Source organism: Carassius auratus, unplaced genomic scaffold, assembly GCF_003368295.1.
Source record: "Carassius auratus strain Wakin unplaced genomic scaffold, ASM336829v1 scaf_tig00216729, whole genome shotgun sequence".
In the NCBI taxonomy this organism is placed as follows: domain Eukaryota; kingdom Metazoa; phylum Chordata; class Actinopteri; order Cypriniformes; family Cyprinidae; genus Carassius; species Carassius auratus.
Genome location: NW_020528711.1, coordinates 594,140 through 665,168, shown reverse-complemented (window position 1 = coordinate 665,168; position 71,029 = coordinate 594,140). Strand labels below are relative to the sequence as shown.

Sequence of the window (71,029 nt, the reverse complement as noted above, 5' to 3'; positions counted from 1 at the left end):
GTTTTTTGAGATACGCGAATGTCCTCATAGATACTTGTGCCACTTCTGACAAAGACATGACATGCCAATTTTCAAGTCGATCGGACCAACGGTTGCTTAGTTATAGCCATTTATGTGTTTTTTCTGTCTTATAGCGCCCCCAAGTGGCAGAGGTGTGCAATATTTTTTATTTGACCAAAGTTTTTGCTCTTACAAATGTCCAGCAAGTTTGGTTAAGATATCTCATTTCATTCACAAGTTATAGCCTGTTGCGTAAAATTGGTCCTCGACTTTCGAACGTTTTGGCAGCCCATTACAACAGTGAGTCGAAATTTCAACTTTTTTTTGATAATTATTGATATACACTGTCCAGAGAAAACTTCTGCAGTAGTTTGGTTCCGATTGGGTGAAAAACCTAGGACTAGTTCGCAAAAGTAGGTTTTGGACATACGTCACGTTTGCGAAAAAACGAGGCCTCCTAGACCCAAAATCAGAGTGACCGTTTTTAATTTCGCTTGACCCAAGGATTCCAGAAATGTTAAATTTTTGAGTCTACGACAAGCGGTTTAGGAGCTATTAGCAAAAACGCATTTTTGATCGCTGTAGCGCCCCCCACTGGCCGAATGGGCTGGATCTTTGTATCTGAGTAGCGAGCAAGACTACTACCTTTTGACCAAGTTTCAGCTCTCTAGGCCTTACGGTTTGGGCTGCCCGTTCAGTTTTAAGGCGGAAGAATAATAATAATAATAATAAAAATCCTAACAATTACAATAGGGTTTCAGCACTGCGTGCTTGAACCCCTAATAATTAAAGCTGCAAGCAGCATTTACCGGGGTTCAAGCACATTAAGGCCTCTGAGGTGGTCTGAGCCAACCTGGATGCATGGATGACATTTAAACACATCCAAAATGGAGAACAGGCTAACAGACAGACACACACACTGAAAGTAAATGATTAGACTAATATATGTATACTCTATAAGCATATGCACACACACACACACACACACACACACACACACACACACACACAAAGACACACAAAGATACACATATACATGCACAAACATTTTTTTGCAGATATAGGTATTTGAAATAAGTGATAGGTGACAATAAACTTATTGCAAGTCTTCTCTTTTTTAGAGTTTAGATGCCATTGTCAGGTTAAACTGTAATCATAATGTGGCAAAATTGTTAAAAATGATACATCTGTATGAACAAAATGGAAAACATCAATTTCAATGAGATTTAAAATGTTATAACAGTTAATTTATTAATGTTTTGGCATGAATTCATGAATCCTTTCTACAGTACTGTTCAACTTAACTGAATGAGCCTATTAGTGGTCTTCCGCTGCCATCTAGTGGTTATAAATTGCATTTACTGAAACAGCGCTCTGTTTTTAAACATAACTGTTATAGTCTTGTTATTTTTTTATTTTTTTTTGCCCAATCTCTCTTAAATTTTGCATGCTTGTTTAGAATGAAATCATGCATTATTTTACACAGTTTTGATAATTTGTGGGCTTTCTGTTTGTATTAGTAGGCCTTTGTGTACACTATGCAAATAACATATTATAAAATTACTGGTTTATAGTTGTCCAAATGCAATTGTTCAACATGTTTTTGATAATTATTGACCTTCAGAGTCTAGAGAATTGTACTTCAGTGGTTTTATTGATTTTCAGCTTAAACCTTAACACAAGTATGCCAAAGTAACTTTTTTTAATAATCTTGAATATTTAATTAACAGCTTTATTGACAACATTGGTCCCAGAGGCAAAGTTGTTCAGAATGAGGAGATTTATCATATGATATGAAGATTTAGTGTTTTTGAGTGAATATATGAACATTTTCAAACAATTTGAGGCCATTTACCATAGAAATCTTGTGTTTTGAGACCTTTTCTACTGTTATAGCGCCACCTATGGTCTGATCTCCATGAAACTTTGCATGCTTGTTAAGAGTCACCAGTTACATGATTTCTCTGAGATTCATAAAGTTTTGAGTTTTCCTTTAGGTTTTATAGGCTTTGGGGTATGTTTGGCCACACCCCTTTTTCTAAATTACCCCGTTACAGCTAACCAAAGGACAAAATTCAACATTTTTTTAATAATTATTGATCTAGAGAGTCCACAGAATATTACTGCAGTGGTTTGGTTCCGATCGGGCAAAAAACCTAGGACTAGTTCGCAAAAGTAGGTTTTTAACATATTTGTGAATAACAATTGAACGATTTGATTGACAGCAATGGTTCTTGAGGCAAAGTTGTGCAATATGAGGAGATCTATCAAATGATATGCATATTGTGTTGATATGTGAAACACCACGTGATTACAGAGCCATAAAACTCGTTAGCGCCAACTAGTGGCCGATTTCTTTCAAAATTCTTACAGTCCTTAAGGTTCATGAGTCGAACGTACCCAGCGAGTTTCGTTCCGATCAACATCCGTTAACCCTTTCAAATAGGTGCTTAAATTTGTTTGGCCAATGGCGGCCATGTTTTTTTGAGATATGCAAATGTCCTCATAGGTACTTGTGCCCCTTCAGACCAAGACACTGCATACCGATTTTCAAGTCGATCGAGCCAACGGTTGCCTAGTTATAGCCATTTATGTGTTTTTTCTATCTTATAGCGCCCCCAAGTGGCAGAGATGCGCAATTTTTTTATTTCACCAAAGATTGAGCTCTTACATATGCGTACCGAGTTTGGTGAAGATATCTCATTCCGTTCAAGAGTTATAGTTAAAATAGCATTTGGCTAACGTTAGCATAGACGCTTTTTGGTGTACTGTTTCGCGTAAGAATTGAAATTTCAACTTTTTTTTGATAATTATTGATATTGAGTGTCCAGGGAATATTCATGAAGTGGTTTGGTTCTGATTGGTTGAAAATCCTAGGACTAGTTCGCAAAAGTAGGTTTCGGATATAGCTCGATTTTGCGACAAAACGGTGCGTCGTAGACCCCAAAAAGGCGCCGTGCACTTTTGTTCGGGTTAACCCAAGGATTGCAACAATGCCATATTTTTGAGTCTATGGCTAACGGTTTACACTTTACGGCCAAAAATGTCCAAAATTTTTGTTTTTTGCGCTGTAGCGCCCCCGTTAGGCCGATTGGGCCGGTTCTTTGTATCTGAGTAGCGAGCAAGACTACTACGATCTGACCAAGTTTCAGCTCTCTAGGCCTTACGGTTTGGGCTGCACGTTCAGTTTTAAGGCGGAAGAATAATAATAATAATTAAAGCTGCAAGCAGCATTTACGGGGTTCAAGCACATTAAGGCCTCCGAGGTGGTCTGAGCCAACCTGGATGTACGGATGACAGTTAAACACATCCAAAACGGAGAACAGGCTGACAGACAGACACACGCACTGAAATTAAAAGATTAAACTACTTTTAAGAGTTTGGATGTCATTTTCAGGTTTCACTGTAATCATAATGTGGCAAAATTTTAAAAACTGGTAAGTCTGTATGAACAAAATGGAAAACTTTAACTCAGTGAGATTTAAAATGTTGTAACAGTGTTTTTTTTATTGTTTAGGCATGAATTCATAAATCTTCTCAAAAGTACTGTTTCAATTTGCTGAATGAGCCCATTAGTGGTCTTCCGCTGCCATCTAGTGGTTATAAATTGCATTTACTCAAACAACACTGTTTTTAAACATAACTGTTATAGTGTAATGTTTTTTGCCCAATCTCTCTTAAATTTTGCATGCTTGTTTAGAATGAAATTAGGCTTTATTTTACACAGTTTTGATAGTTTGTGGGCTTTCTGTTTGTATAAATAGGCCTTTGTGTACACTGTGAAAAGAACATATTATACAATCACTGGTTTATAGTTGTCCAAATGCAATTTTTCAACATGTTTTTGATTATTATTGACCTTCAGAGTCTAGAGAATTGTACTTCAGTGGTTTTATTGATTTTCAGCTTAAAGCCTTGGACTACAGCTTTATTGACAACATTGGTCCCAAAAGTTGTTCAGAATGAGGAGATCTATCATATGATATGAAGATCTAGTGTTTATGTGAATTTATGAGCATTTTCAGACAATTTGAGGCCATTTACCATATCAATCTTATGTTTTGAGACCTTTTCTACTGTCATAGCGCCACCTGTGGTCCGATCTCCATGAAAATTTGCATGCTTGTTAAGAGTCACCTGTTACATGTTTTCACCAAGTTTCATAAAGTTTTGAGTTTTCGTTTAGGTTTTATATGCTTTTGGGTATTTTGGTCACGCCCCTTTTCTAATTTAGCCAGTTAAAGCTAACCAAAGGACAAAATTCAACATTTTTTTGATAATTATTGATCTAGAGAGTCCAGAGAAAATTACTGCAGTGGTTTGGTTTCGATCGGGTAAAAAATCTGGGACTAGTTCGCAAAAGTAAGTTTTTAACATATTTGTGAATAACAATTGAACGATTTGATTGACATCTTCGCTCCTTGAGGCAAAGTTGTTCACAAAGAGGAGCTCTATCATATGATATGAAGATCTAGTGTTTGTGTGAATGTATGAACATGTCCTACAAATTGTGATCATTTTCTATTGAAAATGTGTGTTTTTGAGGCTTTTTCAACTGTTATAGCGCCACCTATGATCCGATCTCCATGAAACTTTGCATGCTTGTTAAGAGTCATCTGATACATGATTCCACGAAGTTTCATAAAGTTTTGAGTTTTCGTTTAGGTTTTATAGGCTTTGGGGTATGTTTGGCCACACCCCTTTTACTAAATTACCCCTTTACAGCTAACCAAAGGACAAAATTCAACATTTTTTTGATAATTATTGATCTAGAGAGTCCACAGAATATTACTGCAGTGGTTTGGTTCCGATCGGACAAAAAACCTAGGACTAGTTCGTAAAAGTAGGTTTTTAACATATTTGTGAATAACATTTGAACAATTTGATTGACCGCAATGGTTCTTGAGGCAAAGTTGTGCATTATGAGGAGATCTATCAAATGATATGCATATTGTGTTGATACATGAAACACCACGTGATTACAGAGCCATAAAACTCGTTAGCGCCAACTAGTGGCCGATTTCTTTCAAAATTCTTACAGACCTTAAGGTTCGTGAGTCGAACGTACCCAGCGAGTTTCGTTCCGATCAACATCCGTTAACCCTTTCAAATAGGTGCTTAAAATTGTTTGGCCAATGGCGGCCATGTTTTTTGAGATATGCAAATGTCCTCATAGGTAATTGTGCCCCTTCAGACCAAGATACTGCATACCAATTTTCAAGTCGATCGAGCCAACGGTTGCCTAGTTATAGCCATTTATGTGTTTTTTCTATCTTATTGCGCCCCCAAGTGGCAGAGATGCGCAATTTTTTTTATTTGACCCAAAATTGAGCTCATACATATGTGTACCAAGTTTGGTGAAGTTATCTCATTCCGTTCAAGAGTTATAGTTAAAATAGCATTTGGCCAACGTTACTATAGACGCTTTTTGCCGTACTGTTTCGCGTAAGAATTGAAATTTCAACTTTTTTTTGATAATTATTGATATTGAGTATCCAGGGAATATTTATGAAGTGGTTTGGTTCTGATTGGTTGAAAATCCTAGGACTAGTTCGCAAAAGTAGGTTTCGGATATAGCTCGATTTTGCGAGAAAACGGTGCGTCGTAGACCCCAAAAAGGCGCCGTGCACTTTTGTTCGGGCTAACCCAAGGATTGCAACAATGCCATGTTTTTGAGTCTACGGCTAACGGTATACGATTCACGGCCAAAAATGTCCAAAATTTTAGTTTTTTGCGCTGTAGCGCCCCCGTTAGGCCGATTGGGCCGGTTCTTTGTATCTGAGTAGCGAGCAAGACTACTACCATCTGACCAAGTTTCAGCTCTCTAGGCCTTACGGTTTGGGCTGCACGTTCAGTTTTAAGGCGGAAGAATAATAATAATAATTAAAGCTGCAAGCAGCATTTACCGGGGTTCAAGCACATTAAGGCCTCTGAGGTGGTCAGAGCCAACCTGGATGCATGGATGACAGTTAAACACATCCAAAATGGAGAACAGGCTAACAGACAGACACACACACTGAAAGTAAATGATTAGACTAATATATGTATACTCTATAAGCATATGCACACACACACACACAGAAAGACACACATATACATGCACAAACATTTTGTTGCAGATATAGGTATTTGAAATAAGTGATAGGTGACAATAAACTTATTGCAAGTCTTCTCTTTTTAAGAGTTTAGATGTCATTTTCAGGTTAAACTGTAATCACAATGTGGCAAAATAGTAAAAACTGATATATCTGTAAGAACAAAATGGAAAACATTGACTCAATGAGATTTAAAATGTTATAACAGTTACATGTTTAATGTTTTGGGATGAATTCATGAATCCTTTCAACAGTACTGTTCAACTTAACTGAATGAGCCCATTAGTGGTCTTCCACTGCCATCTAGAGGTTATAAATTGCATTTACTCAAGCAACACTGTTTTTAAACATAACTGTTATAGAGTTTTTTTTTTTTTTTTGCCCAATCTCTCTTAAATTTTGCATGCTTGTTTAGAATGAAATTATGCATTGTTTTACACAGTTTTGATAATGTGTGGGCTTTCTGTTTGTATTAATAGGCCTTTGTGTACACTATGAAAAGAACATATTATAAAATTACTGGTTTATAGTTGTCCAAATGCAATTGTTCAACATGTTTTTGATAATTATTGACCTTCAGAGTCTACAGAATTGTACTTCAGTGGTTTTATTGATTTTCATCTTAAACCGTATCACAAGTATGCCAAAGTAACTTTTTAAAATAATCTTGAATATTTAATTAACAGCTTTATTGACAACATTGGTCCCAGAGGCAAAGTTGTTCAGAATGAGGAGATCTATCATATGATATGAAGATTTAGTGTTTTTGAGTGAATATATGAGCATTTTCAAACAATTTGGGGCCATTTACCATATAAATCTTGTGTTTTGAGACCTTTTCTACTGTTATAGCGCCACCTATGGTCTGATCTCCATGAAACTTTGCATGCTTGTTAAGAGTCACCTGATACATGATTTCACTGAGTTTCATACAGTTTTGAGTTTTCCTTTAGGTTTTATAGGCTTTGGGGTATGTTTGGCCACACCCCTTTTTCTAAATTACCCGGTTACAGCAAACCAAAGGACAAAATTCAACATTTTTTTAATAATTATTGATCTAGAGAGTCCACAGATTATTACTGCAGTGGTTTGGTTCCGATCGGGCAAAAAACCTAGGACTAGTTCGCAAAAGTAGGTTTTTAACATATTTGTGAATAACAATTGAACGATTTGATTGACAGCGATGGTTCTTGAGGCAAAGTTGTGCATTACGAGGAGATCTATCAAATGATATGCATATTGTGTTGATATGTGAAACACCACGTGATTACAGAGCCATAAAACTCGTTAGCGCCAACTAGTGGCCGATTTTTTTCAAAATTCTTACAGACCTTAAGGTTCATGAGTCGAACGTACCCAGCGAGTTTCGTTCCGATCAACATCCGTTAACCCTTTCAAATAGGTGCTTAAATTTGTTTGGCCAATGACGGCCATGTTTTTTGAGATATGCAAATGTCCTCATAAGTACTTGTGCCCCTTCAGACCAAGACACTGCATACCGATTTTCAAGTTGATCGAGCCAACGGTTGCCTAGTTATAGTAATTTATGTGTTTTTTCTATCTTATAGCGCCCCCAAGTGGCAGAGATGCGCAATTTTTTTGATTTGACCAAAGATTGAGCTCATACATATGTGTACCGAGTTTGGTGAAGATATCTCATTTCATCCATGAGTTATAGCCTGTTGCGTAAAATTGGTCCTCGACTTTCGAATGTTTTGGCATCCCATTACGACAGTGAGTCGAAATTTCTACTTTTTTTTGATAATTATTGATATTCACTGGACAGAGAACATTTCTGCAGTGGTTTGGTTCAGATTGGGCGAAAAACCTAGGACAAGTTCGCAAAAGTAGGTTTTGGACATACGTCAAATTTGCGAAAAAACGAGGCCTCCTAGACCCAAAATCAGAGTGACCGTTTTTAATTTCGCATGACCCACGGATTCCAGAAATGTTAAATTTTTGGCTCTATCACAAGCGGTTTAGGAGCTATTAGCAAAAACGCATTTTTGATCACTGTAGCGCCCCCCACTGGCCGATTGGGCCGGATCTTTGCGCCTGAGTAGCGAGCAAGACTACTACCTTTTGACCAAGTTTCAGCTCTCTAGGCCTTACGGTTTGGGCTGCCCGTTCAGTTTTAAGGCGGAAAAATAATAATAATAATAATAAAAATCCTAACAATTACAATAGGGTTTCAGCACTGCGTGCTTGAACCCCTAATAATAATAATAATAATAAAAATCCTAACAAATACAATAGGGTTTCAGCACTGCGTGCTTGAACCCCTAATAATAAAAATCCTAACAATTACAATAGGGTTTCAGCACTGCGTGCTTGAACCCCTAATAAAATATTGTGGTGATGCACTTTGAGTGCAGGTAATTTGGGGTGAATTTAGTGATTTTAAAACAGGAATTTCAAACCTGGTTAAATTAAATTAAACCAAAATGTTTAAATTAATTAATAAAATTAATATCAATAAATACAATCAATATTGCGTTGAGGCACTTTGAGTGGAAGTAAAAGTCATCTTGTTAAAATAAAACCAAACCTATTAAAATAAAATAAAATAAAATATTGTGGTGATGCACTTTGAGTGCAGGTAATTTGGGGTGAATTTAGTGATTTTAAAACAGAAAGGGCATGCCTATATTTTCCTACAATGAAACAATATTTGCTGATGAGTTTAATTAATTTTTTCTTTTTTTTTGAGATGATAAAAAACTCTTGTCCTGTTCCAAGTAATGAAAAAGTACCAAAAAAGCTGAAATATGTCATTTGTTTAATTGCAAATAATTTGATCCCACACCAACATCAGTGAAAAAATGAACATGAGAATGTGTTTTTTGTTAATTTATTTGAAAATGAACTTTAAATCTAAGAGGGTGCATCTCCTGTGTAGTTTACCACTAAGGGGTTCGGATGACAATCAAATTTGGGAAGCTCCGTCTCAAACTGAAGAGAGGGGTGTCATTTCCAAAAGAGCACGCGGCGCTCAAGAGTTTGTAATAGAGACAGAGAAAAGGCCCGTCTATCGCCTCCTGCAGGAGAAAGGAAGAATGACGAGGCTGAGCTGTCCTTTGTGACACCGCAAGCAGAAAGATGGCACAGAGAAAGAGAAAACAGACAAAAAAGAAGCAGCTAATCCGTATAAAAGTGTAAAGGAACTAGAATGATAGCTGAGCCTTGGCTGAAGGAAAAGCAAAAGCTTACAGCACCTGGTATTCCCAGGCGAATTCTCCTCCAAGTACCTAAGCGATCGTCAGCCGTCCAATGGTTGAGCAGAGCTGAGCAGCGATCAGCCAATGGTTGAGCAATGCTGAGCAGAGCTCAGTGCTCAACAGACCAATCATTGAGCGAGGATCGGTAAACGTCATCTAGCTGTATGAGCTGTTTTAAAAATACTGGCGGCCATTGATGATCGATTGGACTGTTTTCTTTACTATCAGGTACGTTTGGTATAATTATGTGCTAAGTAATGAATGAAACTCCATATATTTTGTGATAATTTGGCTGATATTCAAGGTTTTACATGGTAATATCTCGTCAGCGCCGTACTGACACTAACTTTCTAGCTCCGCTTGTTTACATTAAAATAGCTAGGTTTTATCTCTCTGAAATGCGTTTGAAATGGGACCAGACTATTGATTTTACATGTTGAGACGTTGAAGAATGTACTACTACTGTGTGGACTCGAAATGTAAAGCTTAAATATGCTTTAGGTGTGTTAGAATATCAATCGCGATTAGCATGCTAAATGCATTGAAAATGAATGAATGAGCTACCAATCGCCGCTGTAATGACCTGACGATCTCTGGAAATTCTTTAAAAACGTGATCAAACACTCTCGCTCACTTCTTAAGACCATATAGATAGTCTTACAGCACTGTGGAGTTGAAATTCGATGTGTAAATATGCTTTAGAAGTGTAAACATGTCAACCGCGATTTGCATGCTAAAAACAAGTGATGAACGAATGGGCTGTTTTTGGTTACTACTTTTATGAGGGCTGCAGGGTCTATAAACATGTATTTAAGCCCTCATCTGCTTTTAGTTTTACTCATTTATTCATGTTTTACTGTACCAGATGAAACATGGAGAAGCCTAGACATCGGTGCAGCGTGTGCCACAAGACTTTCACTGAAAAGTCCAACCTGACGAGGCATCTGAAGATCCATGCCGTCGCCAGGGAGACCTTTGACTGTGATATCTGCAGGAAGAGCTTGACCACCAAATCATCGCTGGTCAGCCATCAACAGAAAAACCAGTACCCCAACATCGTTTTGTACCGGCAAGGAGAGGCCAGGCTGCAGTGTACAGAGGCAGCAAAGTCTGTGGCAGAGGCCCCCAGCACCGTTGATGACCCTACATGGCTAGATCCCAAGACAGCAGAGGCGATGGCCAAGAGGTCCGGGGGTGAGCTGTGGAAAGGTCAGCTGGTCATCGTGTTCGGGAAGTACGCCGGTCAGACCTTCAAGTGGCTTCTAGTACACCTGGCTGGCGTACAGTCCGAAAATTTTAATGAACCTCGCCCCGGCCGTCAGAAGCATGTTCCCTGCCATAATCTGCGGCAAGCGTGCTGTGGACAGGAGTGTGGTCAGCCTGATGAGCGACCGACTCAACGCTGTCTCGATGAGCAAGGTGCAGAGGCTGCTGCAGCAGGGCCACGTTGAGTGGTACGTGGAGCGTCGGGACCTGTACCAGACTCTCCTGTACGATGCCCACACGTCGGCGGCTGGATCGTCTTCATCTCAGCAAGGCATCCTGTCGTTTGCCAGAGCAGCCGGCACTTACACCCCTCCCATCGCCCCGTCTCCCCTTCCGTCTGCTCGGGTCCTGAGGCGTGCACACCTGATTCTGGAGATGGAGAAGATGCCCGTGTACAGGGACCAAATCCTCAGTACGACTGGGGAAATCTTGTGCATCGACGGCACGAGGAAGGTATGTACAGCATAAAGTACTTGTGATCATATGGAACAGACTGACTGTTGATAAACACCATGCAATCAATGTTCTGCTTTGTTTTTATAGATTCTCAAGAAGATCTACGGCGACGGCCAGGGCACCATGCAGTACGTCACCAGCGTGCTGAATGAGTGGGGTCAGTTCTTGACCACAGTGGTGGTGGCATCCGAGTCCGAGGGCTGCTACGCACGCATGGCCAGAGGTCTGGTCGCCCGCTTTCGCCGTGCCAACGCTCCTGCTCCAAAGGTGGTGTACGCGGACAACAACTGCTGTCGGTGAGTTCAATAACAGTTGATAGAACCTATGATGAAATGGATAATCCAACATGTAACACACCTACACAAAATTTCATATCATTTTCAGTGACAGCGGTTCGTCGTTTTTGGAGAATCTGTTTGGTGACTGGGTGAAGTGGGGTACCGTCATCAGGCTGGACATCCGCCACTGGCTGCACCGCTGGGACGCTGTCGTGATCAAGCAGAGCCACGCCAAGTACGGGGCTTTCATGAGTGCCATGGCGGGTGCCGTGCTCGCCTACAACAAGGCAGACATGATGCTCCTGGTCCAGGCGGTCAGGAACGGTAACCCAGAGCTCTACGGCAGGTACTCTGATGAGGAGATGATGGCCTTCCTCAAGCCTAATCAGATCAGGTCATATGTAAGACGTATTACCCGTGGGGTTGTGGTAAGTGTGGCTTTCATATTCACATATGTGATGCGATCTGGGAAACCCACTACATGGTGATATTTTACAAGAACCTGGTTTCAAGCCCTTTCCAAATCAGTTTTTATTTCTTTCATTGTTTGTCTGTAGCAAAAGTTATGGTTATCTGAAGTTATCTGATCACTATGATTTTCAGAAATGGAATTTCTGGTTTAACGCAAAACAGGTTTAACGCAGTCACGTCCTGCTAGCGGGACGATTGGCACTGTGTTTATTGCCTATTTTTCATATCACATACTTTAGTAATCATCATAGATTAGGTATCATTCGAGAGCTTATGAACTCAAAATTCGATTGAGAGGCGAGCAAGATCTTTTAAGCGAGCAGCTTCAGACGCCGTTGTTCTCTTGTGCTCTGCATCTCACGCGTTGGATACATTTTTTTTATAAAAACTTGCGTGCCGTTGTAGTTTACACAGGACTGTCGGGAAATGCACATTGATATACCTTTATTCTGTTTATTTTGATAGGTGACAGTCTATCACTCTGCACGTGTTCTTAAAGAGACAGTCTTTTCAGCTTGCTACTATAAATTGCTATTTTTCTGCATCAAACTAGTGAAACTTCTGCCAATATACATTCAGAGATGATAGGCAAGATGTTATAGAATAATAATTTAATGAAAACCCAATTTTGTCAAAAAACTGACATTCAATCTAATTTTAGACCTTACTGAAAACGTACCTGAGCAACATCTGATGGGTTTTCCCAGATATTGTCAATATGGATTCAACCGTACTGGACTAAGGTATTGGTCAGATCCAGCTTTGAAAATAAATGCATGTGTTCAATGTGATTAAACACTCGACGCTGAGAATATATCCTATGTGTTACAGGAAACTGCTTTGGTGATAGAGTCCATCCTTGCTGAGTTCCAGGGACCAGCCGGCCTTGACATCGATGGCATTCACCTGTTCAAGTCGCCAGAGGCAGTCGACGCTCACTGGGTAGTTGCGAGCAAGCACCTCAGTTGCATGCAGGTGGGTTAATGTATTTGCGGTCATCGTGTGTCAAAACCATTCAAACTTGTATATGGCAACATTTCAAAAGGACACCAGAATAAATAAGGACCTTGCAATATGTTGTGTTACAGGATCCCCCTGGCATACCGCTGTATGTGTCTGTGAAGGTGGTGGTGATGAACGGTGTCCGACTGAACAAGCACAAGTGCCGGCGTGGCAGCAACTCTCTGGAGGGGTTGCACGCCCACCTGTTCAACGCCGTCCCTTCACAGCGATGTGGAATTATGCCATTCCAAGTGAGTGATTAAAACATAATATATATAAAGCTTCATTGCAGACGAGGAGGAGCTCCTTGGTGTCGAGTACGCCATGTGCCAGTCCACCAGCTTCACTGCCAGGGACTAGTACGTGCAGAAAGGTACAGTACTTGATCACACACTTAAACAATGATGACAAACCTGGTGAAAAAAAACAATTGTTGTGTAGACACGTTTGTGATTAGTACAATTACATATTTGCAGTTGAGGAAGAGCAGTCGCGTGAGGAGGAGGAGGACGACGACGAGTCGGCTGAGCAGGAAGACGACGAGATGGCGGATGAGGGTCTCGGCATGTCTTCTGATACAGAGGAGGACCCGATAGACAGAGTCTGTGGCAAGCACGTCGTCCTCACACAGGCAGAACAGGTGGAAGAGGAGGACAGTCCTGCCCTGCAAGATGTGCTGATGAGACATCGACATCTGCATCTGCCAGGTATAGAGGAAGTGGAGGCACTGGCCTTGCTCCTCCTAGAACTGGCCGACAACAGCGACCACCACTTAGTGCCGGCTGACCTCAGGCAGAAGATCGCCGCCGCCGCCAGCTCTCTCCACGACCACGACAAGACCGCGGCCCGCTTCCTCAAGCAGTACGAGTCCAGGTGGGGTTACACCTTGTTCGGTCGGTGCCTTGGGGCGGACTCTCCCGAGACCAGAGCAGCCCAGAAGACCAAGTTTGGCTGCATGAGGTACGCTCAGGCGGCACAGGTGACCGAGGACAGTCGCTTGCTCTACCTCCTCCTCAAGATGCTGAAGAACCGAGCGCCGGCCAATCAGCTCACCTCCCCCAGCAAGGTCACGGCTTCTTTGAAGGGACAGTATAAGAGGATTGCAGACCGAGTTCAAGACGACCCCATCCTCAGCGGTCTCGCCATTCCACTGCCCAACTTGAACGCCAAGTCCATCTCGACCTTCGCTGCCAGGGAGGAGAAAAAGGCCAACTACGGGGCGACGGTACTGCCGAAGGTGACGCCTCACCTGAAAGTGCTGTCGGACGCACCGTTCCCTGAAGCTCCTGCGCTACTAACATCCCTCCCACCCCCAGACCGGCCTCAGGTCCAGTACCAGCATGTTCATCACGAGGCTGGAAAAAGGCGTGGTGAGAAGCGGAGGTAAGTTGTCATAAGCACTTTGTTTCACCTGTTGCCTGTGGAAAGCAAATAGCACACACATCATATCAATACTCATTACATGTGTATTTTATTTTACTTCCAGATTATTTGATGAAGAGCCAGAGCCTGTGCCTCCTGTGGACTGGCCCGTTCAGCCCACAGCGTCGTCCTCCTCCACTCGGCCAAGGCCTGCTGCGTCCACCCACCTCCAGCCAAGGCCTGCTGCGTCCACCTATGGACCACCCGCTGTGTCGGCAGCACCCATACTGCTGGTTCTCCCCGCACAGCCACTGGCTCCCTCTGTCCTGTTTCGTGGGCCATCGTGCAGCCAGAGCTTTGTACCTCCTGCACCAACAGTCAAGGCATTCATGCCGAACAAGTCCTCGTGGCCATGTGGGGCTTGCCACGTGCCTAATTGTGGTGGACAGCGGAAGAGGTACACACCTTCCAAGGACAAAATGGCAGAAAGCACCCAGAAGATATTTTCCTTCTGTCCATCCACTAAGAAATCCACCACCTCTGGGTTTGACAATGTGGTGTACGACAGCTTTGAACACTTTAAAAGTGTGGTGGATGTGGAGTTGGAAAAGAGGAGAACTGTGTAAATAACTGTGTAAATAACTGTGTAAATAACGTACCTGTGTGATGCCACTTCTCCTGTGCCATCTGTAGGAGAGAGAAAGAGGCTTGTTTGTTTATTAGATTGTACTTGAAGCACTTTGTAACACAATCAAACAAACAAACAATTTATTTATATAGTTCAAAAGTTCAAAAAATGCACTTTCCAGTTTTACTTTAGAATGTTCTTGTTTGTTTTTTATTATTATTTATGTTGCTCTTAAAATGCACTTTGTAGTATCTTTTTTTTTTTTTATACAAACATGTTCTGGCCTATGTTCAATATCAAGGCCAATCTAACCTCAATCATTTTAGCCTTAATCAGTTCTGATCTAACACAATCAGTTTTCATAACCCTTAAGTGATTGTTCATGTTCAGATAATCTGTGTCTTTGTCTGCTTCATGTTTAACAAAAATTTGCCAAAGAAAACACTTTATTTGTTGATTAGTGACCTGAGTCTTTGGATAATCCTGTTCTTTATTGGGCTTGGGCCTGTACAAATCAAAAGTTTGTGTTTTTAATTGTTTTTGATTATTATTAATGTTATTTATGTGTGCGTGTCCTTGTGATGTTTGTATATCTGTCAGCTTCCATGTTTAACAAAATGTTTGCAAATGGTAGTAAATGTTTGTCTCTCGTGTTCTCGCTCGTAGATCTGTACCTTGTTGTGGTGAGCGAGCTTTAAACCAAACAGATCTTGTTTACTTGTGTTTCCATGCATTGCCTTTTAAATGAAACACAATCTGGGTGAAAAATAAAAGTTGTAAAACTATTTCAAGTATTTTGGAGTCTCTGAATGCTTGTGTTTTTTTTTTACACTATCCCATCCCTTTTGAAACCCATCAGAGCAACTAGAAGTCCTTGTTTCTTCTCCGTCACTACCAGAGGTGTGAACACACCCCACCGTGCGCTGGCTGTACCCCCTGGGTGGTCACAAAAATGAGTTCTGTGAACAGCTCTGATGTCTTTGATGATGTGTACACATATTTCTTAATTCAGCCCAAAAATGTAACAATTGCACACTTTTCCACTTGACTATATGAATCTCATCAGCTACATCAACTCAAACTATGAAAATTATAAAACAAATCAGGATTTCAATAAACTAGGCCTTGTACATGACAATTTCTGTAAATAACACTTTGACCACCAGGTGGCACCATTCATTTTGATCATTTTCGATCCATCCCAGGTTTGAGATATATGTACTTGGGGGGGTCATGAGCCTCCCACAGGCGAATTCTCCTCCAAGTACCTAAGCGATCGTCAGCCGTCCAATGGTTGAGCAGAGCTGAGCAGAGCTCAGTGCTCAACAGACCAATCATTGAGCGAGGATCGGTAAACGTCATCTAGCTGTATGACATGTGTACTGGCGGCCATTGATGATCGATTGGACTGTTTTCTTTACTATCAGGTACGTTTGGTATAATTATGTGCTAAGTAATGAATGAAACTCCATATATTTTGGGATAATTTGGCTGATATTCAAGGTTTTACATGGTAATATCTCGTCAGCGCCGTACTGACACTAACTTTCTAGCTCCGTTTGTTTACATTAAAATAGCTAGGTTTTATCTCTCTGAAATGCGTTTAAAATGCGACCAGACTATTGATTTTACATGTTGAGACGTTGAAGAATGTACTACTACTGTGTGGACTCGAAATGTAAAGCTTAAATATGCTTTAGGTGTGTTAGAATATCAATCGCGATTAGCATGCTAAATGCATTGAAAATGAATGAATGAGCTACCAATCGCCGCTGTAATGACCTGACGATCTCTGGAAATTCTTTAAAAACGTGATCAGACACTCTCGCTCACTTCTTAAGACCATATAGATAGTCTTACAGCAGTGTGGAGTTGAAATTCGATGTGTAAATATGCTTTAGAAGTGTAAACATGTCAACCGCGATTTGCATGCTAAAAACAAGTGATGAATGAATGGGCTGTTTTTGGTTACTACTTTTACGAGGGCTGCAGGGTCTATAAACATGTATTTAAGCCCTCATCTGATTTTAGTTTTACTCATTTATTCATGTTTTACTGTACCAGATGAAACATGGAGAAGCCTAGACATCGGTGCAGCGTGTGCCACAAGACTTTCACTGAAAAGTCCAACCTGACGAGGCATCTGAAGATCCATGCCGTCGCCAGGGAGACCTTTGACTGTGATGTCTGCAGGAAGAGCTTGACCACCAAATCATCGCTGGTCAGCCATCAACAGAAAAACCAGTACCCCAACATCGTTTTGTACTGGCAAGGAGAGGCCAGGCTGCAGTGTACAGAGGCGATGGCCAAGAGGTCCGGGGGTGAGCTGTGGAAAGGTCAGCTGGTCATCGTGTTCGGGAAGTACGCCGGTCAGACCTTCAAGTGGCTTCTAGAAAACGATGTCGGCTGGCTGGTGTGGTTGCTGTTCCAGTACTGCCAGCAGGGAGAGCAGAACGAGCTGCTGAAGTGGCAGAAGGAGCGACTGCTCGCGTACGCCAGAGAGTTCCCTCCTGTCACATGGCACCTTGACAGGAGGTTGAAGGTAAGATAAACTCAGTTACCTTTTAGACCTGAGTAATGATGTTAAGCAGTAACCAGTATTAGTAAAGTATTATTTAATGTTTAATGTCACCCAGTCACCAAACAGATTCTCCAAAAACGACGAACCGCTTTCACTGAAAATGATATCATGACATTTTGTGTAGGTGTGTTACATGTTGGATTATCCATTTCATCATAGGTTCTATCAACTGTTATTGAACTCACCGACAGCAGTTGTTGTCCGCGTACACCACCTTTGGAGCAGGAGCGTTGGCATGGCGAAAGCGGGTGACCAGACCTCTGGCCATGCGTGCGTAGCAGCCCTCGGACTCGAACACCACCACCACTGTGGTCAAGAACTGACCCCACTCATTCAGCACGCTGGTGACGTACTGCATGGTGCCCTGGCCGTCGCCGTAGATCTTCTTGAGAATCTATAAAAACAAAGCAGAACATTGATTGCATGGTGTTTATCAACAGTCAGTCTGTTCCATATGATCACAAGTACTTTATGCTGTACATACCTTCCTCGTGCCGTCGATGCACAAGATTTCCCCAGTCGTACTGAGGATTTGGTCCCTGTACACGGGCATCTTCTCCATCTCCAGAATCAGGTGTGCACACCTCAGGACCCGAGCAGACGGAAGGGGAGGCGGGGCGATGGGAGGGGTGTAAGTGCCGGCTGCTCTGGCAAACGACAGGATGCCTTGCTGAGATGAAGACGATCCAGCCGCCGACGTGTGGGCATCGTACAGGAGAGTCTGGTACAGGTCCCGACGCTCCACGTACCACTCAACGTGGCCCTGCTGCAGCAGCCTCTGCACCTTGCTCATCGAGACAGCGTTGAGTCGGTCGCTCATCAGGCTGACCACACTCCTGTCCACAGCACGCTTGCCGCAGATTATGGCCGGGAACATGATTCTGACTGCCGGGGCGAGGTTTGTTAGAATTTTCGGACTGTACGGCAGCCAGGTGTACTGCTGCTGGGAACGGTGGGCACCGTCCTCCTCGTCGTCGTTCGCGTGCGCCTGGCTCGGCTCCTCCCTCAGCTTGAGACAGTGTTTGCACATCAACCTTTCGGTCAGCAGGGTGTAAAGGAAGTTCAAGCCGTACACTTGCCTGGCGTAGCTGCCGTACCCTCTCTTCTCCAGGTAGTATTCTGGCGGTGCGGGGCAGTTGGTGTTGGGTAGCGGATCAATGCCTTCATCACGCCGACCGGGCGCCAGAAGAAGGCAAGGGGTGGTGAAGAAGGAGAGCATGTTGGGCACAGCTCCCTTGACAGCCATAGGAGGTGGTGGCGGGAGGAACTCCATCTTCTCCTTAAAGAGCTTCCTCTCGGATATCTCCTCCCCTGACATTCTTGTACCTGGACGCCCTCTCGAACAGCCCGTAGGTCTCGTTGGTCTTCAGCCACTTGATGTTAGCGGGGGCAATACCAAGGGCTTGGGCGGATTCAGGCGGCTGCTCCCAGAACTTCTGCCAGCCCTCCAGCACGACGCCACCGGGTTCCGAGGTTTCTCGGAGGGACGAGGGTCCGGGCCTCCCATCCAAGTACTAACCAGGCCCGACCCTGCTTAGCTTCCGAGATCGGACGAGATCGGGCGTGCTCAGGGTGGTATGGCCGTAAGCGAGTACAACAGTCAAGAGCGACCTATTTAAAGAAGACACACAGGCAGGCCAAAGAGAAACAGATCCTTTTCCACTCAAAGTTTTTTCCAAGTCTTTTAAAAGTCTTCTCTCTTTTTTAATATGAGCTAAATTAAGGGAAAGAAATAAGTAACAATAAAAAATATGCATTTTAATAAATAAATACATTCACAAAAGATAAATGTCGCGGTGACGCACTTTGTGTGGAAGTAATGGGGGCCTGTTTCTCAACTTTAACATCAGAAATGTCTTCTGGTTGAAATTGAATTAAATAAAAGTAAACAAATACTGCGCTTACTTTAAATTGAATGTAATTTGGGGGGAATTTGGTCATTTTAAAACAGAAATTTCAAACCTGGTTAAATTAAATTAAACCAAAATGTTTAAAATAATTAATATCAATAAATACAATCAATATTGCGTTGAGGCACTTTGAGTGGAAGTAAATGTCATCTGGTTAAAATAAAACCAAAACAATTAAAATAAAATAAAATAAAATATTGTGGTGATGCACTTTGAGTGCAGGTAATTTGGGGATGAATTTAGTGATTTTAAAACAGGAATTTCAAACCTGGTTAAATTAAATTAAACCAAAATGTTTAAATTAATTAATAAAATTAATATCAATAAATACAATCAATATTGCGTTGAGGCATTTTGAGTGGAAGTAAAAGTCATCTTGTTAAAATAAAACCAAACCTATTAAAATAAAATAAAATATTGTGGTGACGCACTTTGAGTGCAGGTAATTTGGGGTGAATTTAGTGATTTTAAAACAGAAAGGGCATGCCTATATTTTCCTACAATGAAACAATATTTGCTGATGAGTTTAATGAATTTTTTTTTTTTTTTTTTTTTTTTGAGATGATAAAAAACTTTTGTCCTGTTCCAAGTAATGAAAAAGTACCAAAAAAGCTGAAATATGTCATTTGTTTAATTGCAAATAATTTGATCCCACACCAACATCAGTGAAAAAATGAACATGAGAATGTGTTTTTTGTTAATTTATTTGAAAATGAACTTTAAATCTAAGATGGTGCATCTCCTGTGTAGTTTACCACTAAGGGGTTCGGATGACAATCAAATTTGGGAAGCTCCGTCTCAAACTGAAGAGAGGGGTGTCATTTCCAAAAGAGCACGCGGCGCTCAAGAGTTTGTAATAGAGACAGAGAAAAGGCCCGTCTATCGCCTCCTGCAGGAGAAAGGAAGAATGACGAGGCTGAGCTGTCCTTTGTGACACCGCAAGCAGAAAGATGGCACAGAGAAAGAGAAAACAGACAAAAAAGAAGCAGCTAATCCGTATAAAAGTGTAAAGGAACTAGAATGATAGCTGAGCTTTGGCTGAAGGAAAAGCAAAAGCTTACAGCACCTGGTATTCCCAGGCGGTCTCCCATCCAAGTACTAACCAGGCCCGACCCTGCTTAGCTTCCGAGATTGGACGAGATCGGGCGTGCTTTTTTTTTTTTTTTTTTTATTATCAAAAAGAACATATTTACATGAAAAAATAATTCAGTTTCACATCCTTACATTACACGTAAATCATATTTCAACCAAGGCATATAGGACTTAAGCTATAGAATCAGTCCACATATACATCCTTCAAAATAAACCTTAAACAAAACAAATATTACCCACAGAGCCAAGACAAAACAACAAAATTTACCCAACTCATTACTCCTTTTGTTCTTTCAAAACTTTAAACACAACCCTTTTTTCCCTTCTATTCTAATCAACTCACTCCCTTCCACAAATGCTCTTTCAAATTCCTCATCAGGCAAGTATTTCCACATCAAATACACATTTTTCTTAAAGATCATTTTGAACATTGGCATTACATCCACTTTTTTCCTATCATAATAAGCCATGTTCCTCCTTACCCATATCGCATACCTAGCATTACTTAAAACCATGTTCCATAAGTTCACTTTACTATCCTTTTTGTTCATGTTTATCCCAAACAAAAACAACTTTTTCCATTCCTCCCCTGCCACATCTATCCCCATTCCTTTTTTCACTAATACTTTTACTGCAGCATGAAATGCTTCCAGCCCTTTACATTCAAAAAAAATGTGCATCAATGTTTCTGGCTCTGTCTCACAAACATCACACTCTCGATTCACATTTCTGTTCATTTGATGAATCACCACCTTTGTATATATTCTGTTATGCCTTAATTTGAAGTCCAGGTTTTCACAGTCCAGTCCATTGTATTTCACATTTAAGTTCTTCCAAATCATCTTTACATTTATTCCAGGGAATACTCTTGGCCATACCTCCTCAGACGCAGGCGTTTTGATTTCCTTTTTCACCATCATCTTGTAAATTATTTTAACGTTCAATTGATGCAAAAAAACCTTTTTTCCTTTTTTGTCCAAAACATACATTTCAGGAAATCCCCAATCTCCTACTTTCACGGTCTCTCTCTCAATTCTTTGCACCCACCCTTCTGGTAGGCTTGTTTTTATATTTTCACATTCACAGTCCACTTTAGATATTTCAATTTCATAATCCCATCCCACCACACAATCATATATAGCCCTATTTGGCAAAAAACCTAACTCATATGCCATATCTTTCACTTTTCTAACTCCCGCTCTCATAAACAATTTATTATAAAGAGTTTTCTCTCTCCTATTTATTTTTGGATTCAGAAATAATGGCTGGTTAAGGACTTGATTTATATTATTGCAATCATAATTAACGTTAACTAAAAACTCAGCCCAAGCACTTAACACTTCCCGATAAAACTGGCATTTTTTCAGTCATAGGTTTTTTAAAAGCCATAAACAATCCTTCCTCACCACATCCTCCCCCTTCATTTAAATAAGTTTTCATATATCCCTTCCACCCATACTCTACTTTGTCACATAAATACTTTTTTTATTGTTTTAACTCTTATTGCCTTCCTCTTAACCTATAAATCAACCAACCTCAGACCCCCTTCCTCATAATCCGCTATCAATGTTTTTGTTGAAATTTTGATTCCTTTACCTCCCCACACAAAAGTATTCATAATCTCTTTTATTTCGTTCAATACCCAGTCTGGTATACTAATTGCTCCCATCACATAGTTGCATTTAGTAAGTATTAATGAATTAACAACTACCACCTTTCCTCTTAGTCTTAATTCTCTTTGCCTCCAGAAATTTAATACTTGTTTGATTTTGTTTAAAACTCCAGTCCATGTTGCATCTCCAGCCTCCTTCATATCTACTCCTATATTCACTCCTAATATTTTTAAATGATCTTTCACTATTTTAAACGGAAAATCTAACCCTTCTATCTTCACTCCTCCTACACCCATTATTTCCGACTTATCAGCATTTATTTTTGCACTCGAGGCTTTTCCGTATATTCCCATCTGCATTCTTATTCTCTTGACACTCTTTATATCCCTGACAGTAAAAGTTGTGTCGTCTGCGTACTGGTGGATGACACTTACTCCCCCATACGGAATTGGGATACCTCTTATTTCCTTATCATTTTTTATCAAAGATGCAAGCGGTTCCGCTGTTATTGAATATAACAGTGCAGATAGTGGGCACCCTTGTCTGACAGACCTTTCTAATGGAAAGGGATCAATTAATACCCCATTGATTTTAGCACAGCTTCTAGCATTGTCATATATTAATTTTATCCATTTTCTTATTCTCTCCCCAAATCCATATCTTACCATTGTCTGCTCAATAAAACTGTGTTCCACCCTATCAAAGGCTTTATTCAAATCCACAGATAAAACCAATCCCCCTTTTCTATCTTTTCCCATATTTTCAACAACGTCCCTTATTGTACAAATGGTATCCGCAATATCTCTCCCCACTATACTGTACGCTTGGCTTGGCGACACAATACTCCCTACTACCTGCTTAATTCTATTAGCTATAAGTTTTGTTAAAATTTTATAATCTCAGTTTAGCAGACTCAGAGGCCTATAATTTTCCAACTTCAATGGATTCCCTTTATTTTTATATAATATGGTTATTATTCCTAAGCCCATAGATGTCGGCATTTCCTTCCGCTCTTCCATATCTTTATACACTTTTAACAATATTGGCGCTAAGGTCCCTATAAACGTCTTGTAAAACTCGTGAGTTAAGCCATCTGAGCCAGGACTTTTATTGTTTTTTGTCTGATTTATTGCATCCTTTATTTCTTCAATACTTATATCTTTTTCACACATATTCTTCTCATCCTCATCTAGCTTTACATTAACATTACTCAAGACTTCATTCACACACTCTTGTTTCACACCCTCCCTCTTATATAACTCTCTATAAAAAACCTCCACCTCTTCTATTATCCCCACAAAATCATTTATTTTGTCACCGTTTTTATTTTCCAGTTCAAAGATCTGATTTCTCCTCTGCTTTTTATTTTCTAAATTAAGGAAAAACTTTGTACTTCTTTCTCCCTCCAAAGCATACTGAGCTCTGCTTCTTATTCTTATTCCCTTGCTTTTTTCCTTTTCATACTCTTCTAATTCTGTTTTTAGCCTCATAAAGCCATCTTCACCATACTCAGGATTATTTTCAATTTTTTTAGCTTCTTCTTTTAAAGCATTTTCCAATACTTCTACTTTACTCCTCCTCATAAAATCCCTCTGTTTTGAATATCTAATACTTCTTTTTTTAATTTTCCTTTTCATTTCCTCCCACCACTCACAAATATTTTCCTCATATACCGGGTTCTGCATTTCATAATTTATACATTTTACAATGCTTTCCTTATACGCCACTTCATTTAACAGATTTGAATTTAAACACCACACTCCCTCTCCCCTCACACATCTTAACTGTCATCACAGCATGATCACTTAAACCAACAAAACTATATTTCACATTTTTTACATATTTTAGTATTTCTCTTTTCATCAAACATAGATCTATACGACTCTGTTTTAAGTTACCCATCACCATTTGTCTTCTCGAAAATTCTCTCTTATATGGATTCTCTTCCCTCCACACAGTAACTATATCATCACTCCGCATCCACTCTAATAAGATCTTTCTTGACCCATCAGTTTTAAAATTGGCACTACTTGAAGCGTCCAGTCTCGTGCACCATACATTAAAGTCCCCAACCACTATACACTTTCCTTTTACATATAGTCTTCATTTCATTAAAGACTCCTTTTCTTTCAACCTCTACATTCGGTGCATAAATATTCATAAGCCTAAACAATTCATTGCAAAACATAAATTCAAGCCCTAACAATCTCCCGCTTCCATCTTTATAAATCTGTTTCACATTTTGCACTCTTTCTGTTTTTGTCAAAATGGCCACTCCACAGGCATTTACATTCCCGTGACTTACATAAATTTCTCCATCCCATTATATTATCCATTATATCCCCTGTCCAGTGCGTCTCTTGTAAACATAGCACATCAGCTTTTAACAATCTCTTCACCCTCTCAAACTTATTCATGTCTCTTAACCCATTACTGTTTAAACTCGCAATTTGCAAAACACCCCACATTATGATTATAAAGAAAATAAAATAAATTATATATATATACCAATTCAAATTAAATCAAGCTCCTACTTTCTGCCTTGTGCTCCTCCACTCGTTTCTTCTTTCTTTCTTTTATTCAGCATACCTGTCCCCTTACTCGTGTCCATATCTTCGTCCGCGTTTGTCACAAGATTCTCTACCACTTCTCCCTCTTTTGCTCCGCCATCATCTTTCTTCATTCTTTTTCCCCTCAGATGTTTTCCTTCCTTCTTTTTGGCATCATCACCTTCATCTTTACTTTTAACCTCATCCCTGTCTCCAGCTTCACACTCCATATCTTTAGGATCCATCTCTTTACCTGGTGTACTCTCTTTCTTCTTCCTCTCTCTTATCCGCTGCCCTAAGCCAACCTCACCTTGGCTGTTCTCACTTCCAATTTCTCCCCATGTCGTCACTGTCTCTTCTTTTCCCTTGGAAATTTGGCTCTCCTCTCCTTCTACATTTAAACTCTCTTCCTCTTCGCTCTCCTCCACCTCATATAGATCCGACGTTTCTTCCTCGCTGTTCTCCTCTTCCATCACTGCCAGCGTTTCACTCACACAGCGTCCTGGTCGCATTCCACACACGCCACAATTCACCTCCTTGCACTCTCTTGAATAATGTCCTTGTTTGTCGCATCTAAAACATCTAAAGCTCGGGCATTCTCTCACAACATGCCCCGGTTGTATACACAGACGGCAAACCTTGACTTGTCGATCGTGTATAACCCTGAAGTGTTCAGTCCCACTGAGCGTTTCAAACTTCGTTGAATAAGGCAAAGATTTGACGATATTGTTGAACTTAACTTTTAAAAACCTTGTCCCATCTGCAATGTCAGTTCCCGGCCACATTCTCCTCTTTATTTTAGAGGCTGCTGTTACTCCCCAATCCTTTAGTTTGTTCAATATTTCCTCGTCCTGAATGTACATTGGCAGTCCTAAAAAGGAAACGACCATCTCCATGCAATCCACTTCTTTTACCATGACACGACTTTTTTTAATCATCAGACCATCCAAAATTTTCTTTTTTGCTCTCACATCCGCCATTGTTAATTCATACTCTTTTGGAGACTTATATCTACATCCAATAACTCCTCCGCACTCTTCTTTCACGGTCTTCAACAGTTCCATCATTGTGATTCTGTCCTCCCCTTCAATCTCCACCAACACCGTCAGTTCTTTATCATAACTGCGCTCCTCACCTCTTGCGTCGGACATGTCACGGTCGCTTTCCTTATCCAATTGTCCAGCCATTTCTCCTCCTTTGCTACTAGAAGTGTTTATCCTCAAACAGCAAGAGCTGTTTGAGGATTTAGTCGAACCCAAACTGTACGTACTGTTTTGCAATAATTATTTCAAGCAATTCAACAGAACAAAATCTCCAACTCCACACAAGCAAACACACTCCTTCTCCCTCCTTGCTTCTCTTGCTGTACCACTTCCTGTCACCACTAAAAGTTCAGGGTGGTATGGCCGTAAGCGAGTTCAACAGTCAAGAGCGACCTATTTAAAGAAGACACACAGGCAGGCCAAAGAGAAACAGATCCTTTTCCACTCAAAGTTTTTTCCAAGTCTTTTAAAAGTCTTCTCTCTTTTTTAATATGAGCTAAATTAAGGGAAAGAAATAAGTAACAATAAAAAATATGCATTTTAATAAATAAATACATTCACAAAAGATAAATGTCGCGCGGTGACGCACTTTGTGTGGAAGTAATGGGGGCCTGTTTCTCAACTTTAACATCAGAAATGTCTTCTGGTTGAAATTGAATTAAATAAAAGTAAACAAATACTGCGCTTACTTTAAATTGAATGTAATTTGGGGGGAATTTGGTCATTTTAAAACAGAAATTTCAAACCTGGTTAAATTAAATTAAACCAAAATGTTTAAAATAATTAATATCAATAAATACAATCAATATTGCTTTGAGGCACTTTGAGTGGAAGTAAATGTCATCTGGTTAAAATAAAACCAAAACAATTAAAATAAAATAAAATATTGTGGTGATGCACTTTGAGTGCAGGTAATTTGGGGTGAATTTAGTGATTTTAAAACAGAAATTTCAAACCTGGTTAAATTAAATTAAACCAAAATGTTTAAATTAATTAATAAAATTAATATCAATAAATACAATCAATATTGCGTTGAGGCACTTTGAGTTGAAGTAAATGTCATCTGGTTAAAATAAAACAAAACCTATTAAAATAAAATAAAATATTGTGGTGATGCACTTTGAGTGCAGGTAATTTGGGGTGAATTTAGTGATTTTAAAACAGAAAGGGCATGCCTATATTTTCCTACAATGAAACAATATTTGCTGATGAGTTTAATGTTTTTTTTTTTTTTGAGATGATAAAAAACTCTTGTCCTTTTCCAAGTAATGAAAAAGTACCAAAAAAGCTGAAATGTAATTTGTTTAATTGCAAATCATTTGATCCCACACCAACATCAGTGAAAAAATGAACATGAGAATGTGTTTTTTGTTAATTTATTTGAAAATTAAGTTTAAATCTAAGAGGGTGCATCTCCTGTGTAGTTTACCACTAAGGGGTTCGGATGTCAATCAAATTTGGGAAGCTCCGTCTCAAACTGAAGAGAGGGGTGTCATGATCCAAAAGAGCACGCGGCGCTCAAGAGTTTGTAATAGAGACAGAGAAAAGGCCCGTCTATCGCCTCCTGCAGGAGAAAGGAAGAATGACGAGGCTGAGCTGTCCTTTGTGACACCGCAAGCAGAAAGATGGCACAGAGAAAGAGAAAACAGACAAAAAAGAAGCAGCTAATCCGTATAAAAGTGTAAAGGAACTAGAATGAAAGCTGAGCCTTGGCTGAAGGAAAAGCAAAAGCTTACAGCACCTGGTATTCCCAGGCGAATTCTCCAAGTACCTAAGCGATCGTCAGCCGTCCAATGGTTGAGCAATGCTGAGCAGAGCTCAGTGCTCAACAGACCAATCATTGAGCGAGGATCGGTAAACGTCATCCAGCTGTATGAGCTGTTTTAAAAATACTGGCGGCCATTGATGATCGATTGGGCTCATTAGGAAGATGAATTTAGTTGTCTTAAAATATTGGAGTTAATAATATGTGAATGGTAAGGTATTAAAATTAATATTTTTATTAGATATTATATATTTATGAATTTTATTTATTTATTTATTTTTTTTGGATTTATATATTTATGTATTTATGTATTTCTTTATTTAAAGAGTAGTGAGTGAAGGCTATTAGGATCCACACTCCATTTCAGAAGGTGGCGGTAATGCACACTTAAAAGTTGTTTGCCAACCGCCAATTTAAAAAAGAAGAAGAAGCAGATGATCGATTGGACTGTTTTCTTTACTATCAGGTACGTTTGGTATAATTATGTGCTAAGTAATGAATGAAACTCCATATATTTTGGGATAATTTGGCTGATATTCAAGGTTTTACATGGTGATATCTCGTCAGCGCCGTACTGACACTAACTTTCTAGCTCCGCTTGTTTACATTAAAATAGCTAGGTTTTATCTCTCTGAAATGCGTTTAAAATGCGACCAGACTATTGATTTTACATGTTGAGACGTTGAAGAATGTACTACTACTGTGTGGACTCGAAATGTAAAGCTTAAATATGCTTTAGGTGTGTTAGAATATCAATCGCGATTAGTATGCTAAGCATTGAAAATGAATGAATGAGCTACCAATCGCCGCTGTAATGACCTGACGATCTCTGGAAATTCTTTAAAAACGTGATCAGACACTCTCGCTCACTTCTTAAGACCATGAAAGAGATAGTGTTACAACAGTGTGGCGTTTGAAATTCGATGTGTAAATATGCTTTAGAAGTGTAAACATGTCAACCGCGATTTGCATGCTAAAAACAAGTGATGAATGAATGGGCTGTTTTTGGTTACTACTTTTATGAGGGCTGCAGGGTCTATAAACATGTATTTAAGCCCTCATCTGCTTTTAGTTTTACTCATTTATTCATGTTTTACTGTACCAGATGAAACATGGAGAAGCCTAGACATCGGTGCAGCGTGTGCCACAAGACTTTCACTGAAAAGTCCAACCTGACGAGGCATCTGAAGATCCATGCCGTCGCCAGGGAGACCTTTGACTGTGATGTCTGCAGGAAGAGCTTGACCACCAAATCATCGCTGGTCAGCCATCAACAGAAAAACCAGTACCCCAACATCGTTTTGTACTGGCAAGGAGAGGCCAGGCTGCAGTGTACAGAGGCAGCAAAGTCTGTGGCAGAGGCCCCCAGCACCGTTGATGACCCTACATGGCTGGATCCCAAGACAGCAGAGGCGATGGCCAAGAGGTCCGGGGGTGAGCTGTGGAAAGGTCAGCTGGTCATCGTGTTCGGGAAGTACGCCGGTCAGACCTTCAAGTGGCTTCTAGAAAACGATGTCGGCTGGCTGGTGTGGTTGCTGTTCCAGTACTGCCAGCAGGGAGAGCAGAACGAGCTGCTGAAGTGGCAGAAGGAGCGACTGCTCGCGTACGCCAGAGAGTTCCCTCCTGTCACATGGCACCTTGACAGGAGGTTGAAGGTAAGATAAACTCAGTTACCTTTTAGACCTGACTTATGATGTTAAGCAGTAACCAGTATTAGTAAAGTATTATTTAATGTTTAATGTCACCCAGTCACCAAACAGATTCTCCAAAAACGACGAACCGCTTTCACTGAAAATGATATCATGACATTTTGTGTAGGTGTGTTACATGTTGGATTATCCATTTCATCATAGGTTCTATCAACTGTTATTGAACTCACCGACAGCAGTTGTTGTCCGCGTACACCACCTTTGGAGCAGGAGCGTTGGCATGGCGAAAGCGGGTGACCAGACCTCTGGCAATGCGTGTGTAGCAGCCCTCGGACTCGAACACCACCACCACTGTGGTCAAGAACTGACCCCACTCATTCAGCACGCTGGTGACGTACTGCATGGTGCCCTGGATCTTCTTGAGAATCTATAAAAACAAAGCAGAACATTGATTGCACGGTGTTTATCAACAGTCAGTCTGCTCCATATGATCACAAGTACTTTATGCTGTACATACCTTCCTCGTGCCGTCGATGCACAAGATTTCCCCAGTCGTACTGAGGATTTGGTCCCTGTACACGGTCATCTTCTCCATCTCCAGAATCAGGTGTGCACACCTCAGGACCCGAGCAGACGGAAGTGGAGGCGGGGCGATGGGAGGGGTGTAAGTGCCGGTTGCTCTGGCAAACGACAGGATGCTTTGCTGAGATGAAGACGATCCAGCCGCCGACGTGTGGGCATCGTACAGGAGAGTCTGGTACAGGTCCCGACGCTCCACGTACCACTCATCGTAACCCTGCTGCAGCAGCCTCTGCACCTTGCTCATCGAGACAGCGTTGAGTCGGTCGCTCATCAGGCTGACCACACTCCTGTCCACAGCACGCTTGCCGCAGATTATGGCCGGGAACATGATTCTGACTGCCGGGGCGAGGTTTATTAGAATTTTCGGACTGTACGCCAGCCAGGTGTACTGCTGCTGGGAACGGTGGGCACCGTCCTCCTCGTCGTCGTTCGGGTGCGCCTGGCTCGGCTCCTCCCTCAGCTTGAGACAGTGTTTGCACATCAACCTCTCAGTCAGCAGGGTGTAAAGGAAGTTTAAGCTGTACACTTGCCTGGCGTAGCTGCCGTACCCTCTCTTCTCCAGGTAGTATTCTGGCGGTGCGGGGCAGTTGGTGTTGGGTAGCGGATCAATGCCTTCATCACGCCGACCGGGCGCCAGAAGAAGGCAGGGGTGGTGAAGAAGGAGAGCATGTTGGGCACAGCTCCCTTGACAGCCATAGGAGGTGGTGGCGGGAGGAACTCCATCTTCTCCTTAAAGAGCTTCCTCTCGGCCATCTCTCCCCTGACATTCTTGTACCTGGACGCCCTCTCGAACAGCCCGTAGGTCTCGTTGGTCTTCAGCCACTTGATGTTAGCGGGGGCAATACCAAGGGCTTGGGCGGATTCAGGCGGCTGCTCCCAGAACTTCTGCCAGCCCTCCAGCACGACGCCACCGGGTTCCGAGGTTTCTCGGAGGGACGAGGGTCCGGGCCTCCCATCCAAGTACTAACCAGGCCCGACCCTGCTTAGCTTCCGAGATCGGGGGCGTGCTCAGGGTGGTATGGCCGTAAGCGAGTACAACAGTCAAGAGCGACCTATTTAAAGAAGACACACAGGCAGGCCAAAGAGAAACAGATGCTTTTCAACCAGTGGCGTAGCCACAGGTGTGCCAGGGTGTGCCTGTGCCACCCAGAGTGGCAGCTGGCACACCTAAAAATAGACGCAGAATTATTTTTTATAGTCTCAATAAAAAATGTTTACTAAACTTGGGCTATTGTTGTTTACTTAGAAAAAAAAATATTTTTAAATCAACCCTTTCATGCGTAAATTACAAATATTTTAACCGACCCCTTGTTTCCATGGCGACGCGTCATGATTGTCACGTGACACACCACAGCCACTAACAGATGCATCAGTATTCATTTTATTTAGTTTTTAATTTTTTTTATTAAAATACATACACAAACTTGCCTACCATGTCAACTATCTGATATTCCGATTCGTCGTTTAAAAACCTTTATAAATTATCTTGATCTATAACGAGATGAGCGCTGCAGATCAGAGTCCTGTCAGCCGGATTTAACGTACAGCACTTGAATTCCCCAGTTTCTCCCGAAATACATGAATGTGTTGGCTGTTGGCTGTTGAACTGGACGAAGAATAGAGTAAACTTTATTGTTCTGCTATGTATGTCTGATATATGAATAAAACACGTCTGCAAATAACATTTGATTAGATAGTTTTTGCTGCTTCCATAGACATCAGTGTGTGTTTTACAAACTACCAATGTATTGTTTTACTAGTGATTATGTATATTTAAATATATGAAACCTAAAATAAACACTATGTGGTTGAAAACACAGAATATTAATTGTGATATATTACAAGCGCTGAGCGCGTCCGTCTCTGGCTCAGTGTCAGCAAACGCGCGAAAGCTGTTTGAATCTGACAGTTCTGTGACGCCACTGAACATTCTAAATCCTACTCTCAGGGCCAGGGGCACAGAAATAAGAATCCAATATACAGTATGGTGCATTAATGCTAAAAATGTTAAAATGTAATTTACATTTTAAATTATTTTTGTTAAAATATATCTGCCGACATTTGGACTGCCAACCAATCAGCAAACAGCAGCTGACTGTGACCCCAGCAGTCTATGATATAAACATAATTTTTGATTGCACATTGCTAGCTAGTGATATGTCGGAGAGCTCCTTTCTTAATTTTTTTTAGCAAAAAACCTTGGCTTGATTGACAAGGCCTAACGTTACACCTGATGAGGATGCTTCTCCCTTCCAGGGCCCAACATCAACAGACAGTGTTGCCAGATTGGAAATGTCCAAGTTTCATATCAGAAGTTCAAAATTATTGTATTTGGAAGAAAATTATTACATTTAACATTTAACTACATTTTGACATGACCTGCAAATTACCACTAGGAGTGTGGTTGGACGGAAGCAGTGCAACAAAAATAGTAGCCCATAATTTAATGAATGTGGCACACCCAGTCTCTTTTCTGGCTACACTACTGTTTTCAACTCAAAGCTTTTTCCAAGTCTTTTAAAAGTCTTCTCTCTTTTTTTTAATATGAGTTAAATTAAGGGAAATAAATAAGTAACAATAAAAAATATCCATTTTAATAAATAAATACATTCACAAAAATCAAAGTCGCAGTGACCCATTTTGTGCGCTTCATAGGCCGTATAGGCAAATGCTAAGGGCGCCACTCATCCATAGGGGCGCCAGAATGAGTGAACGAGTGAATTATTATTATTTTTTTTTTTTACATATTTTTTTTTATAATAGGCTACTATTTAAAAAACATTAATTCGAAATACTACCAAATAAAGAAAGAAAAAAAAAATCCGGCTCTTCAATCTTCCCCGCCCATCGAGTGCTTGAAGTGCGTCAGAAACAGAGCGCGCGCACGATCAGTTGTTGGTAATTTGTTGTGTAGCGTGCCCGACGCCGCATCCAATGTAGACAGCACTGCTTTTGTTAACACACAGCTCGTAGAAACGGGCCTGACAGCTCGCGCCAGTTCTAGACACGGGGAAAGTTTCCTGATTGTGACGGAAGGCCGAATTTACATGACACATTATAAATGAGCATAGTCATAGATAGATACAGTGCCAAAAAGAAGAGAAGAGGATAAAAGCCGCGTTTCCACCGCAGGAACTTTACCCAGGAACTAGGGACTTGGTCCGGTACTTGGTGTGTTTCCACCGCAGGAACCAGGAACTAAATAAAAGTTCCGGGTAAAAAAATGCCCCCCAGAAAGTCCCTGCTGGCGAGGTGGTACTTTTTTAAAGTTCCGGAACTTTCGGGGGCGGGACTTTGGCGCTAAACATGCTGATTGGTTGAGTTCACGCATCATTGGTTGAGTTCAACCACCATTTATTCGGATCAACATTTTCAAAATATTACTGTTATTGTGTCATGAAATGTAATTTTAAAAGTATTTCAGGCGAGAATGTAGTTGTTGCAAACTCAAATCTGTTGTTTATTTATAAAGACAGCGCCTATTTAAAAATGTGTTTCGCCGATCTCGTAGACGGTGAGCTCCACTCGATCAGCGGGAGCTCAGTCCTCATGTATCCGCAGAGAGCAGCCTCTCCTGGGATAGACCTTCTGATATGCGCCGCTGGCTCTGATGTGTCTTTAGTGGTTAAACATAAAATATCATTCAGCTGCGGGGTAAATCTAACAGGTTTTCTTTGGTCTGTATTCAATTTATCTATATGTAAAAATGAAAATAAAAAGGCAAGTCTATATAATATTTCTTTCATTGTAATGGCTGTATATAACGTTACACTTATCCCTGAACTAAGTACATTTCTGCAGCTGTTATTATGTTTAAATGAAAATGAAAGGAGGCAGTGGTATTTTATATCCTATTTCGTTTTATTGTAAATATACTGAGGGGAAAATAACAGTAGCCAAAGCGATCTGAGTTCACGCAGCATCGGTTGAGTTCAACCACCATTTATTCGGATAATTTTCAAATATTACTGTTATTGTGTCATGAAATGTAATTTTAAAAGTATTTCAGGCGAGAATGTAGTTGTTTAAAACTCAAATCTATGGTTTATTTATAAAGACAGCGCCTATTTAAAAATGTGTTTCGCTGATCTCGTAGACGGTGAGCTCCACTCATTCAGCGGGAGCTCCGTCCTCATGTATCCGCAGAGAGCAGCCTCTCCTGGGATAGACCTTCTGATATGTGCCGCTGGCTCTGATGTGTCTTTAGTGGTTAAACATAACATATAATTCAGCTGCGGGGTAAATCTAACAGGTTTCTTTGGTCTGTATTCAATTTATCTATATGTTAAAATGAAAATAAAAAAGGCAAATTTATATAATATTTCGTTTCATTGTAATGGCTGCATATACACATTTCCCTGAACTAAGTACATTTCTGCAGTTGTTATTATGCTTAAATGAAAACGAAAGGAGGCAGTGGTATTTGATATCATATTTCGTTTTATTGTAAATATACAGTAAGGAAAATTGGAGTAGCCATGACGAGCAGACTGAAGTTATCAAGTACGCTGCTGTTTATAGATTTACCGGACTTGCGTCGTCGCGGACATCACACTCCCGAGAGGAATGCACAAAGTCTGAACCAACTACCGAGGATGCAGTCCAAAATCAGCGTACTTTTTTTTTTTTTTTTTAATCAGCGGTACTTTGTTTTGAGAAACGCGCGCAGACCTACGTCACCAGTCTATTTGCCTAATCTACCCGGTACTTTACACCGCGGTGGAAACGCAGAAAGCAACAGGTCTGGGGGGAAAAAAGTTCCTGGGAAAAAAAGTTCCTGGTACAAATGTTCCGGGTAATTTCGGTGGAAACGCGGCAAAAGACAGACAGGGGCGTAGCACCAAATTTTGGGCCCTGGGTACAAACCATCTTGCTGGGCCCCCTTACCAAATACCATATGCCGCGTTTCCACCGAAATTACCCGGAACATTTGTACCAGGAACTTTTTTTCCCAGGAACTTTTTTCCCCCCAGACCTGTTGCTTTCTGCGTTTCCACCGCGGTGTAAAGTACCGGGTAGATTAGGCAAATAGACTGGTGACGTAGGTCTGCGCGCGTTTCTCAAAACAAAGTACCGCTGATTAAAAAAAAAAAAAAAAGTACGCTGATTTTGGACTGCATCCTCGGTAGTTGGTTCAGACTTTGTGCATTCCTCTCGGGAGTGTGATGTCCGCGACGACGCAAGTCCGGTAAATCTATAAACAGCAGCGTACTTGATAACTTCAGTCTGCTCGTCATGGCTACTCCAATTTTCCTTACTGTATATTTACAATAAAACGAAATATGATATCAAATACCACTGCCTCCTTTCGTTTTCATTTAAGCATAATAACAACTGCAGAAATGTACTTAGTTCAGGGAAATGTGTATATGCAGCCATTACAATGAAACGAAATATTATATAAATTTGCCTTTTTTATTTTCATTTTAACATATAGATAAATTGAATACAGACCAAAGAAACCTGTTAGATTTACCCCGCAGCTGAATTATATGTTATGTTTAACCACTAAAGACACATCAGAGCCAGCGGCACATATCAGAAGGTCTATCCCAGGAGAGGCTGCTCTCTGCGGATACATGAGGACGGAGCTCCCGCTGAATGAGTGGAGCTCACCGTCTACGAGATCAGCGAAACACATTTTTAAATAGGCGCTGTCTTTATAAATAAACCATAGATTTGAGTTTTAAACAACTACATTCTCGCCTGAAATACTTTTAAAATTACATTTCATGACACAATAACAGTAATATTTGAAAATTATCCGAATAAATGGTGGTTGAACTCAACCGATGCTGCGTGAACTCAGATCGCTTTGGCTACTGTTATTTTCCCCTCAGTATATTTACAATAAAACGAAATAGGATATAAAATACCACTGCCTCCTTTCATTTTCATTTAAACATAATAACAGCTGCAGAAATGTACTTAGTTCAGGGATAAGTGTAACGTTATATACAGCCATTACAATGAAAGAAATATTATATAGACTTGCCTTTTTATTTTCATTTTTACATATAGATAAATTGAATACAGACCAAAGAAAACCTGTTAGATTTACCCCGCAGCTGAATGATATTTTATGTTTAACCACTAAAGACACATCAGAGCCAGCGGCGCATATCAGAAGGTCTATCCCAGGAGAGGCTGCTCTCTGCGGATACATGAGGACTGAGCTCCCGCTGATCGAGTGGAGCTCACCGTCTACGAGATCGGCGAAACACATTTTTAAATAGGCGCTGTCTTTATAAATAAACAACAGATTTGAGTTTGCAACAACTACATTCTCACCTGAAATACTTTTAAAATTACATTTCATGACACAATAACAGTAATATTTTGAAAATGTTGATCCGAATAAATGGTGGTTGAACTCAACCAATGATGCGTGAACTCAACCAATCAGCATGTTTAGCGCCAAAGTCCCGCCCCCGAAAGTTCCGGAACTTTAAAAAAGTACCACCTCGCCAGCAGGGACTTTCTGGGGGGCATTTTTTTACCCGGAACTTTTATTTAGTTCCTGGTTCCTGCGGTGGAAACACACCAAGTACCGGACCAAGTCCCTAGTTCCTGGGTAAAGTTCCTGCGGTGGAAACGCGGCTATAGTGATACCAATGGGTGGGATATTTTGAAGAAAGTCGGTAACCAAACGACTGATGGACCCCATTGACTTCCATAGTAGGAAAAAAATACTATGGAAGTCAATGAGGACCAGCAACGGTTTAATTGCCAACCTTCTTTAAATTATATTCTTTTGTGTTTAGCAGGAGAAAGGAAACCATACAGGTTTGGAACAACTTGAGGGAGAGTAAATGATGACAGAATTTTCATTTTTGGGTGAACTGCCCCTTTAAAGTTTAAATGTGTACAATAACAATGTACCCATTTTGCTTATTTCCTCTTAACACTTAATTACTAATTACTAAGTTTAAAAACAGGCAATTCCGCTAAAAGCTCACCTTGTCTCACTGTCACATCCACCTCACTGTCACTTGCTTTCACCTGGCATTGATGAGGGATATATGGAGGGATGAGGTATGATATATGGCTTCAAATGGTTGCTAAAATATCCTTTATTGTCATAATACCTTTTTTAAAGTGTAGGCTAAGTACAAGTTAATTGCTGATTATTTGTCTGTTTAAAATGAATGCAGACTATAGAATCACAGGGTAGCTACACTAACCACCAAACTAGACATTCAGTCTTTACGTTTTAAAAGATATTTAGATAGATATTTATGTTAAAACAATGTCAATGCTCGATTATGCATTTGGAGCTCACCTTTCTTTTCAAAAAACTGAGTGAGCAACTGCTTGCCCTCATTTGCCTTTCTCTCTTTAATCTTCGTTTCTTTTCGTTTTTGAGCCCCTGATTTTCCTTTCTTAAGGAAAGACATGACTCTTCCCCTGTCTTCTTAGTTCATATCACGGTTAACTCCAGCTCCTGTCTTATTTTACTGACTATGCTCCTGTCTCATTAACTGATTCACCGCTGATCCGCAGCTGAAGCACCTGAACTGCGGGTCGTACCATTTACATTGATTCGAGAGGGGTGGTGGGGCCCTGCACCGAATGAAAATGACTTTGTTATACCAAACCAGTGCCTAACTACAAGTTTAGTTTTGCACAGGAACTATTTTATTTGTACATAAATGCTATACAAATGTTAGTGCATGTATATGCATGTATAGAAAACTGACTTTTAAGGCCCCCCCCCCCTGCCTCGGGCCCTGGGTACTCGGTACCCTTTACCCCCCCAGTCCGACGCCCCTGAAGACAGAGGTAAAGAGATGTAGTGAAAGAACAATTTATTGCATAGGAGTAAGATACTATAATTTCATGGCAGTTATTTTTACCTTAAACTTAATGTTCTGTTTAAGGTTGTTCTGAGTTCTGAGTCCCCAGACTGTGATTTTGTACAATCATGTCAGTTTTAAGACGCATTTTTTATTATCACTTTTTTTTATTAATGTTTTACTCTACAGTTGTTCAGTTTTGGGGGGATACAGTACAGGCCAAAAGTTTGTAAACATTACTATTTTTAATGTTTTTGAAAGAATTTTCTTCTGCTCATCAAGCCTGCATTAATTTGATCAAAAATAAAGAAAAAAAATAATCTTGTGATATATTATTACAATTTAAAATATTTTTTTTTCAATTTATTATACTTTAAATTATCATTTATTTCTGTGATGCAAAGCTGAATTTTCAGCATCATTACTCCATTCTTCAGTGTCACATGTGACATCCAGTCTGTCACATGATCCTTTAAGAAATTATTCTAATATGATTTATTATGAGTGTTGGAAACAGTTCTGCTGTAATGTGTGTGTGTGTGTGTGTGTGTGTGTGTATATATATATATATATATATATATATATATATATATATATATATATATATATGCTAAATCATGAACACAATGACAGGGTGAAATGGGCTGTGATGCATGGGGGGCCAGGTAAAATCTTGCCTAGGGCAGCAAATTGGTCAGGGCCAGCCCTGTGGGGGTCTGTTTCTCAACTTTAACATCAGAAATGTCTTCTGGGGCCTGTACCATGATGGTAGCTAAACAAATTCAAAGTTACAGGATTAGTTTTGAGTTGACAAAACCAAACCGCTCCAATCCGGCTCTGTAGGTACCATGATGCTGTTCATCAACTTTCTTTGTCAACTCAGGCTTTGATCCTCAGTTTGTGGAGCGCGTGCACATGAATTTGTGACATCACTGGCGAACAGCCAATCACGAGCCTTGCAACAAAAAGCAAGTATGATTTTCTTCTCGCAAGAGACCCAGCGAGATTCAAAACTAAAGGTTAAAGGTTTTGCTAAAGGTTAAGAGACTGAAGAATATGACAAATTTAAACAGGACAAATAAAATAAATAATCTTGCTCTATCAGTGAAGTCACAAGTGAAACTTGTTAACTCAGTTCATACATTTTAAAATATATAGTGGTAGAGACTAGAACATGTTAGGTCAGATTTTTTATTTTTTTAAATGGTGCAATCTTCTGATACTACAGCTTATTTATATGATCGGTATACATTTATATTTATTTAAAATAAACGATTTATAATAACTGTTTAACTAAAATTGCTTGTGTGTAAAAGATAAATAATAATAATATGAATCACAATAATAAGAGTAATTATCATTAAAGCCAGACTTCTATTTTTTTTTTTTTTTTTTTTTTTTAGCATTAGTGACATTTAATTTGGAGCAAGATAAACTGGAGTGACTTTGTGTCAGACATGTGTCACTTTTCTCACATCTGATTGGTCCAACTTCAGTTTGAGATCTCTAACCCAGAACATAACCTGCCCTGGAGCAGGTTAGCCGTGGAGTGTAAGTTACTATGGCAATGAATGCAGCTAAAAGCCAAACCACTTACATGGTACCTAAAACCCAGGATTGGTGCAAACTATACTGAAACTTACCTGGCTAGCCAGCTAATCCAGCTCCATGGTACAGGCCCCAGGTTGAAATTGAATTAAATAAAAGTAAACAAATACTGCGCTTACTTTAAATTGAATGTGATTTGGGGGGAATTTGGTCATTTTAAAACAGAAATTTCAAACCTGGTTAAATTAAATTAAACCAAAATGTTTAAATTAATTAATACAATTAATATCAATAAATACAATCAATATTGCGTTGAGGCACTTTGAGTGGAAGTAAATGTCATCTGGTTAAAATAAAACCAAACCAATTAAAATAAAATAAAATATTGTGGTGTTACATCCTAAGATGTATGTTATTGTTGCTGTTAATACTGTGTGTTAACTCCATATGTAACTGTGCTTCATTGATGCTTGACATCCTGTTGGGAGTTGTAGTTTTTGTTGGTTTTCCTCTGTTCCTCCCTGTCCTCTCACAGGAGACCTAATTGATGTCACCTGTTCCTCGTCAGAGCTGTGGAGAGGAGCTTGTATTTAAACAGAGGGAACGGACACAACACCAGAGAGAGTTTGGCTTGTCTGTTTTCCCAGTTGGTGGTTTAAGCAGTGGTGCTGCTTTAAGAAAGCCTGTTGTATTTGATTGCTATTGTGTGATCAGGGCCTGTAGTGTATCTTCAAAACAGCCTGTTGTACTGGCTGTAGTGATTAGAAATTGTTTTCTTTTTATTCTTTTGCCTGCAGACGCAGTAAGGAGGGGGGTGCCACTTTTATTTTATCAACTTATGCTTTTCTCCTGGTTTTGTGGAACAGTGAGGAAGTCAGGGAAGAGACATGTTGTTGATTTTGATGTTTTGTTTACTAGGTAAGTTAGATTACTTTGTTTTCAGTTAGCATCCCCTTTTTGTTTGTTATTTTGACCTTAACCCCCTCCTGAAGATACAAGCGTCTTTATTCTTTCTTTTTGAATTACCCATATTGTTAAACCTCTAATTTTCCCTTACCCTTTAATGCTGTACAAAGACTTTACATTGTAAATAAAATCTTGAAGAGTTTCCATGAGTTTGAGTGCTGGGATTATGGATAGTCAACTCTCTCTCACTATTTTTGTTTGCAAGTTCACCGACACAATTGTTCATTTTTCATAAATAGCATATGTTACTCCCCTTGTCACCCCTAGACACAGAGGGGGACGTAACAGTGGTGATGCACCTTGAGTGCAGGTAATTTGGGGTGAATTTAGTGATTTTAAAACAGAAAGGGCATGCCTATATTTTCCTACAATGAAAAAATATTTGCTGATGAGTTTAATGAACTTTTTTTTTTTTTTTGAGATAAAAAACTTTTGTCCTGTTCCAAGTAATGGAAAAAGTACCAAAAAAGCTGAAATATGTCATTTGTTTAATTGCAAATCATTTGATCCCACACCAACATCAGTGAAGAATGAACATGAGAATGTGTTTTTTGTTAATTTATTTGAAAATTAACTTTAAATCTAAGAGGGTACATCTCCTGTGTAGTTTACCACTAAGGGGTTCGGATGACAATCAAATTTGGAAAGCTCCGTCTCAAGCTGAAGAGAGGGGTGTCATTTCCAAAAGAGCACGCGGCGCTCAAGAGTTTGTAATAGAGACCGAGAAAAGGCCCGTCTATCGCCTCCTGCAGGAGAAAGGAAGAATGACGAGGCTGAGGTGTCCTTTGTCACACCGCAACAAGTAGCAAGCAGAAAGATGGCACAGAGAAAGAGAAAACAGACAAAAAAAGAAGCAGCTAATCCGTATAAAAGTGTAAAGGAACTAGAATGAAAGCTGAGCCTTGGCTGAAGGAAAAGCAAAAGCTTACAGCACCTGGTGGTCCCAGGCGCGTTCTCCTCTAAGTCCCTATACTGACCAATTATTGACCAATCATTGAGCGCCGTTGAGCAGCTGAATCTACCAATCACTGAGCTCTGTTGAGCAGGCTGCTTCCTCAACCCACCAATCAGATGGCTGCATTGCTTTGATTGACTGAACGTGCGTCATGTAAGTGACGAGCGTTAACAATATCATCAGTGGACTGAGATCGGCAATAGCAAAAAATAGGTAAGTACAGTATAATCTCCAGTATATTCATATAAATACTTTCTAACATTTTTTTTCTGCATGTATTTACGTGCAGTAATTACAAAGTTATTAACTGTTAAAGTTTTAAAACCATTAAGGGAAAATATAATCGTCCATCTAACTAACATTAGTAACATGAATCGTTAAACTGCAGTAATTCTTGATAGGCTTTGTAATGTTTTACTAAAAAGTAAATACTTTGGAAATACCCAAGCACAATCAGGGCTGGACATTAGGACTAACTTACTATCCAAATACAAGTCGATTTTACTTATGGCTAGTAACACAACTGTCACTTGCCAGTTTGTCCTGTTGGAATTAACTGACTACATACTGTACATTAAAACAGTTTAGGCCTGTTTAAATTGTTTTTTCCGGCTATCTCAACTAATCTAAACTATTTTGTCTCACTGTAACTGATAAGCCATTAACATTCAATAACATGTTAAAACACTGAAAACACAAGGCAAGCAAAAATATAGTCTAAAATTATAAAAGCATTACCTTTTGAACTTTCAGCTAATCATGAAATATCAAATTAAAAGGTAAATCAGATAACATCCATAAAGATAACTCAGTAATTGTGTAGTGTTTTTTTTTTAATTATTATTTACTTTAAGTAATAGAAATAACAGTACTGTTACTTGTGTACATGTTTTGAATCTCCTGGTCTTCCAGTGTTTAGTCCCATGTACAGTTTGAAAAGAAGAAACTAATCTGAATCTGTTTATTACAACAGATAAAAAGCATGGATTTGGCGGGACACAAGTGCAGTGTATGTGGCAGTAGTTTCTCTGTGAAGTCCAACCTGACTCGGCACATGCAGCTTCATGGTAGAGCTGTAATCGGGCCTTAAAAGTTAGGCCCGACAGGACCCGAGCCCGACAAGTACGATTGACAGCCCTGCTAACAACATTACGTAACTGTTACGTAACTGCGACGTAATCTGGTGACCAAAGTTTCGTCGTGGCGACGTAACTGGCAACCGGAAAAGTGAAAGGTGCGTATACGTCGCCACAACGTAACTTTGTGACGTTGCCAGTAAGTAACTGCGACGTTGTGGCAACGTCGCGGATCGGTGGTCGTGTGCTGGTAATCAGTTGGTCATTTTTTTTAATAATTATTCTATGGGCGGACATGCAGCACTTGAACCTAATTTATGTCCTCATATGCCCAAACTAATTTAAAGGATGTTTCAGCAGCTGTGAATGATGAATACATACTCGAAATGAATTCAGTTAATTTATTAACAAGCAAATATGAACAGTAATACACCCAGATTATTAATAAAAACAGGATATACAGCGAAATATGAATGAAAGCATTCAGCCCATACAGAAGCACATAGATTGAGATATATTAATAATAAATACATTTCCATATATTGAAATATCTATACCCTTCTGTAAGCATCCAGGGTCAAAACATTATGCACAACATGCAAGTCTTAGTAGGCACTCAGTACATTGCATTTAAATATTATCATTAACAATGCACACATTCATCAACTAATCACAAGATCCCACAATAATCTTCAGCTAATCATACCCTTAACCAAACCACTACAAATAATTCATTGAAAATAATATGCAATAGCTTATGAACAGATGTATTATAGCAAATCAAGTTTAATGAATCTCACACCTATCATACAGCATTATGGCCAGTTCACACTGCCACAAAAATATATCTAAATATATACAGTATTGTTCAAAATAATAGCAGTACAATGTGACTAACCAGAATAATCAAGGTTTTTCGTATATTTTTTTATTGCTACGTGGCAAACAAGTTACCAGTAGGTTCAGTAGATTCTCAGAAAACAAACAAGACCCAGCATTCATGATATGCACGCTCTTAAGGCTGTGCAATTGGGCAATTAGTTGAATTAGTTGAAAGGGGTGTGTTCAAAAAAATAGCAGTGTGGCATTCAATCACTGAGGTCATCAATTTTGTGAAGAAACAGGTGTGAATCAGGTGGCCCCTATTTAAGGATGAAGCCAACACTTGTTGAACATGCATTTGAAAGCTGAGGAAAATGGGTCGTTCAAGACATTGTTCAGAAGAACAGCGTACTTTGATTAAAAAGTTGATTAGAGAGGGGAAAACCTATAAAGAGGTGCAAAAAATGATAGGCTGTTCAGCTAAAATGATCTCCAATGCCTTAAAATGGAGAGCAAAACCAGAGAGACGTGGAAGAAAACGGAAGACAACCATCAAAATGGATAGAAGAATAACCAGAATGGCAAAGGCTCAGCCAATGATCACCTCCAGGATGATCAAAGACAGTCTGGAGTTACCTGTAAGTACTGTGACAGTTAGAAGACGTCTGTGTGAAGCTAATCTATTTTCAAGAATCCCCCGCAAAGTCCCTCTGTTAAAAAAAAGGCATGTGCAGAAGAGGTTACAATTTGCCAAAGAACACATCAACTGGCCTAAAGAGAAATGGAGGAACATTTTGTGGACTGATGAGAGTAAAATTGTTCTTTTTGGGTCCAAGGGCCACAGGCAGTTTGTGAGACGACCCCCAAACTCTGAATTCAAGCCACAGTACACAGTGAAGACAGTGAAGCATGGAGGTGCAAGCATCATGATATGGGCATGTTTCTCCTACTATGGTGTTGGGCCTATTTATCGCATACCAGGGATCATGGATCAGTTTTCATATGTTAAAATACTTGAAGAGGTCATGTTGCCCTATGCTGAAGAGGACATGCCCTTGAAATGGTTGTTTCAACAAGACAATGACCCAAAACACACTAGTAAACGGGCAAAGTCTTGGTTCCAAACCAACAAAATTAATGTTATGGAGTGGCCAGCCCAATCTCCAGACCTTAATCCAATTGAGAACTTGTGGGGTGATATCAAAAATGCTGTTTCTGAAGCAAAACCAAGAAATGTGAATGAATTGTGGAATGTTGTTAAAGAATCATGGAGTGGAATAACAGCTGAGAGGTGCCACAAGTTGGTTGACTCCATGCCACACAGATGTCAAGCAGTTTTAAAAAACTGTGGTCATACAACTAAATATTAGTTTAGTGATTCACAGGATTGCTAAATCCCAGAAAAAAAAAATGTTTGTACAAAATAGTTTTGAGTTTGTACAGTCAAAGGTAGACACTGCTATTTTTTTGAACACACCCCTTTCAACTAATTGCCCAATTGCACAGCCTTAAGAGCGTGCATATCATGAATGCTGGGTCTTGTTTGTTTTCTGACAATCTACTGAACCTACTGGTGACTTGTTTGCCACGTAGCAATAAAAAATATACTAAAAACCTTGATTATTCTGGTTAGTCACATTGTACTGCTATTATTTTGAACAATACTGTATATGTTTAAGGAATTAACATTAAATTCTAAAATCTTAAGTAATTCTTACTTTCTCTATTCTTGCAATATTCTAGTGTTCATGTCCCTGAGTAATATCTGCATCCACCGAAGTCTGAAGAGCTGAAGAACACAATATGCTAGTAGACAGCAATCCTCGTGAGAGAGAGGTCTGGTGTGGAGGGTGGATCTGGAACTGACTTCTCTTGATTATCTCTTTTCACAAACTGCCCTGAAATACAATTCAAACATTAACAATGATTGTTATAAATGTAATGTAAGGCTCTTAAACTCATAATGCTCATTTTGGAAATATAGTTAATATCACTAATATGCAGCATGCACGATACAAGGAAGTGGTCAGTAATTACACTTTGAGGTATTATATCTATGTCAGTAAGGCTACCTTTAAGAAAAAATAAAATGAATAAATTAAGTTGTGTTATGCATTCAAATAGTTAGACATGCTAAAATACAGAATTTGTTAACAATAATAATAAAAAATAATATGCTGGGGAAAAAATTAGGGCCCTAAATATGTTTTTTTTTAATGTTTAATAAATTGATGTGAAAATGTATGTACTACGAAAAAGGAGTAGAGAAAAATGAAATATTTATTTTATCATTGAGGATTTCTTAAAAAAAATATATATATATATCGTCTCGCTCTCATGAACCCAGTCTCGTGTTTCGTCTCATCTTGTGGGATAAGTATCTCATCACACCCCTAGTAGCCAGAGCAAGAGATACATTAGATTTCTTTTGCATGTCTGACAGTCTAAAATTAAGCAGAAGTATTTCGAAAGAGTTAAACCTGTATCCTGTTTTCTGGGTAACATTGAGAATATCACTATATATTGTTGCAACACCTCCGCCACGACCAGTCTGACAGGGCTCATGCTTATAGCAGTAGTTTGGTGGAGTTTAGACTAATGCTAAATCAAAAATGCCTGTCAAAATTAACACTGGAACAAACACAATCTTTATTGTAGTAGTACTTCTATTTGAGCGTGTAGAACAAAATTCATCATAACAGTTATTTGAGAATTGGCTTACTAGTCATATGGAGCGAAGTGTCCTGGAGATGTTGTCCAACAGGAGATCTAAAAAGCCTAGCTCCCAGAAAAGATTCCAATTATTAACAAAAGGCAGTTTCTGTTCTTTACACCATGACTATAACCATTCGTTTAAAGCAAAAAGTCTGCTGAACCTTTCATGTCCTCATCTATACGTGGGAAGTGGTCCTGACACGATGATCATCATGCAGGCGATATGCTGCGCACTGTCTTGATCAGGCTCCTGAAGTCCCTCTTCAGCGTCTCCGTCCACTCTGATGCCCACCTCACTCTTCAGGGAATCTGTGCAGAAATATCAAGAACATGAGCACCAGGGAAGTAGTCAGTGTGGACTTTACCTTCAGCTAACATAGCGCAAACGTGCCGGACGATGGAGTCTCTGATGATCACAGCGTTTTGTTCTGTCTCGCGAAGTGGAGCGAATCGGGTTTTGGTGGAGATCCTGAAGACCGGAGGCGGCGGATGGAGAGAGGTCGTCACCCAGGGCCTGGATCATGTCTTACACTATGAAATAGGGTGAAGGACATCTGGGAAGATCGCATCCTGGGTACACCGGGCCTTTGCAGAGAACTACACAGAGTAGAGGTGGTAGTAGGGTTAGCTGTATACTTACCCTGGACTTATGAGCATCAACCCCTGAATATTTCCAGCACAGCTCTCCACTCGCTCAGCTGGGCCTGCTTCTCCACAATATCATGGATCTGTATCTTCACGGCCTCCAGCTCCTTATTAGAAATAAACAAACTAGAGAATAGGGGAAATGCAGAAAAGAAAAATAGCAATATGGAAAACATACAAACATCTTTAGATACCAGAATTCACATGTTTAGATTTTACAGATGCATGATGATATATTGTAAAAAATAAATATGAAGTTATTTAATAAGCTTTGTAGCATCACCTGTGTTTTCTATCTCTGTCAGCAGCTCCCGTTAGACATTTTCTTGGAACTGCCCCTCTGTTTTAGAGGGTTTTTAAGACACTCCTGAAATCACTGTACAATTTTTTTTATCAATATTTGTTTACAATGATAAATCAGAACAAGCTTGAAACAGTGGTTTGAAATAGTTTCAGCCCATTTTAGACCGCGAGTGACGTCACTGATAGACTCTACAGTGCAGACTTTTAGGTTAAATTAATTAGCTTAACTTTATTTCATTTATCTATTGACAAATTACCATCAAAAACATTTACAAAACGATCAAAACCGATCCTTTACGCATAAGATGTAATTAAAAGGCCAAACTTTCATTAATAAGGGCTCAAATCTAATATGCTATAACGTTAATTATGTTTCTATGCTAGCGTAATACTTGATAGCAGACATTTCAGGAAAAATACCATAATCACAGAGGTATAAATATTAACAAAAAGTACTTAAAGTAGACTGTGGATGATATTAACGTGTTACTTAACAAATCTGTCGCAGTTGTTGGCCTTTTCTTTGGTATAACTGACGAGAAACAGAGAAAATGTCAGACGAGTCCTCTCCTCTCCAGCAGCTGATGTATACGCGGTTGCCATGGTAACTCAACGGCTAGAAGGCTAATAAAAACAATAAAATAATAAAAAAAGGTTTTAGCGACGTTAGACTTTTGTTTTTACTTTGTTTTATACATTTTATCAACCAACTTATTTATTATAAATTGTAAAACTCACTTCAGAAAGCTAATTCTCCTGTCAGACACAGTTGAAGTGAAAAGTGCGTCAAACAAACGCGCTGTCCTTCTGATACAACATACATAACAATCTCTGCTGCAGATGAGATGGTGTAGCCAGTCTGTGTCACTATTTCACGTTCATAACTCCTTACGAGATAGAAAGTTTCACAACTCTTTTCTTGTCAATACTGTGCGCGCGGTGCGTCAGTTGTGGAAGCGCGCGCCTGTATGTCACGTCACTATATATTAAAAGCATGTCCATATTCTGACTTGGTGAAAAGAAACATATTTTATCTTTAAGGAACGTTTAATCTTGAGTCTGAAGTTTAATTACACTTTTTAAATGGCTCTATACTCAGAGAGCATATAAAGAACGTAAAAAAATATATGGTAATGAAATTACGTGCATACGACGTTGTAGTTACGTTGCCAGTAAGTCATGAAGTTACCAATATATTACCAATAGAGGACCTATCTGGGACGTTCTTGGTTATCTGGTCACGTTGGAAGGACGTACTGACGACGTTGTGAGTTGGTAATGTGATGGTAATAAAATTACGGGTATGCGACGTCGTAGTTACGTTGTCAATTGGTAAGTCATGGAATTACCAAAAATTACCAGTACGTTACGTAACTGTTACGTCGTGTGTTAGCAGGGAGCTTTTTTAAAGCCCGAACCCGTTTACAGCCCGACATTATTCAAATGTGCGCACGCACACAGCTCTTTTGCCTTTTGTCAACAATGAGTAATTTATTCAGGTTTTAACATAATTTACTCATAACTAACGTAGACTAGACCACTTGGAAGTTGGAATAAAGAAATAAAATAAGTCCTCTGTGACATCGTAACATCTCAGCATTCTAGACATAGGCTCATTTAACCTATAAATAGACCAACGCACCAATAAAAACGAGTCATTTAAAAATGTTTTTAATTAAGATAAATTTTAAATTAAGATGGGTATTTGGCAATAACGAAATTAAGATAAAGGCTCCGCCGGATTTGCTTTATTTAATAAAAGAATAATGCAAACATTAGCGTAAATACTCTGTCAACATTATGCATTTAAGACTCAATTAATATATAGTTATCATTTGAAAAACCTTTACTCACAGAGATTAGGCTAGATCTACATGTTTTTGCGGAGGAAAATGATTGAATCCACTGTAGATGTCTTCAGCGCGCTCCTGCGCTCACTGATGGTGCGTCATTATTCACTCATTATTCTCATTATAAACATGGTAAAAACTTTTCCACACCTCAGACTTTGCTTTAGTTGCTGGTGCAACCAAAACGTAATCACCAGAGGCAAGCCTCCGTTACACCTGCTCAGCATTCATTTTCACATCTTTCTCGCGCTAATCGAAACACATCACATGACCGCTCGTTTATCTCGCAAACCGGAGCGCAAGCCTGAGCCCGACCCGAGCCCGCGTAAGATGATAGAAATTAAGCCCGAACCCGACCGATCCCGTCGGGTCCTGACGGGTCCCATCGGGTTCGGGCAAAAATCTTCAGCTCTTCTTCATGGTCCAAAGGAACGTGTGTGAAGTGTGTGGGAAAAGCTTCTCACTGAAACAGCAGCCCAACAGCCACCAAAAACAGCACCTGTACCCATGCATCCATCTATACAGGCAGGGAGAGGCCAAGCTGCAGTGTACGGATGCAGCTAAGAGTGTGGCAATGGCCCCCAACAAGGCACTAGACCCCAGCTGTCTGGATTCTGGAAAGGCGGAGGCTGCTGCAAAGGAAGCTGGACGGGAAATGTGGAAAGGCCAGCTAGTTGTCACATTCGGCAAATATGCAGGACAGTCTTTCAGGTGGCTGCTTGAAAATGATGTGGGCTGGGTCATATGGCTGCTGTCTGAATATTGCCAGCAGGGTGAGAAGAACGATCTCCTAAAGTGGCAAAAGGAATGATTGCTGCAGTATGCCAGAGAGTTCCCACTTGTCACCTTTCACCTTGACAAACGCTTGGAGGTAACTTTGGCCCTTTGACTGAGATTAAATTATATTTACTGTTTTGTTAATAAAAAAATAAAAATTAGTGCATGTGTAAATCAGTTAGGCACATGTAATGCACCTTCAATAGTAAAATCATCAATGTTTACTCTGCACAAAAGCTTGTGCTTTAGACATAGGAAGTGGTAACAGTGAAATACTTGTGTTTATGTGGTACAGTACAACTTTGTATGTGTTTTTCTACAATTTCTTTAGTTTCTGCATGAACAGGAGTCAAGGAAAGACAAAGGAAAGAAGACTGAATCTACCCTTTCTAAGTTCCAGCAGGATCCTGACTATGACAGTGATGCTGTATTGTTGGCAGCTGCTGGTGATTAACATTTAACACGCCATAACTCGATTTTAAAATTCATATAACATTTTCTTACTGATGTATTTCAAACATATAACTAAAAATACACTGCCGAAATATCACACATTTTATGGCACTGATAATGATATTTCACTTTAATTTTCAGCAGGGTGAGGGATATTATCAAGCTAGCTGCTTGGTGGCATTTAGATAACACATAAAACAATTTAATTTGTAGATGTGACTTTTTATTATATTACAATATTTTTTTTAAACTATTGCCTATATTTTTTGTAGCAGCTCTATACTAAAATGTTTGTATCAAATATCAATTGTGTTCTCTAAAATAAGTTCTGATAACATGGAAAATAGAAACAAACTTTGTTTATTTTGATTATGCTTATATTTGTCATTATATTCACATTTTAAGCAATGTGCTCAATACATTTTGTCTGATTTTTTTCTACAGAAACTGTCCTTGAAGAGTCTGAGGTAGCGGATGCCACACAGCTGGACACCTGGGGAGAGCTCACACCGGCTGTGAGTCAGGACTCTTCCATGATCCTCAGCACATCTCAGGGAAGACCTTCTTCCCCTGTAGACACCTCTGCCTCAGAAACCGGTAACATCTTGCTGGAGGGCTGGCAGAAATACTGGGAGCATCCTCCTCCATCAAGTGGCTGAAATGTGATGAGATGTTTGGTCTGTTTGAGAGGCCTATCCAGTACAAGAATGCCAAAGGCGAGATTGTGGAGAGAAGGCTTTTAAAGGAGAAGATGGAGTTCCACCCACCCCCAATTCCTACTTCTGTCAAGGGAGGACTGCCCAACAGGATGGCCTTTTTCACAACCCCGGTCTTCTTCTGGCGCCCAGTTGGTGTGATGCAAGCCAAGATCCGCTGCCCTAGCTCCAACTGCCATGCACCACCAGGTGAATACCTTGAGAAGAAAGGCTTTGGTAAGTTATGCCAGGCAAGTGTGTGGGATGAAGTACAATTACACCCTGTTGACGGAGAAGCTGAAGTGTTCACATTGTGAAAAGATGAGGTGGGCAGTGAGCAAGACACATAGTGACGCAGACAGTGAAGATGAGAACAGTCATCATGTTCAGCAGTACATTTGGCTGGCACACAGTCCCAAGATTCTGATGAACTTGGGTCCGGCCATCAGAAGCATGTTTCCTGCCATACTATGTGGGAAGCGTGCCATTGACAAAGGCATGGTAACTCTTCTGAATGACAGGGTCAACAGTGTGTCCATGAACAAAGTCCAGAGAATGCTGCAGCAGGGACATGATGAGTGGTACGTGGAGCGCCGTGACCTGTACCAGACTCTCCTGTACGAAGCCCACACAGCTGGATCTGCATCGTATCAGAAGAGCATCCTGTCCTTTGTCAAAGCTGCTGGTACTTATACCCCTCCTCTGCCCCGGACTCCCCTTCCTTGTGCCCGTGTGCTGAGGCATGCACACATGATCATGGAGATGGAGAAGATGCCTGTGTACAGAGCCTCAATCCTCAGTGTGACTGGAGACATCCTCTGCATTGATGGTACAAAAAGGTATGCAGAAAAAAAGCAAACTTAATATTTATTTAGTCACTTTAAAATGACTTGAGCCAGCTTATTGTTTTGAATAAGGGACTTTGGCCTCACTGTTCAGTGTTCAAATGTGATGGATACAAAATGGTACAGGTCCTGTAATTCATATAAATTATATTGGACAGACAGGTTATTTATAGAAACTATAAAATGAATGTTCTGCTTTGTGTTTTCCAGGTCCTTAAGAAGATATATGGTGATGGCCAGGGCACCATGCAGTATGTCACCAGTGTGCTGAACGAGTGGGGCCAGTTCTTGGCCACAGTGGTGGTGGCAGCTGAGTCTGAGGGGTGCTACAGACGTATGGCCAAAGGTCTGAATTTATATTGTTTCAGTGACAGTGGTTTGTCCTTCTTGGAGAATCTGTTTGGGGACTGGGTGCAGAATATGGTCAGACTGGACATCCGACACTGGCCGCACTGCTGGGATGCTGTTGTCATCAAACAGAGCCATGCCAAGTATCGGGTGTTCACAAGTGCTCAAAACATAATTCACTAAAATTAACTAAGTTGTCACACTACTATATTTCATTTTGGAAATACTTCCAATTATTGAAATAATTTCAAATTTTAAGCGATATAAATCGAGCACAGCGTCAGGTCAGTCAGGCCACGGAGGCAAAGCTGTGAAAAGCTGATGTGGTCAGCTGTCAAATCGCTCCAATCACCACCTCTCTCCTATTAGACATGGGACATATATATACGTGGCACCACTGCTCAGTAAGTATGTTCAACTGCTCCCAAGGCTCAAACTGCTGTTACGGAAACAGGTCAATTTAGCTCAAAGGGAATCATTTAATAATTTAAAGGGAATTTGAACAGAATCACTGTTTCACGGCTGATCACTGAGAAGCCCTGTGATTCACTGAACAAGCCGTTTAACATCAAATCTGCGCTGGATATTAATATCCAAAGTATAGTGAAAACACTATCAATTAGCACAGTAACAAGATCGGCAGTTTAAGACTTGTAAGCACAAAACACAAGATACTTCTCTTTTCAATATGAATAAGGCTTTATTAGATAAATCTAAGACATATAAACTAATCTAACACATAAACGCACGCACTCACACATTCACACAAGTTCCAGGAAGATCGAAAGTTAGGGAAAGATGAGTTTAAGAGAATGGAAATATGGAATCCCAAGTTTACAGCAATACGTTAAATTGCATAGACATGAACAACCATCAATCACTTAATTAACGCTCGCATTGAGTTCCTCAATGGGGTTAAAATTATATTAGATACACCAGCACAAATGTCTGAGGGTACATTGCCTTGGTTTCCTGTGAAAGGGAGTCCCGTTGAAAGGGGTATTCTGGTGTAACCCTTTCCTTAACCCTGGGGGTTGATTTAATTATTTACAAGAATCCTGGATTCCCGGCAGTTGGATGGTGAATTAGGCCGGTAGTTCCTCTTTGTAAATACAAAAAAACAATTGTAAAATGAATTTTCCTCCTGTACCAATTTTTACTCAATTTCTTCACTAAAGATCAATTTAACAATTCTTATTTACATTTCCCAAGGATTCAGTGACTTAATAAATTAATTAACTTTCCAGTCCCAATGAAAACCCAAAGGACAAATGTTAAAAGGGAAAAAATATAACAAAATGTATTTGTACATTAAGGTAACAACTCCTTTGTTTTTAAAGAAGATAAACAATTCTTCCTGATGATATATGCAAGTTGCTTCTTTTCTTTTTAAATAATAAAAAATATATAAACCTCTTTTGGAGTCTCAGTATGGTTCTTGTTATTTCACACTTCTTATACTTTCCTTCTTAGAATACTAGAACTCAATCAAGATACATAAAATTTCAATTCAGAATCCTAGCAAACACTCAGTTTCCTCCAAAACCAAATAATGCAAAAAAATAAAATAAAACAAAATAGGTCTTTCAAGTTCAATTAAACACTTGAGATAACTTGCAGTTCACACCATAAACTGTTTTTCAGTAATATATGCACATTAGTTACGTATCTTTCAATCAATTCAAATGTACGGGAGTCAGTCAAACAGTTATGAAGCACTTGAGTCAGTCAACAGTTCAAACGTATGATCGATCATTATAGTTGGGGCCCAGTTCGTTGGTGCACATTAATCAGATGATGAATTCAAAGTATTCCCACGAAAACCCGAAGACACTTACGTTCATCCGATGACAGTGAAACAATATTAGGCTTCTCACGACACGAACACTCAGCATCCCTTCGCGATCAGTCTTGAACATGAGACGAATCCAGTCGATCCAAGTCCAGCGATGAAACACGCGATCTGTCCAATTTCACACGTCATTCCAACGTCCACCGCAAATGACTAATAACTTCATAAACACCGTTTTGTTCATAAAGTCAATTGTCTCTATAACCGCTAAGCCATCATTACAAACGGCTTACTAAGTGATGACTCGCAGGATCACGGAAAACAACAAAACAAAGATGCACGTAAAATACGAACAGAAAATAAAACAAGCATCGTCACTTTACACTTTGGGCCTTATATTACAAAGAATATACTAGTCTCCAAAAGGATGACGCACTTTTCATCGGAACAGTAGACCTGACAGCACACTCTCTCAACATGTGTGATTCTTCTCCTTCCTCATTACGTGACTCACGTTATGATGCAACCTCAAGCTCAACAGTCATTGGCTTGCAATAGTATACCTGTATTGAACACACTTTCTCATTGAATACAAGCAAAACGTAGTTGTTGCATCATATTTCAAAATAAAGAAAAATTAAAATAATATCAAATACATTTTAACACAACGTATTTTTAGGAGTCCCTACACACTCCCCCCACCAAAAATCCAGTATGTCCCCATGCTGGTTACAAAAATTACCATGCATCAATCAAATGATAACCACCTGTTTACAGGGCACAAGTACAGGTTGGTTGCTACATATTTCACACAAGGCATAAGGATTACACCACCAAGCATGTGAACTGTTGTAACACCCAAAAACATTTAGTATTTCAGTTGCTGACACATTAACACCACAGTGTTGAGATGATACAGACTGTATGAATGGCATACCCAGCTTATCATAGGTAAATCTAGTATTAGGCCTCCTCTCCCTACTTGATCTACGTACTTCAGGAGGTACAAGCTCAGGCTGAGTTTCATTATCAGCAGATGCAGTAGTCTGTAAGGTAACATCAGGAGCTTCAGTCATTACATCAACTACTTCAGTATCACCCTCTTCAGCTACTAGCTGACCATCAGAAATTTCACTCTGACATTGAATTACTGGTATTTCTGAAACCATGTGAGCATCACCAGACTCTGAACATTCTACATCTTGTACAGAGTTTTCACTTTGTATCTCCTCTGTCACTTGAGAAGGAATGTTTGTCACATCTTCAACATAAAACCCAAACTCAGACTCTGAATCTAAAGAATTACATTCCCTTGGAAAGGCATCAACTACAACTGGTGAGTTTTCTGACTCAGCAGTTCTACGCTTCTCTTTCGCTCTCCTACGCCTCAAAGCTCTAGGTGAAGGAGTAGGTATAAGGTCTACCTGAGGACTTAACCTCACTTCTTGTCCTAAAGGCAAAAGATGATTTCGGTGCATAACTTTGGATGATCCATTACCATCAACAGGCTTCAAACGATACACAGGAATGCCAGAGAATTGACTCTCCACTACATAGGGATTAGCACTCCACCTATCTGCAAGCTTTTGTATTCCCTTGAGGCCAAGGTTTCGAATAAGAACTCTGTCACCTACATTTAGAATATGATAGCGTACCTTCTGATCATACCTAGCTTTATTACTCTGATTCATCTTCTCAGAAGTAGCCTGAGCTAACTGATAAGCTGCCTGTAATTCCTGCTTCATTTTGGACACATACTTGGAGTATGACACATGTGACGTATTATCACCAGAGACTCCAAAACAAATATCGACAGGCAATCTAGCCTCTCTGCCGAACATCAAAAAATAGGGTGAAAACCCAGTAGCCTCGTTGGAAGTACAATTATATGCATGTACCAAATGCGCTATGTGCTGACTCCATTTACTTTTCTGACTAGGCTCAAGGGTACCCAGCATATCCAACAAGGTCCTGTTAAATCTTTCAGGCTGGGGATCACCTTGTGGGTGATAAGGTGAGGTTCTCGATTTCTTTACCCCTAGCATAGTCAGCATGTCAGTCACCAACTGGCTCTCAAAATCCCTGCCTTGATCTGAGTGTATTCGAGTAGGCAGACCGTAATGTATGAAATAATTTTCCCACAATGTCTTTGCCACTGTAGAAGCTTTTTGATCCCTCGTGGGAAAAGCTTGAGCGTAACGTGTGTAATGGTCAGTTACAACCAAAACATTGCAAACATTCCGGGAATCGGCTTCGATGGAAAGAAAATCAATACATACGAGGTCCATGGGTCCTGAACTCTGCATATGAGACAATGGAGCAGCTCTTTGAGGTAACGTCTTCCTTTTAATGCAGCGCTCGCATGTCTTACAGTAAGCCTCTACATCACGCTTCATGTGTGGCCAGTAAAATCGGTCACGAACTAGGCCATAGGACTTATCAAAGCCTAAATGTCCAATCTCGTCATGCAGAGATTTTAACACTCTTTTTTGGAATTGTTTTGGCAGTACAAGCTGTCGTTTCACCCGGTTATTACTCTGACGAACTGTTCTGTAAAGCAATCCATTATATACAGACAATTTTTCCCACTCTCGCTTCAAGATCTTCATCTTAGGGTGGCTGCTCTGGATGTTACTAGGGTGTTTCTTATCACAAACTGCCCTCCACACTTCTCCAAGGAACAAATCATTTTTCTGTGCTGTTTGAAGCTCACCTGGACTAAGCACGGGTAAGTGATCTGCAGCTACGTCAACAGCACAAGAGTAAGCTTTCGGAACAGCAGACATATGTGCCCCTGCCTGTTGCACTACACATTGGTAAGAGACATTCTCTGTTCTCCTCTCTACAGACAAAGCCTGACAAAGAGCCCTCACACCTGCAGCTGGAATTTCCTGCCACTCATCATCATCACTTGGGTGAGTATGTGGACGCCTAGATAACGCATCTGCATCGACATTCCTGCGGCCAGGTCTATATTTCAAGCTGAAACTGTAAGTGGTCAATGCAGACAGCCAACGGTGACCCGTTGCATCAAGTTTTGCTGACTTCAATATATAAGTAAGAGGATTATTGTCAGTTCTAACCTCAAACGCAACACCGTAAAGATAGTCATGCAGTCGATCCACAACAGCCCACTTTTTTCAGTTGAAAGCAACTGGTTGTAATCCTTCCTCATGTTTTTGATACAAAACTCCTCCAAGTCCATCCATGCTTGCGTCCACATGCAAAACATATGGCTTTTGTGCATCCGCAAAGGCTAACACTGGAGCTTGAGTCAAACAATTCTTCAAGGTTTGGAAGGCTGTATCACACTGAGCCGTCCATCGAGATCCAAATGGTTCAGAAGGTTTAAAGCAGGGTTTGGTGTTACTCACAGGTGAATTTTTGTTTCTCTTCTTTGCAGAAGATGGATACCCCTTCAGAAGTTCATTTAACGGTCGGCACAACTTTGAGAAATCCCTCACGAAACGCTGGTAATATCCACAAAACCCTAGAAAAGACCTGAGCTCTGTCACTGTCTGGGGCTGAGGCCAGGATACAACAGCCTCGATCTTGGAAGGATCAGTGGATATTCCATCTTGAGACACTATATGCCCTACGTAGTTTACAGAAGTCCTGCCAAATTGACACTTGTCAAGGGAAATCTTTAATCCCTCATCTCTCAACCTATCAAGGACTTTCAAAAGGCGCTCTTCATGCTCTTCAAGAGTTCGTCCAAATATGATTAAATCATCCAAGTACACTAGCACTTCCAAAAAGTTCATATCCCCTACAGTGCGTTCCATGACTCTTTGGAAAGTGGCCGGTGCTCCACAGATACCTTGGGGCATACACTCAAATTCATAAAACCCCACTGGGCAGATGAACGCTGTCTTCTCCCTGTCGGCGTCACTCATGGGTATTTGGTAGTACCCACTCCTTAAATCGAGAACAGTGAACCATCTACTTCCAGAAAGACTATGGAGAGCATCCTCAATACGGGGCACAGTATACTGGTCTGGTATAGTCCGTTGGTTGAGAGTCCGATAGTCCACACACATTCTAACCTTCCGTGACTTTTTGCGCACCACAACAATGGGCGAAGCATAGGGGCTACGGGACTCGGATATAATGCCACTACTCGGCGAGATCTTTCTCTAAAAGGGCGTGAATCATTCAACCTTATCTCATGAGTGGTGCTTTTTGAACATCCTACATCCCACTCATGTAGTGAAAACACTTCCTTTCTCTGCATCATTTTCTCACACAATCTTTGTTTTGCTTCCTCTGGCATTGGAGAATCTCCAAAATCAAAAGATGCAGGTGTCAAAGTATTTTGTTCTGGCGGCTGTTTAGCAGTAAGTTGAGGCACTAAGGATACTGGAAAAACATGAGCAAGAGGAGTTCCTCGTTTCACCCATACTTCTTTTGAAGACATGTTCCTAACGGTCACTGTGACTCTGCGACTAGATACAACAGATGCTGAAAGAAGTTCAGGCCTCACCTCTAAGTCATCAGAACTTGTGTCACCAACTGCTGCTCTGTCAACTAGCACTAAAGATTCAGTCATTTGACCAGGAAACTTAAGCAGACCAGGAAGTTGCAGAATTTGATTTGGTGTCAGAACAACAGGGTTATGCTTCATAAACCAAACTGTTCCATGCTTGTCTGGGTCATCATGTGAAACATTTGTTGGTTGCATAGTCTCGTACGCCTCTCTGATTACAGGATTTATGGTTAGCACATTCAAGGATTTTTCACCAGCTTGTTCACGACAAGACTCAAACAGTTTCTTCACTAAGCTAGTGTTAGTCCCAAGTAAAATAGCTATTCCCTCCCGTTTCACAGGGTCGGGGCATACAATGGCAAGCGTGTCAATCACTTGATGCACTCCAGCTACACTTTCTGTGAACTCCAGTCTAAGGGGCAAATATCCATCATAGGGGTATTTATGTGAACTTAGACCCCAAATCTCAAGGTTTTCCACAGGCTGAAGTTCCAAATGTTTCATAAAAGCTACGGTATAAGAGAGTAACCTGCGAACCACTGTCAAGAAGAGCTTTTGCGTAGATACCTTCTATCTGGACAGGCACTTCTGAGACAGGTCCTACTAATCCCTCAGGCAATTTTGGCTTACCGGCATCAAGCATGGATGAACCACAAGTGGAATGTGTTGTCTCAGGAGCCCCGTGCCGTTCCTTCACTGAGCTCCTGCCCAGTTTCCCTGCAGGCGCTGCATCTTCATCAGCTTCTGATTCACTTTTCTGAGGTCCTCAGGTGCCTTGCACTCCCACTTCTTATGTCCGTCTTCACCACATTTGTAGCAAAAGATCACAGGCACTGGTTGCTGAATGGGTTTAGCGTTTTGAGAGTTGTCTCGGTGCACAGTCTCAGAGTTTTTGATGGATGTTTTCTGAGGAGCAGGATCAGAACCACAAGGCACAGTCGCCACCTTCAACAGTTGACTCACCTGTGTAGATAGCTCTTTAACCTCCTTCTTCAGGTTTTGTAATTCAGATGGCGCATATGCCTGGGGAGAGACGACAGTGGCCACAGATGCTTTAACATTTTCCCTTGCAGCTACCCAGTGTTCTTCTTCACGTATTTCTTTCATCAACTGTGAAAAAGAAGGAGGACTCTGCAAAGTGTGAGTCATTCTGATTCGCAAGGCAACCATATCATTGGTAAGGGCTCCTTTAATTAACTGCTCCATTCTGGCTCTATTTATGCCACCAGCATCAATCCCACCTTTCAACAAGGCTCTGTGGAGAAGTTTATCTAGGCGATACAAGAAAGCTGAAAGTTTCTCTCCATTTTCCTGGTAGGTGTGACGAAATCTAGCCATAAGGTCAGGCCCACTCTCAGTAGTTCCATATGCAGTCTCAAGGGCAGCTAAGTACTCATTTGCATTTGCAGAAGGATTACTCACTTTTAAAAACCTGACAATATCAGCAGCAGGACCTCATAAACTCTCAACGATACGTTGTTTCTTTGCAGCTTCGGTGCACTGCCATTCACTTATCATTTGAGCGGCCTGCTCCATCCAGATTTCATACTCTTCTTCACCTGGAGGGACAGGTTTCAGCCCTGAAAACAACTTCAGCTTTCTGTAGGCAGGACCATCACTGGAAACTTGGTTGCACCGATCTACCAATTTACCTAAGGCATCAACAAGGTCAACACTGATATCTGATTTGGGAGACTGCTTTTCCACAATCAGGGCCTTCACTTCATCCATAGATTTACCCTCCTGCTGCAACAATGCTTGCAGCTTGAGCTGAAAAGTATCACCTTCAGAGGCAGGACCACTAGCTACTAGACTGCCCACTAAGTTGACACTCCAGGGTCCAGCTTCATTTTCTATACCTATCTCAGGAGGTATAACATCAGGTTCTAGATCGGCACTGGCCTCCACTAAAATAAACAACCATCTGCCAGTTACATCACCACGGCGACCACGTATTCTAGTGCGACCAAAAACTTTTACTGTGTTTAACACCTTTTTAATAGTGTCATCACTTGTGCCTAAAGGAACATTGCTCAATACAATGGCACGTGAGAGATTTGCATTCTCTTCTCTGCTCCACTCAACAGTCTTTGCCAGATTCATAATTTCAAAAGTCAAGGCAAGGAACTAGCACTGAGGTGAAATAAACAGTGTTCCAAATCTACGGTCACTGCTATACTGAATTATAATGGAAAAGATAAAGAAAAATGTTGGTAAACAGGAGAAAAGAGAAAAAAAAAAACGATCCCAGCGGTGCCTCCAAAATGTAACCCTTTCCTTAACCCTGGGGGTTGATTTAATTATTTACAAGAATCCTGGATTCCCGGCAGTTGGATGGTGAATTAGGCCGGTAGTTCCTCTTTGTAATTACAAAAAAAATTGTAAAATGAATTTTCCTCCTGTACCAATTTTTACTCAATTTCTTCACTAAAGATCAATTTAACAATTCTTATTTACATTTCCCAAGGATTCAGCGACTTAATAAATTAATTAACTTTCCAGTCCCAATGAAAACCCAAAGGACAAATGTTAAAAGGGAAAAAATATAACAAAATGTATTTGTACATTAAGGTAACAACTCCTTTGTTTTTAAAGAAGATAAACAATTCTTCCTGATGATATATGCAAGTTGCTTCTTTTCTTTTTAAATAATAAAAAATATATAAACCTCTTTTGGAGTCTCAGTATGGTTCTTGTTATTTCACACTTCTTATACTTTCCTTCTTAGAATACTAGAACTCAATCAAGATACATAAAATTTCAATTCAGAATCCTAGCAAACACTCAGTTTCCTCCAAAACCAAATAATGCAAAAAAAATAAAATAAAACAAAATAGGTCTTTCAAGTTCAATTAAACACTTGAGATAACTTGCAGTTCACACCATAAACTGTTTTTCAGTAATATATGCACATTAGTTACATATCTTTCAATCAATTCAAATGTACGGGAGTCAGTCAAACAGTTATGAAGCACTTGAGTCAGTCAACAGTTCAAACGTATGATCGATCATTATAGTTGGGGCCCAGTTCGTTGGTGCACATTAATCAGATGATGAATTCAAAGTATTCCCACGAAAACCCGAAGACACTTACGTTCATCCGATGACAGTGAAACAATATTAGGCTTCTCACGACACGAACACTCAGCATCCCTTCGCGATCAGTCTTGAACATGAGACGAATCCAGTCGATCCAAGTCCAGCGATGAAACACGCGATCTGTCCAATTTCACACGTCATTCCAACGTCCACCGCAAATGACTAATAACTTCATAAACACCGTTTTGTTCATAAAGTCAATTGTCTCTATAACCGCTAAGCCATCATTACAAACGGCTTACTAAGTGATGACTCGCAGGATCACGGAAAACAACAAAACAAAGATGCACGTAAAATACGAACAGAAAATAAAACAAGCGTCGTCACTTTACACTTTGGGCCTTATATTACAAAGAATATACTAGTCTCCAAAAGGATGACGCACTTTTCATCGGAACAGTAGACCTGACAGCACACTCTCTCAACATGTGTGATTCTTCTCCTTCCTCATTACGTGACTCACGTTATGATGCAACCTCAAGCTCAACAGTCATTGGCTTGCAATAGTACACCTGTATTGAACACATTTTCTCATTGAATACAAGCAAAACGTAGTTGTTGCATCATATTTCAAAATAAAGAAAAATTAAAATAATATCAAATACATTTTAACACAACGTATTTTTAGTCCCTACACTGGTGTCGCTGATTGGCTGGAAGTTCAGTAGTCGCTGAAGTGACGTCTTGGGAAGCCCGTGGTTGTTGGGCGTTGGCTGAAGATGGAGTTGTGTGGCTGGTTGGAGTTGAAACGCGCAGACGAGGTCGATGATACAAGACTTAACTCAGAACACGAAACTCTCAAAGGGAAAAGAAAAGAAATAAAGTTTGATGAGACTAGGTTGTGTTCCTTCTCATTGTGGCTAAGTAGCAGCAGGCGTGCAGGCTGAAGCACGCTGGAACCGCGCTCAGAGAATAGTGATGACTAAACAGCATGGCTAGAGACTAAAAAGCTGGCATGACTGATAGCAAAAGCAAGGCTAGAACTAAAAGCAAAGATTTTATGGTGTCCTAAGTATTTAAACTGGCCTGTTGGCCACACCTCAAATGTTGTCTTGACCGATCAGATATTGTCTTGGCTCGGGGGTATCATAAATCATATGTTTATCTTACCAAGCATGTGGTCCGAATTTTCCTGCTCTGGCAGGGTCTAATTTTGGACATGATTCCTATAACATGAATATGATACATGGGACAAATAAATTATTGTCTGGTCTAATTCAAGCAAGCAGATTCAATCACACACATACCAAACACAATTATGAATCCTTAAGCTACACCATAGTTATAAAAAAAAAATACATACACATAAATGAATATGGAGTGAATTGATGGACTGATTCATTTAGAAGTCATTTTGGAGTTCATTTTGGTCCATATATATATGTACAAAAGACAGTTTCTTTGTCATTCTCTGACATAGGGATGTTCTGTGGAGACAGAGGTTACAAACCATTCCCCCTCCCCCTTTAAGAATTTCATACTGGTTCTGCTAGGTGGGGGGAAGTCAATGGAAGTGTTTAACTCGATCTCATGGGTTTACATGTGATGTCCAGCATTGCATTTCCATTACGAACAACACATTTGACACCAGATTTCTCTTCTTCGAATTGAAATTGTCAATAATTGTTCTAGTGGTGTTAATGTGTGTTAAAGTTGGTTGGTTGCTTATCTTCCTTGGGACTTGTGGCACAGAATGTTTTATGACTTCCTGAGGAATTCGGCTCATGTTCCAACACAGCTTTGATAGACTCTTTAATTTGTCTGGTTCGACTCATTTCTGTTACATATCCCCCTTTCGATCGGCGAGGTGTTTAGGTGAAGACATCGTCGATTGCTGGAGAAACAAAGGCAGAAGAAGCAGACAAACACAGCAAACAGCAAGACAACACCTCCATGACAGTTACTGTACTGGTGCAGGCATCAGGTTATTTAGGTACACGTGGTTAAGTTCAATTAGTCAATGTAGTTTAGCACATTGAGGATAGTTTAGATCGTCTTGGAAATTGTTTTTTTATTTTGATTCATCAATCAAATTTGTGGTTAACTTTGTTTGGTTCTTCTAGGTTGTCTTACTTTACACGTTTACCATTAGTTTTCTAGTAATTTCATTTTCAATTCAATTATTTGACCTATCATGCATGGAGCTCTCTGGCTTCCATTCAGTTTAGAGTGGCTGGCGGATATTAGGTGTTGCGAGTCAATCCTAATATCAGACCTTCGACCCTTGCAGGGTGTCTAGGCGTTTCACCTACTCAGGAAAGAGGGGAAGGAGAAGGATAGGTAAAAGAAGAACAAAACAAAACAAGGCTGCTGAGGGTTTTCCTAGCATGGGTTACAACTACTATTGAGCTAGGATGTCAGGTGCAGCTAGTGTGTCATGAACCTTAACTTAGTGTCAGGTGTTCTACCTATTGTGAGGATGGCTGCACGTTTCTTCATGGTTGGTATGTGTAACTTTGTTACACTAAAAGTTGGATATTCTACCTGTTGGAAGAATATGTTTGTTGAATGTGTTATCAGTAGATGTGTTTACCTCTGGGTGTAAGTAATGTTGTGTTTGTTACTGGTGTAGTGCATGTGGGGTCAGATCTGTTCAAGTCTGTGTTGTCTCCCCCTTTTTCTAGCATGTCACTGAAGACTGGCTCTCTGCATCCTTGGTTTGGATGAGGGCGTGTCCATGGTCTAATGAGGGGTCAGTCCAGCAAGGCAGGAAGTTCTTTAGCAGACAGTCGGAGGCAGTTTGGCATGGCTGGGTGCACCTGGGTTGCAAATACCTTTTCTCCTATTTTGCATTGTTCTTGTGGTGCCTTCTGGCTGTAGCAGACTTTCTGACCTTCTGTGCTCTGGTGGTTGCTGTTTTACAGACAGAGAATGTGGTTCTTGGAATTGGAGTTAATTTGACAGTTTGTTAATGACTGTGTTAGGTGACTGAGGTGATGTCCTTTAGTACCTCAGATTTTTCATCAATGGTTGGCTGTGAAAGACTTGTTCGTTCTGGGTCTTTGTTGAACAGGTGCTTGTCATCTCTGATGTGGTGCACCAGGTGATCACAGGCCTTCCGTTCTGTCGCTGGTCACAGCGAGCATGACTCAACTTTGTGGTTATATGCATGTAAATTGTCTTGAAGGAACTCTCTCAGTTGTTTCATGACGTGTTCCATGTCTTCTGATGGTAAGCTGTCATGTTCTTGTGAGTACTCAGCACTGTGCGTGTCTGAGTGGTGCTGAGGTGGGTTTTGTTGTCGCTTACCCACATGAGTTGCTTTTGGATGAGTCAGGTGATTACCTTTGGATGACTGGTTAGGTTTCCAGATGTTATCCTTTTGGTTTCTCAAGAAGCATGGCTGGTCCCATGGATTTTTCCAGCAGTTGGGCTGAAAACGGTCGTGGATATGGGTGCCACGCTCTCTGTGCTCTTGATGGAAGACTCTAGTGTTGTGATGCCACTGGGTGTCGTCCAATGCAAGGCTTGAGTCTTTGTTGACAGAGTTTAAGAGTGTGGAGGTTCTGTTACCTTTCTTTGAGGCCATCTTCTGCTTGTTATAGGTCTTCTGTGTTAGGTCACGCAACTGTTGGATGGTCATGGAGTTCGGACACTAGATGGTGACTGACTCCAGGGTGCAGATTCTTTAGGAAAAGGCTTTTGAAGTTCACATCCTCTTCAAGGTCAGAGTTGTTGTGTGCACCAAAGAAGGCTTGTCGGAGTCGGTTTTAGTAAGCTTGTGGAGTCTCTTGATGACCTTGTTTGGTTTCCAAGGCAGTTAACCGTTTCGAGTCGATTAACGCATATATGCGTTTTGAATCATTTTCTCCTGATAACCCCGAAAAGAACTTTAATTACACTCTCAGTTTTAATCGTAAAGATAAGAGCAATACATCAATCGAATCTGTAAAGGGTCTAGTTTTTATTGGATACAGACATAATAACAAAAAACCTTTGTGCACTTATAAAATAAAGATAACAAACAAGGTGCGCTGTCTGCAGCCTTTGTCTCCACTGATCGTCAAGTACAAACACGTCATTAAAATGAACTGTAACTCTGTGAATACTCAACGAAGAGACATGGGAGAGATATATATAGAAAGCCTGAAATGTGTACTTTTAAACTAAACAAGTGCTGCCGAAAACAAATATTCTGAGATAAAGTAATCCATATGAAAACAACGCAATGTCTGTTTTTCATGTCTCCCTTCATTATATCTAATGTCAATCAATCACCTTTATTTATATAGTGCTTTAAACAAAATACATTGCGTCAAAGCACTGAACAACATTCATTTGGAAAACAGTGTCTCAATAATGCAAAATGATAGTTAAAGGCAGTTCATCATTGAATTCAGTTATGTCATCTCTGTTCAGTTTAAATAGTGTCTGTTTTTATTTGCAATCAAGTCAATGATATCGCTGTAGATGAAGTGACCCCAACTAAGCAAGCCAGAGGCAACAGCGGCAAGGAACCGGAACTCCATCGGTGACAGAATGGAAAAAAAACCTTGGGAGAAACCAGGCTCAGTTGGGGGGCCAGTTCTCCTCTGACCAGATGAAACCAGTAGTTCAATTCCAGGCTGCAGCAAAGTCAGATTGTGCAGAAGAATCATCTGTTTCCTGTGGTCTTGTCCTGGTGCTCCTCTGAGACAAGGTCTTTACAGGGGATCTGTATCTGTTGCTCTAGTTGTCCTGGTCTCCGCTGTCTTTCAGGGCAGTAGAGGTCCTTTCTAGGTGCTGATCCACCATCTGGTCTGGATACGTACTGGATCCGGGTGACTGCAGTGACCCTCTGATCTGGACACAGACTGGATCTGCTGGCCACGGTGACCTCGGAACAAGAGAGAAACAGACAAATATTAGCGTAGATGCCATTCTTCTAAAGTACGGTGTTATGTGAAGTGTTTCCGGTTCCGGTTTACCTAATTAATGCAGCCTAAAAATCCTTTAACGGATTTGGATATTAAAAGCATATTAGTATGTTATGTGTAATGTGACCACGCCCCCCCGCTGAATGCGCTATTTAGATTCAAACTGAAGCACGCAGCTTGAATATGCCCACATAGAAGAAAAAGCAGCAAGACTGTTCTTCAAGTTTTTATTTTATTTTACTGTTTGTAAGTATCTTTTTATTTATTTATATACTTGTACTAGTTTTCACATAACGTGTAAACATTTTACTAGTTAGACTTTTTCCAAATACTTTTTCCAAACTATAATTCCTGACTTAAAGTATAATCAAGTGAAACATTATTAAGTTTCAATAACAATATACAATACTATACCATTCAAAAGCATGATGTAAATAATATAAATGTAACAAATAGAGATAACTCTAACAAATGTAAAAAAAATGCAGTTCTTTCAATTTATTCCCCCTAAAAAAAACTGAAAAATATTCTCAGCTCTTTTCAACATTAATAATGATAAAAAATAATAATGATGATAATAATAAATTGTTTTTTTTTTTGGTAGAAAATAAGATTGTTAAAAGGATTTCTGAAGGATTGTGAGACTGGAGTAAGGATGCCAAAAAGTTATTTTATAATTAGTTTGAAAATAAGCTTTGATTGTTCCTAATAAACTGTTTAACTGCTCCCCCAAGTGGATATTAAATTATGTTGTGGGATAATTAAATATATTCTTAATAAACTACAAACATAAAATCATATACTTTTATTTTGTTCTCACATTCTTTCTTGTAACTCCTCAGTCACAGTGGCACAGCTGAATGAATGTTTAACGAAAAAGGGGCGAAACACCAAAGTTTCACGTGGAGCATTCAGAGATTTTCTTTTCTCCATGACAGGCTGCTGTTAATTTTTTTTTTTTTTTTTTTTGGGAAAAGCACTCTCTGTATTAGCCCACAAGTTTAAATTGGTTACTGTATTCTTTCAATTGCACTAAACAACTATTTCAGGTGACCTTTTTTATTGAATGCTGGACATAAAGTTGTTGTTATTTTCATCTGAAAGAATAACTTTTTTTCAGTAAGCTAGGCCCTATGTGTTCAGTAAGCTTTTTCAGTAAGCTATGCGTTTTCAAGGCTTCAAGGTTTTATTGATGCTATCTCTACACAAGTGCAAAGTAATGCATTCTTAGTCAGTCTTTTATTTTGTAATTTTAAGAGCAATAAACATATATTGCAATGTTAAGGAATTCATGTTTTTTTCATTCAGAAATGTAAATCAACATGTATAAATTGTTAGTAGGCAATTAATGGGGAGATAATCGAAATCGAATCGGTCTTAAAAAATTAATCGTTAGATTAATCGATGCATCGAAAAAATAATCGCTAGATTAATCGTTTAAAAAATAATCGTTTATCCCAGCCCTAGTCCTTATATAATCATACACGTTGTTGAATGCTACAGCCGTGTCAGATCATGTGTCACCGGACTGGACTCTCTCGAACATCGCCATCACAACAACGGAATGATTTAAACAAGAATTAATTTGTGTCATAGTCCGCGAAATGCAGTGGAATCATCACTCATCAATCAGGGATATGTTGCACGTTACGTAAATTAAATCCCGAATGGATTAACCATCTGTTATGCTACAAAAATCACATATAGAAGATTGTATGAACATGATGTGTCATTCTCCCACAAACATTAATCATTATTGTGACAAAATCTAGGGATCATTATTGTAAGGACATTCATACAAACCGCTGTACCGGTCCAAATGCACTGCCTGTTGCAATTTGATGATTTGTTGAGAGAACAATGAATTGCTATGCACCTCAAAAATCCAAACGTTTTACAAGTAAGGGTGTCCGTGGGGTATCTGTGCATGTGCTTAACTAAGGTAAGAGTATTTATGAAAAAAAAAAAAAAAAAAAAAAAAAAAAAAAAAAAAAAATATATATATATATATATATATATATATATATATATATATATTTCCCAGTTTAAAGTGCTGGAAAATTAAATGTCTTTGGAAGTGCTTGGATTTACTCTAAGTTTTAAGAACCCTGTTGTACCTTTCTCTGAACAACAGAGGGCGACAAAGACTAACCCTCCTCTGAAACCATCGGGAATCAATAGTGAGTAAAAGTACTGTACTGAATAGTGAATAAAAGTACTGGCTGCATCTGATCTTAGGCAGCTGACTTGCTGAGCATCAGACATGTTCGACTCACCAGCACTGTGCAAACCGATCGCAATCAGACTGAAGCAATGCACACCGGGCAAAATATTGTCCGACTGAGACTGTCACGTGACTACGACCGTCACGTGTGGCATCAAGTATTGCGAGAGTAGCCCGCTGATTCAGCCTGCAGTTTCCCCAGAGTGACAGCTGGAGCGCTGATGACGACACAGCTGTTCACGATTGGCCATATTCACCATATGACGATGATCATGTGCTTTCGGGATTATTCAACATTTCAGTTCCAATAATGGCCACAAATCTGCAATTAGAACTGTAAAAGACTTGCTATTCTCTCCCTCGCTTTCTAGAGGGGAGAATACACCTCTCCTACCATAGGCTGCATTAAGGACATCTCCATAACATTGTGTTTCTCTTTTGCAGGAAGGAAACAAGGAAACGCTACTCTCACACCACTCATACCAAGCTCAGGGACATGCTGCTCGTTTGCGGTTCTCCCCCTGGAGAATACCCATTCGCTAGCCAGTAGGCTACATTAAGGATATATCAATAACACTGTCTTTTCTCTTTGTAGGATTGGAACAAGGTTGGTTTTGGGGGGTTCTTCTTCAGGCCGTAATACCTCTCTTTATGTTTTGGGGGTTAATGGTACAGCTCTTGTATGTTCAGTTATTCTGGGAGCAAGAACCCCCATAAGGAACCATACTGCCAAAGGTAAATTGTGTTCAATAAACTCAAGTAAACTTGCCAAAGTGGTTCCTTTCTGAACTTTATAAAATAAATGTGAATGATTGTTACAGGAGACAGCTTCATCAATTGAGTCCATCATTACGGAGTTCAATGGACCTGCAGGCCTTGACATTGATGGAATCCACCTGTTCAAATCAGCACAGGCAGTGAATTCTCACAGGGCAACTGCAAGCAAGCATCTTAGTTGTATGCAGGTGGGTAAACATTTTTGTAAAATCATACAAACTCACAGACACCATAATAAATAAGCAATGTATGTTTTATAGGACCCCCCTGGCATACAGCTGTATGTGTCAGTGAAGGTGGTGGTGCTGAATGGTGTCCGCCTGAACATGTACAGGTTGTCGGCGAGGCAGTAACTCCTTGGAGGGCTTGCACTCACACCTGTACAATGCCATTCCCTCAGAGATGTGGAGTTATGCCATTCCAAGTAAGTATAAACAGCTTTAATATATATAAAAAAAATTGATTACACATTATTGTTCATAGGCATATTATATCTCTATTATGTCCACTTTGTAATCAAAATTAGTTTCTGATGTACAATAATGCATGAATGGTCATGTCTTTCAGGTGTATCTGATTGCATTTGCTGTGCAGTGGAACAGCCGCATGGAATCACTCCGGGTTGCTGGTGGTCATGGCAGGCAGACGTGGTGTATGGACCCGCGGCAGATTCAGCGCCTGAATCAGCAGGCTGAGGTGCTCTTCAGTAAAGAGCATGTCCTCGAGCCCAACTTTGCCACTCCAATGCCCTACCCTGCTGTATACAAGGACCCAGATGAGGAGGAGCTCCTTGGAGTAGAGTATGCCATGTGCCAGTCAACCAGCTTCACTGCAAAGGATTACTTTGCCCAGCAAGGTGCACAATTTTGCATTATAACAATATACATACAAACTAAGCAGTCAAATATCTATAAATATCTTGCATATTCTATCCATGACAAGTATGTATGATATAGTTCATTTTTATTTTACATAATATGAAACAAATTAACTGCAGCATTGCCATGTTGTATTAATTAGTCTGATGTTAGTTGTTGTAACTGCCTAGACACACTGGTGATTAGTACATTACATATTTGCAGTTGAGGAAGAGCAGTCCTGTGAAGAAGAGGAGACGGCTGAACAAAGTGAGGACAAGCTGGCAGATGAGGGTGTGGACATGGGTGCAGAGTCAGAGGAGGATCCTATGGACACTGTCAGTGACAAACATGTAATCCTCACTCAGTCAGAACAGGTGGAGGAGGAGGACAGTCCTGCTCTGCAGGATGTGCTGATGACCCAGAGCCATCTGCATCTTCCTGGGCTGGAGGAAGTGGAAGCCTTTGGCCCTGCTCATTTTAGAACTGGCAGACAACAGTGGCCGTCACCTAGTGCCAGCTGACCTAAGGCTGAAGATTGGCACTGCTGCTGGTGCTCTGCAAGAGCATGACAGGTCTGCAGCCAACTTTGTAAAAAAGTATGAGTCAAGGTGGGGTTACACCCTGTTTGGCAGATGCTTGGGAGCTGACACACCTGAGACCAGAGCAGCACAGAAGACAAAGTTTTCAGCCCAGGTGACTGAGGATAGTCGTCTGTTGTACTTCATTATTAAAATGCTGAAAAACCAGCCATCAGCCAGTCGTCTCACCTTCCCCACTAAAATCAGGCCATCCTTAAAAATATTTTGGTTTGTAGTAACAGTAATAATAATAAAAAAAGGGCCATTAGGTCGGTTTATATATATTTTTTCAAGTTTCAATGTAAAAAAAAAGTAAATTTTTGTAATGGTGATCACGTTGGTATGAATTTAAACAAATTAGTATTTCATGACATCACTGGGTCTTCAACCCCCACCTTCGGGTGCATCTTTGCAAACCTCATTTTCATGCAGGCTATATAGACCACAAACAAATTTAAATCTTTGTTAAAAACATGTTTATTGCATGAATTTCAGATGAGAAGAAAATTTTTAGAAAAACAATAAGCAGAGTAGACTGCCACAATGCAAAACATTTACTGCAGGCTTCAACATGGCTGTGTTTACGATTAGAAATGTCAACAACAACAACAACAACGAATTCGTCGAATTTAAAATAAAAATCCACATTCGAATGCGCATTCGAATTTTAGGTGTGCATTAAGGAAACTGCCTTATGAGCCCCGGTACGTGTTCCATTCCATTTCGCCACGCGAACAGCTGTGTCTACACAACTTTCAAAGGTGGAAGAGCTCGACACACAGTATCTGCTGTCTCATCTGTCACCTCGTGTACGCGCACCGTCCGAGGTATTTCAGTGGCGCACGAGATGCGATGACGATATGTGGCATTGCATTATAAGGTTATGTTAGCCTATCCAGTTGAAGCCACTTAAAAAAAAAAAAAAGAGAGAGAGAGAGAGAGAGAGAGTGATGCCTGTTAAAAAAAAATTAAAAAAAATAAATTTCCTATTTTTGTTTTCGAA

At 40.1% G+C, this 71,029-nt stretch overlaps 4 protein-coding genes, 2 long non-coding RNA genes and 1 pseudogene across 13 annotated transcripts; 4 read left to right on the top strand and 3 right to left on the bottom strand.

The window, feature by feature from the left end:
• The first annotated feature begins 10,561 nt into the window (after positions 1–10,561).
• On the top strand, positions 10,562–11,551 carry LOC113098902 (uncharacterized). The gene is made up of 3 exons (XM_026263961.1): positions 10,562–11,032; positions 11,123–11,302; positions 11,420–11,551. Exons 1-3 carry the CDS (start codon positions 10,613–10,615, stop codon positions 11,420–11,422), a joined length of 603 nt encoding a protein of 200 aa, XP_026119746.1. The 5' UTR covers positions 10,562–10,612; the 3' UTR covers positions 11,423–11,551.
• A 254-nt stretch (positions 11,552–11,805) lies between these two features.
• LOC113098900 (uncharacterized) lies at positions 11,806–15,586 on the top strand. 2 transcript variants are annotated; one of them, XM_026263954.1, is made up of 5 exons: positions 11,806–12,527; positions 12,616–12,759; positions 12,873–13,037; positions 13,263–14,169; positions 14,273–15,586. In XM_026263954.1, exons 3-5 carry the CDS (start codon positions 13,016–13,018, stop codon positions 14,772–14,774), a joined length of 1,431 nt encoding a protein of 476 aa, XP_026119739.1. In that variant the 5' UTR covers positions 11,806–12,527; positions 12,616–12,759; positions 12,873–13,015; the 3' UTR covers positions 14,775–15,586. The 2 variants fall into 2 exon arrangements, with proteins under 2 accessions (XP_026119739.1, XP_026119740.1); XM_026263955.1 differs by having other exon boundaries at positions 12,873–13,159.
• A 558-nt stretch (positions 15,587–16,144) lies between these two features.
• LOC113098901 (zinc finger protein 630-like) lies at positions 16,145–30,782 on the top strand. Of its 4 annotated transcripts, XM_026263959.1 has the most exons (5): positions 26,850–27,469; positions 27,764–27,795; positions 28,435–28,669; positions 28,742–28,984; positions 29,148–30,782. In XM_026263959.1, the coding sequence occupies exons 3-5, from the start codon at positions 28,442–28,444 to the stop codon at positions 29,409–29,411; spliced, it is 735 nt and encodes a 244-aa protein (XP_026119744.1). In that variant the 5' UTR covers positions 26,850–27,469; positions 27,764–27,795; positions 28,435–28,441; the 3' UTR covers positions 29,412–30,782. The 4 variants fall into 4 exon arrangements, with proteins under 4 accessions (XP_026119745.1, XP_026119742.1, XP_026119744.1 ...); XM_026263960.1 differs by lacking the exons at positions 26,850–27,469; positions 27,764–27,795 and adding exons at positions 16,145–16,203; positions 16,841–17,059 and having other exon boundaries at positions 28,654–28,984; positions 29,183–30,782; XM_026263957.1 differs by lacking the exons at positions 26,850–27,469; positions 27,764–27,795 and adding exons at positions 16,145–16,203; positions 16,841–17,059 and having other exon boundaries at positions 28,654–28,984.
• Positions 18,814–18,946, bottom strand: LOC113098913 (uncharacterized; annotated as a pseudogene).
• A 12,592-nt stretch (positions 30,783–43,374) lies between the features above and the next one.
• On the bottom strand, positions 43,375–45,746 carry LOC113098898 (uncharacterized). Its single transcript, XR_003289216.1, has 4 exons — positions 45,600–45,746; positions 45,446–45,501; positions 44,442–44,621; positions 43,375–43,433 (listed from the first exon to the last, which is right to left on the bottom strand). It is a non-coding gene; the product is annotated as an uncharacterized LOC113098898 (long non-coding RNA).
• Positions 45,747–45,753: 7 nt separating this feature from the next.
• Positions 45,754–47,509, bottom strand: LOC113098899 (uncharacterized). 4 transcript variants are annotated; one of them, XR_003289219.1, is made up of 5 exons: positions 47,125–47,509; positions 46,882–47,010; positions 46,367–46,459; positions 46,079–46,209; positions 45,754–45,969 (listed from the first exon to the last, which is right to left on the bottom strand). It is a non-coding gene; the product is annotated as an uncharacterized LOC113098899 (long non-coding RNA). The 4 variants fall into 4 exon arrangements; XR_003289220.1 differs by having other exon boundaries at positions 46,079–46,190; XR_003289218.1 differs by having other exon boundaries at positions 45,754–46,209.
• Positions 47,510–68,514: 21,005 nt separating this feature from the next.
• On the top strand, positions 68,515–70,229 carry LOC113098903 (uncharacterized). The gene is made up of 5 exons (XM_026263962.1): positions 68,515–68,546; positions 68,633–68,776; positions 68,849–69,012; positions 69,156–69,444; positions 69,671–70,229. Exons 3-5 carry the CDS (start codon positions 68,974–68,976, stop codon positions 69,967–69,969), a joined length of 627 nt encoding a protein of 208 aa, XP_026119747.1. The 5' UTR covers positions 68,515–68,546; positions 68,633–68,776; positions 68,849–68,973; the 3' UTR covers positions 69,970–70,229.
• Positions 70,230–71,029: the final 800 nt, after the last annotated feature.

Coding starts and splice junctions, on each gene's coding strand:
- LOC113098901 (XM_026263957.1), top strand. CDS start 16,848: ATGGAGAAGCCTAGACATCGGTGCAGCGTGTGCCACAAGACTTTCACT. Junction 17,060..28,653: donor TACTGGCAAGGAGAGGCCAG/GCTGCAGTGTAC, acceptor AGGAGAGGCCAG/GCTGCAGTGTACAGAGGCAG. Junction 28,985..29,147: donor ACCTTGACAGGAGGTTGAAG/GTAAGATAAACT, acceptor CATTTTGTGTAG/GTGTGTTACATGTTGGATTA.
- LOC113098902 (XM_026263961.1), top strand. CDS start 10,613: ATGAACCTCGCCCCGGCCGTCAGAAGCATGTTCCCTGCCATAATCTGC. Junction 11,033..11,122: donor GCATCGACGGCACGAGGAAG/GTATGTACAGCA, acceptor TTGTTTTTATAG/ATTCTCAAGAAGATCTACGG.
- LOC113098903 (XM_026263962.1), top strand. CDS start 68,974: ATGCCATTCCCTCAGAGATGTGGAGTTATGCCATTCCAA. Junction 69,013..69,155: donor GTGGAGTTATGCCATTCCAA/GTAAGTATAAAC, acceptor CATGTCTTTCAG/GTGTATCTGATTGCATTTGC. Junction 69,445..69,670: donor GGATTACTTTGCCCAGCAAG/GTGCACAATTTT, acceptor ACATATTTGCAG/TTGAGGAAGAGCAGTCCTGT.
- LOC113098900 (XM_026263954.1), top strand. CDS start 13,016: ATGTGGAATTATGCCATTCCAA. Junction 13,038..13,262: donor GTGGAATTATGCCATTCCAA/GTGAGTGATTAA, acceptor ACATATTTGCAG/TTGAGGAAGAGCAGTCGCGT. Junction 14,170..14,272: donor AGGCGTGGTGAGAAGCGGAG/GTAAGTTGTCAT, acceptor TTTTACTTCCAG/ATTATTTGATGAAGAGCCAG.